The sequence below is a fragment of the Rutilus rutilus genome (genome assembly GCF_951802725.1).
Source record: "Rutilus rutilus genome assembly, chromosome: 14".
Classification (NCBI taxonomy): Eukaryota; Metazoa; Chordata; class Actinopteri; order Cypriniformes; family Leuciscidae; genus Rutilus; species Rutilus rutilus.
Genome location: NC_140219.1, coordinates 5,529,063 through 5,591,835, shown reverse-complemented (window position 1 = coordinate 5,591,835; position 62,773 = coordinate 5,529,063). Strand labels below are relative to the sequence as shown.

General features: G+C 39.2%; 4 protein-coding genes and 1 long non-coding RNA gene across 9 annotated transcripts; 4 read left to right on the top strand and 1 right to left on the bottom strand.

Moving 5' to 3' along the window:
- The first annotated feature begins 4,813 nt into the window (after positions 1 to 4,813).
- On the top strand, positions 4,814 to 7,696 carry LOC311304354 (uncharacterized protein). The gene is made up of 3 exons (XM_084431312.1): positions 4,814 to 5,573; positions 6,109 to 6,250; positions 6,671 to 7,696. The coding sequence occupies exons 1-3, from the start codon at positions 5,005 to 5,007 to the stop codon at positions 7,421 to 7,423; spliced, it is 1,464 nt and encodes a 487-aa protein (XP_084287438.1). The 5' UTR covers positions 4,814 to 5,004; the 3' UTR covers positions 7,424 to 7,696.
- A 50-nt stretch (positions 7,697 to 7,746) lies between these two features.
- On the bottom strand, positions 7,747 to 11,006 carry LOC311304355 (uncharacterized protein). The gene is made up of 4 exons (XM_084431313.1): positions 10,790 to 11,006; positions 9,770 to 9,964; positions 9,378 to 9,454; positions 7,747 to 9,067 (listed from the first exon to the last, which is right to left on the bottom strand). The coding sequence occupies exons 1-4, from the start codon at positions 10,793 to 10,795 to the stop codon at positions 8,083 to 8,085; spliced, it is 1,263 nt and encodes a 420-aa protein (XP_084287439.1). The 5' UTR covers positions 10,796 to 11,006; the 3' UTR covers positions 7,747 to 8,082.
- A 9,879-nt stretch (positions 11,007 to 20,885) lies between these two features.
- LOC311304267 lies at positions 20,886 to 26,605 on the top strand. The gene is made up of 3 exons (XR_014629899.1): positions 20,886 to 20,997; positions 24,879 to 25,039; positions 26,481 to 26,605. It is a non-coding gene; the product is annotated as an uncharacterized lncRNA (long non-coding RNA).
- A 17,011-nt stretch (positions 26,606 to 43,616) lies between these two features.
- On the top strand, positions 43,617 to 48,225 carry LOC311303095 (uncharacterized protein). Of its 2 annotated transcripts, none has more exons than XM_084429369.1 (7): positions 43,617 to 43,743; positions 44,337 to 44,669; positions 44,935 to 45,168; positions 45,294 to 45,626; positions 46,737 to 46,970; positions 47,377 to 47,478; positions 47,566 to 48,225. In XM_084429369.1, exons 1-7 carry the CDS (start codon positions 43,701 to 43,703, stop codon positions 47,595 to 47,597), a joined length of 1,311 nt encoding a protein of 436 aa, XP_084285495.1. In that variant the 5' UTR covers positions 43,617 to 43,700; the 3' UTR covers positions 47,598 to 48,225. The 2 variants fall into 2 exon arrangements, with proteins under 2 accessions (XP_084285495.1, XP_084285494.1); XM_084429368.1 differs by having other exon boundaries at positions 47,555 to 48,218.
- Positions 48,226 to 54,699: 6,474 nt separating this feature from the next.
- Positions 54,700 to 59,103, top strand: LOC311303227 (uncharacterized protein). Of its 4 annotated transcripts, none has more exons than XM_084429565.1 (6): positions 54,700 to 55,330; positions 56,139 to 56,471; positions 56,875 to 57,108; positions 57,374 to 57,445; positions 57,524 to 57,616; positions 57,704 to 59,103. In XM_084429565.1, exons 1-6 carry the CDS (start codon positions 55,288 to 55,290, stop codon positions 57,733 to 57,735), a joined length of 807 nt encoding a protein of 268 aa, XP_084285691.1. In that variant the 5' UTR covers positions 54,700 to 55,287; the 3' UTR covers positions 57,736 to 59,103. The 4 variants fall into 4 exon arrangements, with proteins under 4 accessions (XP_084285691.1, XP_084285689.1, XP_084285690.1 ...); XM_084429563.1 differs by having other exon boundaries at positions 54,744 to 55,330; positions 57,693 to 59,103; XM_084429564.1 differs by having other exon boundaries at positions 54,753 to 55,330; positions 57,515 to 57,616.
- The last annotated feature ends 3,670 nt before the right edge of the window (positions 59,104 to 62,773 follow it).

Here is a 62,773-nt window from a genome sequence, read left to right as displayed (position 1 = left end):
GTACTTCTCAGTCTGTTTAATCTAATGTGACCTAAAACGTTTAAGGTTTATTGTTGATGATCCCGCAATTTCATTATTTTGAAGCAAGGATTTTGATTGTGTTGATGTACAGTATTTCCTACTGAAGGTCCTGTGCTGTTTTAAACAGCCTTCAGTTTATTGAGGTCTTCAAGTGGTTGATTGATCAAGCAAAGTTGTATTTACGTAAAATGAGTTATGAAAAACTAATTAATAATGATACATTTACAATGTTATTAAATCAAGTTGCTTCAGAAGGTCTGTTTCTATAGGAAGTGTATTTCTATTTTAAAACGCTTTAAAAAACCATCTATATCTACAAACTGGGAGTAGTTTTAATTCGTCTCTTACAATTCCCTGTCATATTTGGCAACACTAGTATCACTGGGGTCAAAGTAAAACTACACATAATCTGTGTGAAATTTTTTTTTGTATGATTCTCTGCTTTCTCACTGGAATTTTTTTTTTTTTTTATGAATTGTTATCACAACATTGTTTCTTTTGTCAAGTCAACTTAGATCATTTATGTGGTTCAGATAACATAATATTTTGAGCTTCTGTTGATTAAACCAATCTCCTTCATTGTATTAACACAATTTTTTAAGTAGGTTTAAGGCAACCAGGTAGCTTACTGTTTTAAGTTAAACCAACAATATTTTCGGTTAAGAAACATGATTATTTCTGTTGAAATACTCTTAAATGAGCTAGTTTGTTTAAATTTGCGGTAATGAGAAAACATCCACGCATCGAGAAAACACCCATATTCTTTGTTTCAATCTTTTGTGTTATCGCCATCACGCTGATGGTCAGGACCACGTCTGGTTCATTTGCATTGCTGCTTTTATTAGTGACCCATCATGGCAGCAAGAAGCGCTGTTCTCAATATCATTAGAACTGATATCTGAAGATGCATCTTCTTCAGATGAGCTTATAGGGAACAATAATGAATCATCACATCACATTATAAGCAACAGAGACTCATTTATTGACTGGAGACTGTAATCTCTCTGCACATCATAACAGGTTTCATCAGAGAGGAGTGCAGGAGGAGACCAGAGGTCAGACGGTCAGAAATGAGCCTCAGTTGATGAGAGGTAACATTAAAGAACTCGTCTGTTTGCCATTACTGTGGAGGTGAAGCAGTGATGGCGTTTTTTCAAGGAAGCGTTGATACAAGTCAAAGCCACGTTAGTGCATTTGTGCTCTCAGCAACTTTATAAAGTAGGACACTCACACAAGCCTGACTCATATTCAGAACAGAAGCATGATTGTGAGTGGCATAAAGAAGCTAATATTAAGTAACTTAAATTTTACACAGTTTTTTTTCTCCCATTTTGTCCATAAATATGCCTCTTGTAATATGGCCAGTATATTAGGTTCACCTTGTTCAACTGCTCATTAACGCAAATATCGAATTAGCCAATCACATTGCAGCAACTCAATGCATGTAGATGATCTGCTGAAGTTCAAACTGAGCATCAGAATGGGGAAGAAAGTTGATTTAAGTGACTTTGAACATGACATGGTTGTTGGTGCCAGACGGGCTGGTCTGAGTGTTTCAGAAACTGCTGATCTACTGGGATTTTCACACACAATCATCTCTAGGGTTTACAGAGAATGGCCAGAAAATATCCAGTGAGCGGAATTTCTGTGTGAAAATGACAGAGGAGAATGATCAGACTGGTTCAGCTGATAAAGGCAACAGTGACTCAAAAAACCACACGCTACAACCGAAGTCTGCAGAAGAGCATCTCTGAACACACAACATGTTGAAGCTTGAAGCAGATTGAGCTACAGCAAAACCGAGGCTGTGATTCACATTAGACAATAGAAGAATGGAAAAGCGTTGCCTGGTCTGATGAGTCTTGATTTCTGCTTCAGCATTCAGATGGTCGGGTCAGAATTTGGCGTAAACAACATGAAATCATGGATTCTGCCATGTATCAGCGGGTCAGGCTGCTGGTAGTGTAATGGTGTGGAGATATTTTCTTGGCACACTTTGAGCCTCTTAGGACCAATTGAGCATCGTTTAAACGCCACAGCCGACCTGAGTATTGTTGCTGACCATATCCACCCCTTTATGACCACAGTGTACCCATCTTATGATGGTTTCTTCCAGCAGGATAATGTGCCATGCATGTCACAAAGCTCAAATCATCTCAAACTGGTTTCTTGAACATGACAGTGAGTTCACTACACTCAAATGGCCTCCACAGTCTCCAGATCTCAATCCGATAGAGCACCTTTAGGATGTGGTGGAACGGGAGATTCACAGCTGTGTGATGCTGTCATGTCAATATGTTGAATTTATTCTAGGATTAAAGTCTTTTTACAGTTGGAACTTGCTACATTCAGTTGTTAATCTGCCTCACTGGTATAGCTGTACATTATCTGTATTCATTGATCAGTGTAGTATTGCATTTAGTTCAATTGTCTAGTGGTCATGTGTGTTGGTCTTATAAAAGCTTGTAGTCTAAGTTGGAGTTTTATTTTCTTACATTATTCTGAGCCTCTATTTAGGATCTTTAATAAGTGTTGTCTTCATGACACCTTTAAGAAGACCTTTTCTCCAGCGTGTTTCCACCTCAGAGCAAAAAAAAAAAAAAAATCAATTGTGAATGTTTAAAGTAAGAAAGAGTGAGATATAAAATCAGTTACCTAAAGGTGGGGAACAAGCTTCCAGCATGCAGAAGAAAAATGACAACCCATCAACGTGCAGTACAAGAAGTAAATACATAATTCATAACGTTTTTCTCAAGTTCATCAGCCTCTTCCATCAGGCAGATGTCTCATTGTGTCCCTTGTTTCTCAGAGGCAGAACCGTTTCCTCTTGCCTTTGGTTGTGTTTGCTGTGCGAGGTGTGTTTATTAGTGAAACAGAGTGACAGGAGAGGTGAGCGCAGACTTCAGCCCCTGAGGAGAGATCAGCTGGGACATTGTTCAGATGTTGCTTAGATGCTGTTTGGAGGTTGCTCAGTCGATTGCAGGCATTAGCCAAGCGTGACAAGGGCCCTGCAGGGGATCATGGGATTCCTGTGTCCTTGTCTAGTTTCGGTGCATAACACTGACCTCACATACGTTTATAAAACACACACACAGCAGCAGCAGTGAGCACATGCATGCTTACAGTCACACATACACATCAGCTCATCATGCAAGATTTCACACAAACACACAGGCGAGCGGGTGCTTGAGTGAATGCACACATTTAAAACATTATTTATGGACAGCAGAGCATAGACAAATGTGGGCACACTTTATTTTTCTGGTGTAGAGCTCTCACTTCATGACTATTTAAAACATATGTGTCATGAATTAACCTTTAGAGTGCATCTTTATATTACACACAACACACACTGTGCTTCTAAAGTTTGGGGTTTGTAAGATTTTAGTAGGGAAGTATGCGATTTCGGATGCAGCATGTTTAATTCTTTTTCTGTCCTCCCCGATGGGTTCCATCACATCTGTGATATAATATTTGTTGATATTTATATAATATCAAAAGTCACTCTCAGTGGTTTTTGAGATCGGACTCCCCGATGTGGTTTTTAATTTCTTTTTTACATCAGATGAATTCCAGCACTAATTGTTATTTTACCCAGAAATACCCATACATCCGTAATGAATACAGCACAATCAGAACAGAAGCTTTAGTTATGGTATTTAACAAAAATAAATGAGATGCATTATGAAGCATGCAGTATCCACAATTACAGACATTCCTATTGAGATGAGATTAGATTTCCCAGAAAATCATAATGTCATTTTACACTTCAATTCTGTCTGGGTTTAGTATTTAGTATGTGTGTTTTCCGTTCTTATTGTTATCACCATTCTGATGATGGACATGGCACAAATACATATACTATGTGTGTCTCTCTGATGGTCTCTTGACCCATATTCCTTGATTTGAGCACTGACCCAGATAGATTCACAAGTCGCGTGTTCTCATAAATGTCGATTCACTACTATTATACGGCTTCATTGTTGGTGAAATAATAAATGCAGTCATTTAGAGCTCATGCTGCGTTTCCACAATAATCCTTTAAACCTTTTCAAACCATGACAGACTTTGCTAATACACATCCTAGACATCAGCAATTACAATCAATTGAGAGTTGGACAGGGAACACAATAAGAAAGCGTCAGTTTGTGGTAAGTCCTCACAGCCCTGCGATCCTCTGGCTTTTCAGGAAAGATAACACATTGTGCTTGTAATAGACTTATTATGTGCAGAGTAGAAGCCGAAACGTAAGTACTTTTCTTGATTCGGAAACCGAGAATGAATACTGTGGGGGGTGGGGGGGTGAGTCTCAGTAAATAGTTTCCTTGGTAACGGTAGAAAGAGGGGATTTTCTGGTTTGTGCAGCTAAGCTTCCCGTGACAGGAGCAAAGTGAAGAATGACAACAACATGAGTGGGGCATTGCTTTTAAGGCCACCCGTTTCTAAATGCTGCTTTTATCCTTCAGGGGTCATATCGTCATCTACCACGGTGAGGCTGATATTTCGGTGGGAGTCTTGGCAAACGCTGGTATTTTAAAAGCAAGTTAGCCACGGACATAATGGCACTATTTTAATTGCTGTTGCTAGGAAACCTGATGTGTTCAAGTGGCTCAGTCATGTCTTATTTTGGTTGTGCATTGGCGTCACTTTCAATGGGAGCAATGCTTGAACAAGCACGTACGATGCTGGAGAGTCAGAGAAGATGCTGACAATGTTTGATTTACTAAGTGATGATGTGGCTGGTGGCAATAAATAGAATTAATGGTAACACTTTAGTTTAGGGCCCAATAGGCTCTATGCCGAGCGTCACGTGACCAAACCGGAAAACGGGTCTCCTAACTTCCGGTTTGCTTCTGTTTCGCTGTTTTGGTACTGATTGAGAATCGGCAACAGCTATTGACTTGACCTAAATAACCTAGTTAGCCCTTTTACTGTTGGCGTTTTATTTGATTTTAACATCTGAATGTTAGTGACAAGAAGAAAATGTCAAAGCCAGTAAAGTACCAGAAGCGGGATAATCCCAACAGTGATTTCTGCTGCGTGCCTCAATGCGCGATGTCAGGGAAGTTCAACTCCACCGTGAGTTTCCACCACTTCCCAAAGGAAGAAACCATAAGAAAAATATGGATACGTAATGTGAGACGTGATAATTTGGTAATTAAGAGAACCACCACAGTCTGTAGTAGACATTTCGTCTCCACGGATGTCATTCAAGGTGGACGACGACGCTTGAAAGAGGGGGCTGTGCCCGTGTTGTTCGCCTGGAACGACTACTCTCTGCCGGCAGCCAGGCCAAGTGTCTGGGATAGAACACAACGACTAGAGGATGAATCAACTGAAGAGGAAGAGATGGATGTTCAACTGTTGCTTCAGTGCCATGATTACGATGCAAAACCAGAACCGTCAGCTTTGGATATAGCATGTGAGAAAATAGAGGCCCAGCAGCAGGCGATGGAGGAGATGCAAAAGAGAATGGCTGAGGTTACACTGAAGCAGTCGTTTGGCCTGGAGAGGTTTTTAGCATCGGACGATGACATCAGATTCTATACCAGGTATGTATCATGTCATATGATACTTAGCTTGCATACCTCTGTGGTTATGACTTTCTTGCAGACCTAGATTGTGTTAAAATCGATTCATATGAATCACAGTAGTGGGCAGAATATTCAGATCCTTTAATTCAGTAAAAGCACTAATACCACACTGTGAAAATACTACACTACCTGCATCCAAAACCTTAATTATGTAAAAGTATGTTAGTATTATCAGAAAAATGTACTTAAAAGTATGAAAAGTAAAAGTACTCATAGTGCGGTAAAATGATGGATTAATATTACTGCTGCATTAATGTGTATGTTTCATTTTTTTTACACATTTTAACACTTCTGTAGATGTTTAAGGTTGAGATTATTTTAACTTCTTTATATACTGTTGGCTAGTTTAATCTACAAGATCATCATAGCCTGTTTGTAGCATCTCTGTCCTGTGAGAACCACATATCTCTGCTTTGTGATGATGCATTTTGCAAACATCAATAATGGGTAATGCTTTGATTTAAAGCTAATAATAATTTTCTTTCACTTTTAGATTTGCCAGCTACCGCCACCTACAGGCATTTTGGAGACAGATTGAACCTGCAACAAGGAGAATAGTGCGTGTTGGTACACAGTCATCCACTTCCAGCACAACAGCAGCTCTTGACAATGCCACTGATCCACCTCGTCGACCGGTAGGCATAGTTCATACTTAAAGGTTGTATCAGTGATTTCAGGCCCAAACATAAATTATCATATTCATCTGATCTTTCCTAATGATCCCCTATCTGCCCGCCTCATAAGCATGCCGTCAAAAAAAAATGCGTCTCTGTAGGCAGCCTCTGAGATCTGCACACAAAAACAGTTGATATCAACATCACTCAAAACCAAAATTAAATAGTGTTCCAACCAATCACCGACAGGGGTGGGTGTTGTGAGGTTTTTGCGTGCAGCCGTGCACGAGCGCAAAACCTCACAACACCCACCCCCTGTCAGTGATTGGTTGGAACACTATTTATTGATTGGTTAGACTTTACACTTTACAAACATTTATGATGACCTTGCAATGATTATCGCTTTTACTAACGAAAACGATTTTACCTGCTCCCCACCAGAGCCGATGCCTTCCGATGATTGATGAACTGTTCCTGTTCTTGGTCTACCTTTCACTGGGACTGAAGGAGAAAGATCTGGGTGATCGTTTCGGTATTCACCAGTCCACCGTCAGCAGGATAATCAAAACCTGGGTAAATTTTTTGTACACCTTATTGGGTGCTGTTGGGATATGGATGTCTCCTGAGACAATTAGAGCCACGATGCCGAGTGTATTCGGCAAATACTCTGACACCCAAGTCCTTATTGACTGTACAGAGATGAGATGTCAGATGCCTTCATCTTTACTCTTACAGAGTGAGATGTTTTCACAGTATAAATCCCACACTACCCTGAAAGGAATGATTGGTGTGTCACCACATGGTGCTGTTACTTTTATTTCCTCACTGTATTCCGGCTCTATCAGTGACAAAGAATTGTTCAGGCAATCTGGCATTATCCCTCTTTTGGATAAAGATATGGCTGTAATGGTGGATAAGGGATTCAGAATTGACGACCTAGTGCCTTGCAAAGTTTACAGACCACCTTTTCTGAGTAAAAAGTCACAACTCTCTCATGGCGAAGTGCTGGTCACTCAGGACATTGCACGGTTAAGGATACATGTGGAGAGGACAATTAGGCGCATCAAAGAGAACAAACTGTTTGACACTCTTATCCCTCTGTCAATTTGTGGCAGTATCAACCAGCTTTTTGCAGTAGCCTGCCTCCTAGCAAACTATCAAAACAAGCCACTGGTCAAAGCTTGGGCCAAATAACTGTGTTAACCTCACTGAGCCAGTCTGTCTGGATATACTAATACACTGAATGGTCAATTCTGTTCCATTTGTCTCTCTTTATAAACGATAACACTAGCCTACATAGTTTCAACGAACTGGATTCTCTGATGTAGATTTGACATGTATTCCATGATACATGTTTATGTTTGACTTTGAGTGATTTAAAGTGCCAACTGTTCATTAATTGTCCCCCTCTCTATCTCTTGTAGTAAAATGTATGAAATCAAACCATGCATACAGTAAAATATTGTATATGAAATCTGAAAACATCTTTTATACAGTTACCATGAGACATTTGTATATGAAGTGATTTATTTTTGTAACAAATAAATCAGAAAAAAAACTTTCTTCACTCCTTTGTGTTTATTGCAAAATACGCTGTATTTATATAACCTATTTATATAACAATTATGGTGTAACTTTGATGCAACTAACTATTGCTTCTGGCGAAAAAGAGTTTGGCTGACCTAAAGAACATCCTTCCAACAGTGATGCATGAAACATTTAAATTGCCTGTAAGAGCCCCTCAAAAATGACTATGGTTTCATTTCTAGATTTAAATGACAAATGTGAACTGTGAAAAAAAAGTCATCTTGCTTGAAAAATCTGAAGCCCCCACCTGAATTATCCTGCATCGATCAGTAAGATCTTTTGGACACAGACAAGTACTTCTGCATGTACACTGTAAAGTAAAACTGGTCCACCCTCTCTCTGATGACTGCTTTTACCTCCGGGTCAAACTGGATACGCTGCACCAGCATGTCTTCCTGAGCACAAACCACAAAATCACACCATTGCAGGCCAGTGATCAACAGTTGACCCTGCACCTGCCAATAGTAAGAGTGGCTTTTACGAAGAGCCAAAGTGCCATCCTGCATTTTAAGGTATTTACAGTCCACATAGTTCTTCACATTAGGGCACTTTATCTCAACCAGTCCAAACGGTGGCTGTGCGAATGGATCAAAAATCAAGCCATCTGGCGAGGCACCAAGCCAAGGGGCATCAGGGTGGATGACGAGGCCACAGGGTGTGTAGTTGACATTTTTTATCTGACAGTACTCCCTTGCCACCTCAAACTCCATGTCTGCACCTCTTCTCATTTCTGCAGTCTGCCTTGTTCCTTTGAGGACTCTTTCTGCAAGAGACTCTGCAGAGCTCTCTCCCCTCACAAAACACACCTCTCTAAAACGTGAGGAGGTGATCCTAGGCCTGCGGAGCTGATGCCACTCCTGGTCTGCTGCCTGCTCTCTTGTCGCTGCCTCAATCTTATAGGCCATGTCCAGTGTAACATTTAAGCTTTTAAGGTGGAAGTGCTCCTCCTCAGTGCACACATGCACACAGTCTGTCGGGGCAAGCCTGTACTCCCCAATAGGCAGCGGTGGGTAAGTTGGAGGATCCTGGTGCATCTTGACTGACTTTGTGGCCAATACAGGCTGCTGGTACGAGAGCACACTGCCCCTTTGTGCTAAGCCAAAAGCTGTCTCAACAAGGGTCTTCTCGTCACTGATGCCCATAGATGCTGCTAGAGGTTTCTCTCTAATGCTAAAGTCTTTGTACATGTCTTCCATCAGTAGTAAAGACATGTCTAGTGGGTCCCCAACCAAGCCCTTGTAGAGTGTACTCCTGTGAAAGAATGTAATAGTGTTAGTAATCTTAGTTTTTAGTAGTGTAATTAGTGTTAGTAATATTTGCAGGTTACTGACACCTATGGAATCTTTCTTTTTATTTGTGTGTGTGTGTGTGTGTGTGTGTGTACACATACGTCTGTGTGTATACTGTATGTATGTATATGTGTACATAAGTGTGTGTGTGTACACAAGTCTGCGTGTGTATAATGTATGTATGTATATGTGTACATAAGTGTGTGTGTGTGTATACATATGTAGACTGTATGATGCAGTAATTGCAATAGCATCTCACTACTGTACTTCACCTGACTCCTCCTTCTGTGAGCCGGTTGAGTCTTGGTTTGCTGATGACCGTTTTGTCTATTGGCCCAGGTTTCACTCCCTGACAAAAAAAAAGGACAAACAACATACAATCTTAACAATAGGAGACAATAAAATTGAAAGGACCCCCCCCCACACACACACACACACAAATTAATACGTATGTATACTTAAATATCACTAATGCCAGGAGTATTATTATTAATAATAACAATAATAATGTTTTTTTCTATAGCGCCTTTCTGAGGACTCAAGGTCACTTTACAATACCAGTAATTACAAATACACATAACATAGAAATGATATATAAAATGTGAAGGAGAACATAGTAGAAGAGGGACAGTATTAGGCCTAGGAATTGTGTCTAAACACTTACTGCGGTTCTGGGCTTGTGCCATCGCTGCTCTGTTTCAGTGCAGGTGTGGACAGGTGGCACAACCTGCACATTCAACTGTGAATAGTGTGCCGTTTGAAACAGCAAAGCAACTATGTGATTACACATTGCAGTGCCAGCTACACATGAGCACCGATACGATGTGAGGATGACAGGGTCCGAATCCCGAAGCACTATCTGTACAAAAGTATATGGAGAATTTTTTTTACAAACATTGACACAGATTTGAGAGTGTGGTTGAGCTTTAATGTATCATATTTGAGCAGTGGTTCAAACAGATGCCACTAATTTGAGTAACAGTCTAGTTAGGTTGCTGGGGCAAGTTTGCCAATGACATTAATACAACAAACACAATAACAGAATTTGTTCATGCTGTAATAGAGAGATTTGTATAGGACGTATTATGAATAACATGGAAAGATAGCACTCAAGAATCAAGGATGTCCAATCAGAGTTACCCCAGTAACCTCACTATACACATTTTAACAAGTAGACAAAAAACAACATTGAACTTGGAACAACTGTGCATGTATTTACCAAGCGTCTCAAGACTAAAGCAGCTCCTGCAAGTCTGTCCATGGTGATTAGACAGTCAAAGGGACCCGCTCATGATCACTGATTAATCTACTCTTACTTACTCCTACCCTGAGAGGCTTGATAAATACTGTCCCTGAACTGGAACAGATTGAGAACCCGAACAGAACACCCAACCCATCCCTAACGTTACTCTCAGACTGTGTGGCTTCTCGTTTTTCTTCATAGATCTGTGACTAGCTGCCCTGATACTGACAGCACCAGTCAGTCTGTCTTTGTTTGATACTGGTGAAAAATGAAGTGAAAACGTGATTATGTAGGTACATACATTTTGTTCTATCAAAAATTTTTTTTTCTATCAACTCAGATTAGTAGGTTAATGTTATCGTTAGTTTAGCTACCATAGTGACATACTGCATTCTTCCCGCTCGGGAATGCTAACATGAGCTATCGCAGGCAGATACAAACCTTCATAGTCAAATATGTATGAGGAGGCGTACAGCTTAAACCCCTTGTCCATTTTGGAGGCAGGAGTTTTAGATGTCAACCTGCATAGGCGATTGACATCAGTTATACTCATTTTGGGTAATTCCTGAAGGCATCTAGAGTAAAACAGCGCCATATCCAAAGTAGCGCGGTACAGCGGACCTGAACCGGATGTTGTGAGACCCGTCTCGCAGAATGCGGAAGTAAGTTGCGCATAGAGCCTATTCTCACGATTAACTAGTTGCTTATTAGTATGCATATTACTAAGATTTTGGCTGTTTATTAGTAATTATAAAAGCACATATTAATGGCTTATTCTGCATGACCATATTCTACATCCCTTAATCCACCCAATACCTAAACTTAACAATCACCTTACTAACTATTATAAGCAGTAACTAGGAGTTTGAGGCAAAAGTTGTTAGTTAGTTAGTTAGTTAGTTAGTTAGTTAGTTAGTTAGTTAGTTAGTTAGAATTAGCCCCCAATCTAAAGTGTGACTGAATTAATGATTGTTTCCAGACAGGTTTCCAGCACTACATCTTGCATTGTTCAAATAGGCAATCCTGCCAGATGATGTAACTACATCTTCTGACTTAATTGACTTCTGACAATTCAAAATACATTTAATAATAATAATAATAATAATAAGTATTATTATTATTAAGCCAATTATAAATCATAATGTTTATTCAGATTATTTTCTCTCACACATATCATTATAGTATAGTAAGTCAAATAAGTTAAAATGATTACAATTATGTTCAAATAAATAAATTCAAAGATAACCGAAAATATGTTGTTGCTGTGTTGTTTTTAATAATAATAACTAATAATTGTTGTTATTGTTGCTTTATTATTATTAACAACAACATCATCATCATCATCTTCTTTCGCTTATCCGGGGCCGGGTCGCGGGGGCAGCAGTCTAAGCAGAGATGCCCAGACTTCCCTCTCCCTAGACACTTCCTCTAGCTCTTCCGGGGGGATACCGAGGTGTTCCCAGGCCAGCCAGGACACATAATCACCCCAGCGTGTCCTAGGTCTTCCCTGGGGTCTCCTCCCGGTGGGACGCGCCCGGAACACCTCCCCGGGAAGGCGTCCAGGAGGCATCCGGAACAGATGCCCGAGCCACCTCAGCTGACCCCTCTCGATGTGGAGGAGCAGCGGCTCTTCTCTGAGCTCCTCCCGAGTGACCGAGCTTCTCACCCTATCTCTAAGGGATCGCCCAGCCACCCTGCGGAGAAAGCTCATTTCGGCCGCCTGTATCCGGGATCTTGTCCTTTCGGTCATGACCCACAGCTCATGACCATAGGTGAGAGTAGGAACGTAGATTGACTGGTAAATCGAGAGCTCCGCCTTACGGCTCAGCTCCTTCTTCACCACGACAGACCGGTACATCGATCGCATTACTGCAGAAGCTGCACCGATCCGTCTGTCACTCTCCAGTTCCATCCTTCCCTCACTCGTGAACAAGACCTCGAGATACTTGAACTCCTCCACTTGAGGCAGGAACTCTCCACCAACCTGAAGTGGGCAAGCCACCCTTTTCCGACTGAGAACCATGGCCTCGGATTTGGAGGTGCTGGGAAATGATATTATTAATAACAGCAATTAACAATTATGACCATTATGAACAATTATGAAGTCATGAATTTAGTTTGATTTACATCTCAACTTCAAATGTAAACAAAGTTTTCATTTTTATTTATTTATTTATTTCGCTTTTTTACACATGCAGGGAAAGATTATTGTCTTGTTTGTGACGTTCTGCTGAAACTGGGGTGAGCTGTCGGTTCTAGAACGTGACTCAAGCACACATGCAGAGCTCAGCTTCTCGGTTAGACGGTTTAGTCTCAGTCCTTGTTAGTTTTTCATTAGTTCTAGCTGTCTCGTCCTCTCTCTGGCACCAGGCCGCCTCAGACAAGGGCATTAGAGAGCGCTCGGGCTGCCATGACTTTGTTCTTGGCATCTGGCGCAGTGGCATATGGAGCTGTATCACGGGGCCTGGCAGGACAGACGCCCCCAGCTCCTGTGTCCATACAGCATTCTCCATACACAGAAAATATGCCACTGTTGAAAGATGATGTATAAAGGCTTTTTGTGAGCTTTAAAGAGCTCTTCAGGCTGGAAACATTTAAGGATGCTATATGTTGTTGTATAATATCAAGAAACAGCAACTACCCTATATTGAATATAATGCATTGCTTACAATGTTGTTGTTTATTCTTGTTTGTTTCTAAGAAATGCCTTATACTGTGTGGGCAGAGATGTACAGTAGTTAATTATGTATAGTATGTGTGTGTCCCTACCCATTAAAAGGAGGGGAAACTGAAGTGTGTGTGTGTGTGTGTGTGTGTGTGTGTGTGTGTGTGTGTGTGTGTGTGTGTGTGTGTGTGTGTGTGTGTGTGTGTGTGTGTGTGTGTGTGTGTGTGTGTGTGTGTGTGTGTGTGTGTGTGTGTGTGTGTGTGTGTGTGTCATGGTTGAGTTTGCTGGAGTTTAAGGATAGCTTGGTGTACAGCATGCACCTAAGGCCTTCAGAAGGAGCTTGGGAAAGTTACGTCAATCAAGAAGATTAGAACCTAATACAGTTTTTCTTGATTGTTTACACACATTTTCTGAAAGCATGCCTCATATTCTCAGAACTCTACACACAAATCAAAAAACACACACAATGGGCAAAACCCCTCAATTCTCCTGCAAAATGAAACTTTACATTCAAAACAATGTTATTTCTTCTCAAAATGGTATTTTGTTTTCAAATGACACACACAAACCATCATATGAATAGACATTTATAAGAACCAGTTGAACACTGATGTGCTCAATGTAAAACACTATGATGAATGCAAAACACTTCTTCTCCATTCATCATAATGACTTAGGCCTTTTTTTGGTTCAGTGTTACATTTACTACAGACAGTACATACATAAGTGTGTTGTAAAATATTTGCGAATATTGGTTTTATACTCAGAACACACAAATACACGGTAAAAAATATATTTAATTTTTCCCACAAAAACAATGTAGACAGTGTACATCCCAACCAACACAAAGTTGTACATACAGTGGTCTACATACAAAACAACAGAAGAATTGACTGTATACAGTTACAGTAAAAAAAAAAAAAATCCAATGTTGGCATCCATTGCTCCATTGAAGAGCTCACCTGTGGCCCTTTTATGCTAAAGCTCTGATTGCTAATTGTAAAACTGTGTGACGGGTGTTTGCCCATGTGATGAGTCAGTGTGCATATTTGAATGGCAGTGTGTTCCTTGTGAAAACAAGAGATTTTCTGCATGAAAATTGTGCCAAAAGCAGAGAATTGTGTGTGTTTTGAAAAAGGTGTGTTTTAGAACTGCAATTTGAGTGTAAAGCAGGAATTGTGCTTGTAGTTTAGCAGAATTGGTTCAGGGGGTTGGTGAATGAGTTACATGTTGTGGTCATTGTGTCTCAAGTACCAGAAAATGTGTGTAAACAATTGAGAAAAACTGTAAAACGCAGATAAATCAACTTATTAACTTACTCTCCTCAAGTCTCCTCAGTTTTCGTCGTCAGTTGCGCAATAAGGAGATTTGAAGACTGTAGAAAGAGGGATGGCTGAGAGACATTACAAAATAAAAAAGGTCAGAGGAAAATGCTGTGCTGCCAACTCTCGCTTGTATATATGCTTGTGTATGTTCATTTTTGTTTTTCAGTGTCAGTTGCTCATCATCTCCACTTTATTTTTTTGTGAAGTGTTATTTTGCTTTGCTTCAGCTATGATAAAGAGACATCTACTCTTGCGTTGCATGTTCATGTACTTTGGGGGCGGAGCAATGAAGGGAGGGGCGTGTTCGTTTGGGCTGATTTCAAATATCAACAGTGTTTCTCAGAGATCACTTACCGCACTTTTAACCTTTTCTTGGCAGGCTGCATGAGGTATATGTACAGAATGAGAAAAGGTATTAAAGATGTATATGCCTGAGCATGCACCACCAAACTCAGTAAAATAAATTAATTAAACTTTTTTAAGTGACTTGCCACTTCAGTTATTTTCTATTTCTTAACAGCTCTAAAACTTGAAAGATGCTCCTATGCGTACGAAAAACACTCAAGGCTCGACATGAGCTTGAATTGTTTTCCCAGTGTGTAAGTATTCACTTCACGATGGTCTCGAGAGATAAAAGAGCAGTAGTTGGTAAACTTGTGGTTATAAAAAGCGTATCATTCTGACAAGCCTAGCAGTTGCCATGCCAACACCAGAGCTAAAGTGCCCACATCTCAATGCGGGAAGACAGCAGATCTGAGAGGAACGTGATGGGGTCAGCGACTGCAGTGGCTTTTCACCAATATAATCTGTATATATAATTAATGAAGTGTGATTGCATCCAGCCATATGGTTGCTATATTTATTGTTCTAAACATAGAAAGTATATTTATAAAACAACATCTGAATGCACAAGCCATGTGATAACCAACATGTAAAGACGTGTGACTATGTTGCCTGGCAACTGCATGTAAACACAGTCTATTGTTGGAATAATGATCTGTATTATTTGGTAGAAGAGTGGTTTAGAGGCGACTTGTTAAGGCATGCATACCTATTATTACTGCTCATACGTGGCATTGTTCAAATTCCTATAACTTTATGCAATAATACAAAGTATAATGACATGATATTTATTTAGTTGTTTGTTGGTTGGTTGGTTGGTTTTATTGAGTTACTTGTTTATAATTTTTTTTTTTTTTCAGTTTGTTTAAAGAAGTCTAATTTACATATTTCAAACTGGAAATAAAATTACAACAATCGAATCCATCCTATAACCTGACAGTCCCCCTGTGTATCCCTTAAAACTCATCTTTTATAATCAAAATAATATATTTAAGTGTATTTTTCCTGTGAAAATAATTCCTTAAAATAGCTTGAATGTTACTCTACACTCTTGTTTCATTTAATATATGCTGAAGAATGCATATTACTCCCTGAATATGCAAATTAGTCCCCGCCTCTACTCACACACACTCACACCACTACCTGATCCACTCGGTCAACTTTAGTAAAAATTACACAGAAATGGAAATATTCGGCCATATACTGTATGTTTGATCCAGAAACTGGTCCAGAAGAAGAGGAAAAGCGAATTATGCTAGGTCGTCTACTAATAATGTGTTGCTAATGTTGCTAACCATGTTCCCGTTCACCATCTCAGCGTCAGACAGCTGCCTTCTAAAAATCAGCATCCTTACAAACACTTTGAACATCATAGAAAGTCAGTGGAGAAAGATATAGTTCATCATAATATACACAAATCACCTGTGTACCCAAATAGTCCTGCCCCTTCTTAAAGGTGTTCTTGTGCTCACTGTGGAAAAGCCATGTTGACGGGATTGGTACATTTTTTCAATCACCTCCCTAGTTCAGTAGTCAGGGCACTGATAAGGGAATCAGCCATTTTAAGGACTGTCCAACACTATCTCACGACCAATTTGTACGAATTGGGCAACTCATAAAATGCATAAGATTTTTGCTCAATCAAAAAAAACAGTCAGCTTATGGTAGCAACAAGTATTATGCGGTAAAATGTCTAAATAACTATAGACACTAGAGTTGTGTGTGGGGGTAAATTGAGCTTGATCTGCTGTGACATCACAATCATGTTGCATTGTGGTCTATGGATCTATCAAAGTGTTCATAATGAGGAGACTAGCTCCCTCTGTCAAAATCAAGGGGTCGAGGGTCTGTCCAAATAAAGTTTCCCTCGCCCACTTAATGAAGTCGAATGCACTTCAAAATGGCGGTGATGGTTCCCCTGAGGGGACGTGCTTAGGGAAGTCCACGAGTGTATGTCTAAAAGTGGAGTTAAACGCAGCCTTCAAGTGAACTAAAAGTCCCAGACTGCACTGTGAAAAACAGGCAACAATGATGCTCACAATGTTCCCTCAACGGAAGTTCTGAAGCACGAAACATAAATCATGTGAGCCAGCTCATACACATCATAACACGCGATAGATGTTTAAAAAAAAAAAAAAAAAAATTTTTATTTAATTATATTTCAGCATAAACATTAATTGTTAGACAGGTAGGCCTAATCTAGCTAACATTTATAATTAATGTCTGAAATGTTGCACGTATATGTAACAATCAACGTATTTATCATAATCATATCATAATCTTTATCATAAAAAATTTGATTTTCACCACAGGTGGCCTTTAATAAGCTGTATTTGCATAAATTATTATATTAACACATTTATAAATATAATCATTTGTATTGTGATGATTGTATTGTGAAAACTGAGTGTTCCATTTACTCGAGGGGTGGAATTAAAAAAGGCATTAGTGATTAGCCAAAAGGTAAATCATTTCAGAGGCAAAGCTAATTACTACATTTTGATGAAAGATTGCAAACACTCATTTTAATTATTTTGAATAATGTGCACTGATTAATCATGCACAAGAATATGCTTGAAGAAAGTAAATGCAACCAATTTGGATTTCAACCATTGTGAAGTGACAGAGACTCGTGGCCTCGTGTGGATTGCAGCTTTAATTTTCTATTCTAAATTAAAATAATTAATAACCAAAATCCTCAAACCAAACTATTTTTTATGTTTAATGAGACAGTCAGCTGTAAAACTGAGACGGGTTTGGAGAAGCCTTGCAGCCTGGAAAGCAGATTTGTGTGTAACCTGTGCAGGGTGGCACAGAATCAGGAACAGATGTTAAAATCATGGATGAGGGAATCCTGCCTCCCTCTCCTTGTCAGCGAGAGCCAGACAAGATGGCCGAAGGAATCCCATGAGCAAAAATACAAAATGAAAACAGACAGACACACACACACACAGCAAGAAGTCAAGCGTCCACAGCTCTGACAGCTATTGTGGAATCCAAATAAACAAAAATAGATTAACACACCCACACACCAGCATAAACTATTGGAAGTTATCACCTAACTGTCAAAGCAGAGGAATATGAAACTGGAGGAGATAGCATGAAAGCTGATTAGTTTTGATTGAGTCAAAATAAACGTTGGGACCAACCGCTGTTTGCTGCTCTCATGCCGAAACTGATTAACCACCGATACACAGACGTGCAGACAGCTCGTACTTGACAGAAATATTTCCCTGTTTCTGTGTCTGTGTGCCCATTTGAAAAATAAATATAAGTCCACAATGTAAAAATAAAGGGTCCAAAAGGGGGGTTTCATAGTGATGCCTCAGAACCATTTTCCATTTAATCTTTCAGGGGTGGTATAATGCCCTTTTCACAAGATGTAAAATAAATCTCTGATGTCCCCAGAGTGTGTATGTGAAGTTTTAGCTCAAAATACCCCACAGATATTTTTATATAGCATGTTAAAATTGTCACTTTTTGAGGGTGAGCAAAAACGCACAGTTTTTGTGTCTGTCCCTTTAAATGCAAATGAGCTGCTGCTCCCGGCACAGAGGGTGGAGCTTCAACAGCTTGCACTCACACAGACATGCACTGAAAATTTAAACAAAACGTTTAGCCTTTATGTTCAAACCGGATTCAGACAATGATGGAGACGAGACTCAAGAAGAAGTGACAACATGTAGAGCAACAGGACATTTCTGAATGGTTAGTTGATGAATTTATGTAGCTTACATGTAGTTATCTTCTAGTCGTTGATTAGCATATTCTATCTTGATAATCTATAAATCGTGTTCCGCGGGCGGGGTTTATGTAAATTTTAGGGTTGGTGATGTCACTAACCCAGGAGAAATGTTGTGTAGTCCCTACCAGCCGTTTGTTGTAGTCCTTAAAAAACTATTTCTTTAAAAGAAAATATCTCCATTTGCTTTGAAATTTGAGCATCGTAACTTTGCAGATGTTGTTTATGCTCAAACAGCAACATTACACACTAACTAAAGTTAGCGCAGTCAAATCATAATCAACCACCCCTTTAATATATATATAATTTTTTTCTATGGAACCATCAATGCTAAAAAAGAACATTTATTTTTTATAGTGTTTACACATAAATTTTATAGTTCTACATATAATCTTACTGTAAGTCAACAGTTGTCTCAGTTGCCTTTTTCACTTAAGAAATTGTAGAACCATCCAAGACAAAGTCATCTACTGAGCAATGAAAGGGCAACAAAATTCAACTAGAGATAATTGACAAACATAGACGAACACCCCTGGAAATATTCATGCATGCAAGCATTCATGTGTGGAAGCACAAAAATACACGCGCACACACTTTACTAACCGATGAGATTGTGTTTGCCCATACTGAACCTGTCAGGAAGGGTTAGATTAGTTCACGGTTCAGTTGGCAGGAATCAAATCGAACCCACATGCAGCTTTTAGAGAGCCAAGCAGGTGAGTAGGACATTTAGTCTTCCTGTGGCCTTTCAGACCAGAAGATAATCACACTGCTGTGGTCATTAGAGAACAATTCATGAGTTTTAGTTTACAAAACACTGACCTAATGGGATATTTCATGGTTCATGTAGTGCAATATGTCAACATTTCCGTCATACATCATTAAATGGGAGATAAGTATTTGGGAAGACTAACAGATGGATGGATGAAAATTTGTTTTTTCATGTTGTGGCAATGAAAATATTTTGTGTTTACTGTATGTGTATTAAAACAAGTTGGGATAAAATTATGATGTCAATTAACTTTCATAAATATCACAATGCAAAATTCTTAATGAGTCTTCTTTTCTTTATGCTAAATATAATTTGTAATTATTTCTTGCAGGTTAACCAATGTTCAAAGTGCTTATATAACAGTTCAACAGCACTGAGGCTTTTTACAACCTCACACCAGTATGTTGCGGCAAATGAACGTGTTTATGACGTCATTCATGCAAACGATTCTTTAAAAAACGAGGATTCATTCAGGAACGAAACAGGCGACTGTCTTTTATGAGTGAGTCATTTAATCATTCACTCAACCGATTCGTTCAAAAACAAGGATTCATTCAGCAAGAAAACAAGTTACTGTATTAATGAATGAATCTTTCGCTCAAACAACAGTCTTTCAGGAAGGAAAACCAACTGCATGGTTCTGCTATGGATTTGTTTGTGACTACTTTTGTTAACGGAGCAAAACGACGTAACTTGCAATAACCTCAGTCACCCAGTGTTAAACTTAAAAGCAATAGGCCTATCGCACAATTTTATATCGTAAAGATGCGGTCTCATTATTGAAAGCTCACGGGCAAAAAAGCTAGAAAGCGATTTCACATGACGAACTGAACCGCCAAATCCCCATTTCCGTGGATTCCCATTTAAAAGACTGGATTTCGTCCTCAGATTGAGCAGAATAGCAGTACATGCACTGCTGTACCATAAGAATGCATGAGAGTCTTTTGAAAGAAATCATTGGCCTTTTTTTACATAGCCTAACTTATCAATTGAGCTTCTGTATAAAAGCAATATCACACTATTATATTTATATAGATCAGTGCTAAAAGGAGCGTGTTTTGGCCATAATCTGGAAAAATAGGCCTGTGCTATCCACCTTATTTGCAACATAAAAGCAGGAAAGGGGGATTTGTAACTTAAATGTGCAAATGTGGTCTTAGCATAAATAGTTTTCTTCTATAGTATTTATCTATATAACAGCTAATGAATCTGAAGTTTTGCACATTTACAGAAAATAGCTTAGTCTACTTCCACATTTCAAGATAAGTGAATGTGGCTAACTGCATTAAAAAAAAATTTATACATGTGTATAATTTGTGCTTTGTGTCCAGACAGAAGAGAGCAGCAGAAAGCAGCTATACACTGTAAATGATTTCTGTTGTTTTCACAGCATTATACTGTTTTTCTCAACAGTTTCTTGCTGTATAACCTATGTACAGTATGTTACTGTAGATTTTGTTGCTTTCACAGTATTGTTGTGTATTTTCAACAGTTATGTACTGTGCACACAGTTGACAGTATGTTACTGTAGATTTTCAATGCATTCTGGGAAATTATTAGTTACTGTAAATCTAAATACAGCAGTGCAAATTGACCGCGAAAAACACCACACACAATTCCACAAGTAAAATTGCTAGCCTAAGCCTAACGTTATCCTTACATAAAACATTTTCAGGACTGGGTGACCATTAAGCCTTAATTTCTGTCAGTGGGGGGTGCATGAGAGCGCAGAATGAGTTTTTCTGTTGTGTCAGTGCATCGTGTAGACCTGTCGTTTCTGCCGACCTGGAACTTCGTCATATGGTAAGTAATAAATCTTAATATTTGTATGCATGGATTCTAGCTAATAACTTTAAAATTATTTAGAGAGTAGCTGACCAGGATTTAGATATTTAATTTAATTGATTCTCAACATTTTACTATAAGCTGTGTAATAGGCTACTCTAGGTTTCAATGTAGTTTGGGACATTAGGACATGTTACTGTCAATTTAAATACAGTAGTACGCGTGAAATGACCGCGAAAAATAACCACAAGCTGCCGTTTTATGAATAACTCTTCCGTTCCCTGAGTAACGTTGAGAGCGCAGGCCTTTGCATTGTCGCTGTGTCTGTCGGCCAAGTTTTCGCCATAAATATCTGGTTAGTGATGAATCTTTATATTTGTTTTATGCAAACTAAATAGTAGCAGGTTAATGTTAGTTTAGAAGAACTGCCCGCGGCTTATGTTCTATAACGCCTGTAACGCGGATTTCCTTCATGTTGATAGCTAGCCTACTTGATTAATAAATGCAATTTTATAAACATAGATTGCATATGTAGCCTCTTATAAGGTCAGAATGATCTAATAATTGTGTTATTTACCATTTTAAGTCGGTGGAAGCGCCTGCGCGTTCATTATTTTATATCATACGGTTGGGAATTGAAAATCGATAAATGTATCCTGAAATCGGATACCCAAGGTTAGGATTCGGATTCTTGTTATAAAATTTAATTTTCGATTCCTCTTATTGATTTATTCGCGATTATTTTTGTCTAAATCAGAATTTTCTTTTACACGTCTGTGAGGACCTGACCTGGCGATCTGCCAGGACCGTGTGCAGTTACCTCAGTCTATAGCTGTGTCCCAATGTTGAAGGCTGCATCCTTCGAAGGACGCAGACTTCAAGGATGCAGCCTATGCGTCCTCTGAAGGACGCACCATGTAGCCTTCCTAGGATTTCCTAATTGTGCAACCAGGTGTTCCCGATCACCGCTCCTGGCGCCAAGCAACGGTGCGAGAGGACAGCTGCTATCCTGATCATTCATTTTGATAACTGAGTAAACAGCTATGGAGCCAGAATTGGCTATTGTCATTTTTATGTTTAATATTTTACTGGAGGTCATGGTGTGCCCCGGCGCTGCCGGATGTATTTTCGGTAAAACCCAATTTAATATAAAAAGTCCAGTATTTCTCGCGCTCGTCATCTGCAGCTGTCACGGTTGCCAGGCGACAAGAACAATCCTTCGTAGGCTAGACCGGTCCGAGCGCTTCAGATGCGCCCTTTGATATGGGACGCTGCTGTAGTTAGCAACAATTTGTTAATATTGTGACAATAAGCCTACATTTTGTTACTTTAATTTTCGGAACTGCATATTTCGTTAAGTATTCACTTACAAATGTGAAGTAACCTGAAGTACCTTTTTCCCTCACATCACAATGTGATTACATTACACTACACAAAAGTATATAATGTAACACAGATATTACTGTATATTGAAAATATACAGAAGTAAAATGCAACATAGCCTACGCAGTAATGCAGTAGTAGCCTAACATAAATGCAGTAGTTAATAAAAGTACTTTTTTCAGAAAGCCGTCGATTGAATCAGCCCTGCAAACCTGTTGGTAGACAACTTAGTGGATAGTGGAAATATGCACTCAAACGCTCTGGAGACCATCCCAGATGTTGTCCCACCAGCAGGAGGCATTACCAGGGGCAGCCCATCCCAGGGGCAGCCCATCCCGGTCCAGCAGCTCAGCTCAATAGAGTCTACATCATTTTTTTTCTTATTTTATGTATTGTAAAATTAAATGTTTATGTTGATTTTGATATGTTTAACGAATTTTGTAAATAGTTGGAAAAAGTACTTTAATGTAGCCTAAAGAACAAATGATTTTCATTTACCAATTTTATTTGAAAAAATAAAAAGGTATAGAATTTGTTTCATGCAGAAAGTATTACTGTCATTACAAAAATAAACAATGTCCAGAACAATTCATTCTCTTTTATTTACACAATTAAAGTTGCATAAAAATAAATGTACATAATTTTTCTTTTAAAAAATAAAAGTGAAAAAAGTTAAACAAGAATATGTAGAAAATATATATATTTTTCAATCATTCTCTCAAGAAGAGAAAACAGCCTGTCCATCCTCTCCCTTCTTTCCTGTGCACTCCTCGCCTCTGCCTCCCTCTGTAGTTGCATTTCTTCTCTGATCAAGTCCAAAAACTCGTCCTGTCTCGCCGCCTTCGTGCTGGTGCTCCTGCTGGTGCTACTGCTGCTGCCCCTGGCTCCTCCTCACCATGGGCACCCACTGCTGAACTCGGCCCTGGTGTGTCCTCAGGGATTGAGGCGATGAGGACAGGGGGGTTGGTGCAATGCCTCTGTCCCAACACCTCATCCATGAGGACAAACCAGGGTCAAGTTGCAGCAGTGGGTTTCCCACTCACACCCTCTCCTGTCCCAGGACACTTGCAATCCTAAAGGCAGAGCAAATGAACCATATTGTTAACAACAACAGGACAATACATTTCAGCAAAGATGTGTGTACTACCTTTCTTTATATATATATATATATATATATATATTAGGGCTGTGAAAAGATTAATTAAAAGTTTGTGTTTACAAAATATATGTGTGTGTACTGTGTATAATTATTTTGTATATATAAATACACACACATGCATGTATATATTTAAGAAATATTTGCATACATATACTGTATATATTTATAATTTATATCATATATATATATATATATATATATATATATATCTCATATATATATATATATATATATATATATAATTTTTTATATATAAATAACACATTTTTCTTAAATATATACATGCATGTGTGTGTATTTATATATACAAATTTAATTATACACAGTACACACACACATATATTATTTTAACACAAACTTAAGAAATCATATTTCTGTATACTAAAATTTGGTTAAAACCACATAGCTTGCATGACAGCACTACAAAAACACATAAAAGTGAAACCCCATTGCCTTATCTACTGCTTTTCTTATTGTTTTGGGCTTTATTGGGTGAGTAATATTTCTTATAATACACAAGTGCAAATATTACAAATAGGTCGTTAAACTAATAACGTTATTACCACAAGGTTTGCCTAAAACTACCTGATAAATGAAGCCACGCAATGGTGACGAAGGAGTTAAGAAGAAGTTTATAAGAAAATTTAACTCTGGTTTCGCTAGCTATTTGAGTAAATGAAAACATAATACTTACATTTAAATGTGAATTTGCTGTCCACCACCGATCTCTAGTCTCGGCCGCCTTTAAAAATAAATAAATAAATGCTGTCGTCAACGGCGCGCAATGACTTATGGGGTAGAATAGGCCGCTAAGTGTCCATTTATGTATCCTTCTTTTCACGGGGAAACGAAGGGTGCATTTGGCGTCGCTTTTGAATCAGGGAAGCCTTCGTCGCGGCGCGATGACGCCAACCGGCCTTCGAATACGGCCTTCGGAGGATTGAGAATTGAATTGGGACAGCCTTCATCGCGCCGCGGTGACGCAATCGGCCTTCAAATGCGACCTTCCAAGGATGCAGCCTTTGAATTGGGACGTCCTTCGTCGCGCCGCGGTGACGCAATCGGCCTTCAAATACGGCCATCCGGCCTTCAAATACGGTCTTCGAAGGACGCAGCCTTCACTTTGGGACACAGCTCTTGTTCATTCATACACTTTTGTTACAAATTGATTTCTATTAGTAACACCAATGGCTTTTTATTTTGCACAAGTGATGGTTTAGAGCTTATCCTATTGTGATGTGACTTATTACAGATGATATTGTGATCACTCTTGATTCAGTTGGAATATATATATATATATATATATATATATTTTTTTTTTTTTTTTTTTTTTTTTTTTTTTTCTGTGTATTTACAGGTTTTTTGTCAGGATAAATCCTGAAAATTCTAAATGAACATCACAGTTCCAGGTGAGCAGAAAGAGTGGGAAGGTTGTTCGGAGAAAGACCATGGCCTTTAATCCACACGTTGCATCTTACATCAGGGACTTTGCAGAATATGATTGGCAAAATCATTAAGGTAAGAGTAATATTAGGGATGTGCAGTGGAGCCCATATCTTTAGAAATGATTTGTGTCTGAATCTGTATTTAGAAAAATCCAAAAAGGGTGGAAATGACTTAAACCATACATTTTCCAAATTGATAGTCTGTTTTAAAATGTAATTATGTTCCCTTCACAGTTTACATTTAACAAATATGCCTTGTATAAGTCAAATAATTTGTATTTTTATATTATAATTGTAACATCTCTTTAAATAAGTTTTAATTAAAACATGAAATGGTAAAAAATAGGGTTGAGTGATATGGTCAAAAATCATCTTGATAAAATGTTTCATATCAGTCTGTATTGATAATTATCACAATCAATGTCAAATATTTATTTATTTTAAGTTTTAAATGTTCTCAAACATACATTAAATAATGAAGACAACAGGTAAAGTTAAAATATAATGAAATGTAATAGGGGTGGGAATCTTTTGATTCAATGATTGGATTCAAATCGATTCTTTGGGTCACGATTTGTTTCAAAAGAGGCAGTACTTTTGAAATTGGGAATTCTCTTTTGAATCAAATTTCAATTTGATATATGCATAGAATCGATTTAAAATCTCTGATCAAATCTAAAATCAAATCTATGCATATATCTAAATGAAATTTAATTCAAAATCGAGAATTGAACAGAAGAGAAATGATCAGCAGCTACTGTTATTTAGTTTAAATTATACACACCTCATATCTGCGTTAATTTAATCTAACCCGCTGCCGCTCAGCGTTCACATTCGCCTCTCACGGCGTGAGCTCACGCACGTCTTTTTCATCATTAAAATTAGTAAGCATCAAGTCGACAGACATATATGAAAGGAACTGACTATCGTAAGCATTGTAAGCCTAATTGATCGTAGAGACCATTGGTGGTAATTGCTCTATAATCAATTTAAGGTTACAATACTTTGGGGAAACGCAGCCCTGGTCAGTGGCCGATTGTTTGGAGTCAGAGATATAGAATACGGGCCATTGCCTTCTCAATATTTATTACTTTAGCTTCTGATACAGGACATGTTCATTCTCTTTTATAGAGTATTTGTTCGTTACCACATAAAACCGCTTGCGTGTCCATGTTGAACGTGTTTCTTATATGTAAAAACTAAAGTAGCCTACCTAAGCTATTTTCTGTGCTACAAACTAGTGTTTACAATTATGACAAATTCAATACATCAAAATATCAAGAAGCATAACAACAAGCTTTTTTGTACAGCTAGAAATATCTATAAGCGGATGATACCGGAAGCCAGACACATTTCATTTATAAATGGCCGTGCCACTCTTCCGTGAAAAATAAGGTGGATACCATAGGAAAAACAAACTCTCCTAAAAAGGTGTTGATAATGTGAGTTAGGTTTTTTCTATTATTAGTTGTATTTTTTGCCTCTGATTGATTTGTGCTTATCATTCCTTGCAGGATTATCAGAAGTGTTGTCGCTCTTCTACCACTTGACACCATCACTACCCTCCTCACCTGGCCTTCATCCTCACCTGTCTTGCTTTCTTTCTAAGTTTCTTTTTTACCTGTTCAGGATCATTTTTGCATGAATTGAAATGCATGAATTCTTCACTGATCTTAATTATTAAATATATATTGTTCATTAGTCTTCTTTTAAAGAGATTGTTATTGTTGTATTATATTACATTATTATTATTACTAATGTATTGTTTAAAAATACACAATAAACCTTGTTGTGCAGTTAAAGCTTCAATTGTTCTTTTTTCTATTTCCCATTAACAGTTAAAATAATATTCCTACAGATTTTCTACATATTCTACAGGTAACACAGTAGCCCTATAAAAGTAAATAAAATAACATTTCATAACTGTATAATACTATACAGTATTATTAAAAATCAACGGTGTAATACTGTGTTTTAACGTGGTAAAAAATTACAGTAAAATAATGTATTTAATTTTACAGTATGCTTAACAGTACTGTATTTAGTGTTACAGTAATTTTACTGTTGAATGAAATACAGCATCTACTGGATAATTGTTGCCAGTAAGTTACTGTTAATTTGACAATACATTTTTTACAGTGTAGATCCTTCACACACAGGCACGGAGCCAAATTACTGCAGGCATTAGACTCTGTTTAGTTAGCATTTCACAAAGTCTGAAGTTCCTCTGATCTGAGATCAGTGACAGCTGTGGCCAGATGTTGATTTGAGCATTTCTGGTGTTGTTCTAATTATAGCAGGTAAGATCTGAGACATGGAGACAATCAGCTGGTGGACCAAATGACTGGAGAACTAACATGAATCTGGGAAAGCATGAAGAATTTATGAAACAATCTTCATTTACAGAGTCTATTTATATCTGTGTGGAAAGACGGTCAACGGCAACATGATCTTTGGAAAAAGAACAAAGGAAAACAGTTTAATTTCTGCCCAAGATGAATTAATGGAAATTTTATTCAAAGAAAAAAGTAGTAATGAGTAGTAATAATAACAATTGCCTGTTATTAAAACTCCACATGGCTTGTTCCCGTCATAAAGACAGCATAATTCTCTTGAAATGAATACACGTATGCAGCACTGAGCTGGATAATATCAGCAGAGCAGGATATTGCATTGCGGGTGGCATCGGCTGATAAGCGCTATGATGAGGAGCAAGGTGTGATGAATGACCTCCGTGCGTCTGATATAAGACCGACCCAGGGGGTCACATCCGTATCCGTATCCGTGTCTACTTCCTGAGGTTTCCATCTGGCAGTATAGGGAATAGTCATTAGATGAGATACACATTCGAAAACATGATCGCTAATGGATGATAAATCAAGTTCTAATTGATAAAGTTCAAATGTCTGAGCTTGACCAGATACTATACATCTTTAAAAAACCAACACAAGCATTTGTATTTACAAAGTTCTGAAGGTGCTGCATAAAAGGAATCACCCTGTTAATCCAGAAAAACTCCCCGAGGCTGTGGAGCGAAGTCAGGATATACGGGCATTTAATCAGTCAGCTAAAACAAAATGTACTGCAGTAATCAAAGAGCTTTGGCAGTGTTTGTGCAACATCGGCTGATTACATCAAGACATGGAAATTCACTTTAAAAAAGCAAGAGAGGAATAGCATGATGCACTGTGTATTTATTTGTTTGTTTTTTCAGGCATGAATGGTTTTGTGTGTGTGTGTGTGTGTGTGTGTGTGTGTGTGTGCGCGCGTGCTTTCCAGAGATGTGTCCGAGGCAGACGGACCACTTTGCATCCCATTACTCATGCTGTGGAATGCTGCTCAGGTAATTGGGAGTAAAAGCAGAGAAAAGAGCAAAGCCTTTTTAAGACAACAGGCACCTTTTTAAATTGACTGATTTCATTGCAAATTCAATATGACAAAGCCCCTCTGCTGGCTTCTTTTGTAATTGCCCCAGGGAACTGCTCCAGAAAGAGGGACGAGAGGCAACAGAAAATAACCAACCTTTAGCTTTACTTTCCAAAATAAACTAGGCAAAAGATGCATATTGGCAGGATGCCGGTAAGGAAGCACATTGTGAAAAGTAGAAAAAGACGAACTGTCAAACGCTTTTTTGATAATTAGTTGGCAAAGGTTGTGCAAGAGAATTGATTTATCATGGTAAATTAATGTACGTTTGCAATTAAACTCTTGGCAGATGCATTTATTTACAAAACCAATTACAAGATAAATCGATTAGATCGTTAAAGTCCTCTAAGCAGGAGGATAAAGATTCAAATCAAGCAGAAAACAGTTTATGCAAACCCATCCATTCTCCAGACTGTGTCCCGTGTAGAGTCAGGTTGCTGCTAAAACTGTGGAAATGGCAGTCGATTAGAAACTATTCAGGTTCTTTTTATTTTTTTAAATAAATCAAAAACCTACAGCTCAACCAGTGATGTAAGGCTCACAAACAAATGACTATAATGAGTCTGTAATTATTAGCGAATCAAAGATGTACAGCTTTCAACTAATGAGACTCGCATCAATGGAGTTGAGTCGACAACATGTAGTTAAAGATATCATGCATTTTGTCAGTATGTAGACTTTATAAAAAATTTATTAATGAAATGTTACACTTTTGTCTTTGTAGCATTGTTTAACAGATAATGCCAGTTTTAGTTTTTATTTATTTATTTAAAACCAGGCCAAAAAAGACTGAGAATTTATTAGAAGTAGGTGGAAACACTTTTTTGAGAATTTGTTTATTATTAAAAATCCTTTGCCAATCGATTGAATTTTTCTTTAACGTACTAAAAAAAAATGTTAATGTGACTGCTAAGAAACCAAATTCGAATCAAAATCATTCTTTATGATTCCCATTCCTACACTCTTAGAAAAAAAAAAGGTTCAGACATTATGCGCCTGTCACCATTATGTTTATGGATTTCATCATGGACTTTCAGTTTGTTCATTGTCATGTGTTTCCTTGTTTAGATTCACTCATCTGTCTCCTCGGTCACTGTCATTATTAGTTCATAGGTGTCAGCTGTGTGTAATTAATCATCCTCATTTGTGTTCACTACTTAAGTTAGAGTTTTATGCACTCCTGATTTGGGCTACGTTGCATTTAGGTCCCGTTTACATGAAGGGAAGATGCAGATAATTCCCTGCGGTTTGGCCTCTCATTTACACGAAAACCCCATTTTTATCACAGAAAACTCCGGCCAAAGTGGAGATTTCTGATAACGCCGGTTATGTGTTGCCGTGTCAGCTGGGAGAAACGGGGTTTTAGGTTCTCAAACGTCACATTATGCGCCAGAAAATGCTTAACGTCATGTGAGCGCCCTAGGAAGTCGCTCGTGTTATTCGTTGTTGTCGATTCTGAGGATTCTGATTGGCTTGCATGGCTTTATCCTTCTCCCTACACTGCCGCCCATAGGTCTGGCATAGTTATGATGGCACTCAATGGCGTATTTATGCGGGTTGATGTAAATGACAACTTTTTTGAAAACGATGTTGTGTGCACAATGTTATTATTGAAAATGGAGGGAGGGAAATATTTGTTTAAAATTAATTAAAAATTATAAAATTATCCCATAATGGAACCCCTAAAAGGTTCTGATGCGCCTGACAGAACCTCTATGGAACCTACAGTATATAGAACCTATAAGGTTACCATAAACACTATGGTATTCACTATGATATACAAGAATCCTAGGCTACAAGAATCCAGTATTACAGCAAACTCTTGGCAAACACTGTCACAGATGAATTGCATGTTCCCTTTCGAGGGAACTCGAACTGCGTCGGTGACGACACTAGGGGAACGCCCTTCAGCGTAGCACGTCTGAATTCATGAATGAAACCGAATCCAATCCTATTGGCGTTGCGTGATGACGTAGTGTGTGACGGCATATACGGATGTGTACAAAAGCACGCCGGCACACAGAAATGTCAGCTTTTTGCTATTCAGCAAGCGCTCTGTGTGTGTGAAACAATTCTGTCCTATTTGGTGTTGTATGTTCTGTAAAGTCTGCATTGCAAAATAGAATAGGGGCTCGGATTTCGCGTTTGCTGAGGCAGCGCGTAGATTACGAGTCTACTCTGCAATAAGATTCTGTGGCTTGGATCTCGTGTTTGCCGAGGCAGCGCGTAGATTTTAACTCTGCATTTCAATACAGAATCTAGTAACTCGGATCTCGCGTTTGCCGAGGCAGCGCGTTGATTACGAGTGTACTTTGCAATAAGATTCTGTGGCTGGGATCTCGCGTTTGTCGAGGCAACACGTAGATTTAAGGTCTGCTTTGCAATACAGAATCTAGTAGCTCGGATCTCGCGTTTGCTGAGGCAGCGCGTTGATTACGAGTGTACTTTGCAGTTTGCTATACGATTCTATGACTGACATCTCGCGTTTGCCGAGGCAGCGCGTAGATTGAATGTCTGCATTGCAATACAGAATCTAGTAGCTCGAATCTCGCGTTTGCCGAGGCGCGCGTTGATTACGAGTCTATTTGCAGTTTGCAATAAAGATATAGGCATGTAGTCATAACTCGCCGCACACAGTGCGTTTCGGGTCTCTCAGCCGCGCCTGTTGACTTTCTTCTCGAGAGATGAAAGCCAAATTTATTGTGAACCACTCGAATCTCGCGTTTGTTGAGACAGCGCGTTAAGGGTCTGCAATAAAAGGGACACACGCGATCTGGGAAATAATACTGTTTGGGTGCGAGGCATTCACAGTCAGCTCCTGAGGGTGCTGGCAGGCTGTTCATTGTGAAATAACTCGCCGCACACAGTCGTGCGTTTCGGGTGTTTCAGCCTCGCGCCTGTTGACTTTCTTCTCGAGGGATGAAAGCCAATTTGTAACGGCTCGCGTTTGCCGAGGCAGCGTGTAGTAGATCGTATAAATAAGTATTTAAACAGTATTCTGGTGCACTATCCAGTGTTTATGGCTACATTTAATTCTGAGGAATTAAAATAATTAAAATATTATCTGACTTTAGAACTTGGTTAGATATTTGAATTCAGCCTAATATCTGAAGGAGAGTGTCGCTTCTAGAAGTCCCCCTCAAAAAAAAAAAAAAAAAAGCAAAAGCTGAGTTTGGGACTCTAGGCGGCGCTCTCGCCCAAGCCTCCTGAGAAGACGGATCTGAGGACTGTCCTTCAGGCCAGGAAGGTGTCGGGAGAGAGGTCCTAACTTATGTGAGACCTTGGAGGGCTGGCCCCCCCAAAAAGAGAGCGATCGAGATCCTCCCTCTCACCGGGCCCTCAGGAAACTAGTGTCAGCATCCCGCCGCTAATTGCGCTTCGGGACACATCAGTTTCCAGCGAACGCACGCTGCTCTGTCTGCCCCAAGAGCTTGCGGCCGGGCAGCGCTGGCGTCCGCACACCGAGAGTCGTTTTCGATTATTCCCTGCCGGTCCTCCGCTTCAGGGTATCGTCAAGGGCTCTCACAAGACACTTGACACCAACCCTTAGGGGCTGGTTCCCTTGCTGAATTTTTGTCGAGGCATGGCAACGTCTCCCCAATATTTCTCCATGGGTCCTGCGCACTGTAGAAATAGGGTACAGGCTGCAGTTCCAGGCTGCCCACCAAAAAAGAGGTAAGTATCAACGGGGTGGTTTGGACTGCAGTAGACCCAGAGCAGGGTCTGGTGTTAGAACAGGAAGTTTACTCGCTGCTGGCAAAAGGGGCCATAGAGCATGTTCCCCCACCAGTCAGGGAGTCCGGATTCTACAGCCGGTACTTCATAGTTCCGAAGAAGGATGGAGGGTTGCGTCCACTTTTAGATCTGAGGCACTTGAATCGGTCTCTGAGGAGGTTCAGGTTCAAGATGCTCACTATTCCCATCATCGTGAGTCAAATTCAATCCGAGGATTGGTTTGTCACGATAGATCTAAAAGACGCCTACTTCCACATCTCCATCCTTCCATCTCACAGGAAGTTCCTGAGGTTTGCTTTCGGGGGCGAAGCTTACCAATATCGGGTTCTTCCGTTCGGCCTAGCACTCTCCCCTCGCACATTTACCAAGTGTATGGATGCAGCTCTAGCACCCCTGAGGCTCGAGGGCATCAGGGTGCTCAATTACATCGACGACTGGTTAATATTGGCCCAGTCGCGAGAGCTGGCGATTCGGCATCGAGATGTCGTCCTCGCCCGCATCCAGAGCCTGGGGTTAAGACTCAACACGAAGAAGAGCGTGTTGACACCAGCCCAGAGAACCACGTTCCTGGGAGTGGTGTGGGACTCGGTCACGATGCGGGCTCAGTTGTCTCCTGCTCGGATCGAGTCTATCCTGACCACAGTGTCCAGGCTGAAGCTAGGCCAGGCCGTCACTGTCAAACACTTTCAGAGAGTGTTGGGTCTCATGGCAGAAGCGTCCAGCGTGATACCTTCTGGCCTGCTACACATGAGAGCTTTGCAGTGGTGGTTGAGAACCAAGGGGTTTTCCCCGAGGGGAAACCCATTCCGCTTGATAAGGGTTACGCACAGATGCCTTCGTTCCCTGTCAATTTGGAAGAAGCCTTGGTTCTTGTCCCAGGGTCCCAATTTGGGAGCGTTATGTCGCCGAGTATCTATTTCGACAGACGCCTCCCTCACGGGCTGGGGCGCGGTCATGGACGGCCGTTTTACGAGAGGCCTCTGGCAGGACCATCATTCCTCTTGGTACATAAATTGCCTAGAAATGTTGGCGGTGTTCCGGGTTTTGAGGAGCTTCCTGCCAGACCTCCATGGTCGCCATGTCCTTGTAAGAACCGACAACATGTCGGTGGTGTCTTATTTGAACCGCCAGGGGGGTCTGAGGTCGCGCCCTCTGTGCAGACTGGCGCATCAGATCCTCCTGTGGTCCCAGCGGAGACTATCGTCTCTCAGGGCGATGTATGTCCCGGGGGACCAGAATCAGGGAGCAGACGTCCTGTCGAGGCAGGGGCTGAGGCCCGGGGAGTGGCGACTCCACCCAGAGGTGGTGGAAGCCATGTGCGTGAGATTTGGCCCAGTGGAAGTGGATTTTTTCGCGTCTCAAGAGACGTCCCACTGTCCACTATGGTTTTCTCTCAGGCATCCAGCTCCGCTGGGGCTGGACGCCATGATGCAGACGTGGCCGAGGCTGCGTCTGTACGCATTTCCCCCGATCGCTCTGCTCCCAGCAGTTCTGGAAAGGGTCCGTCGAGACAGAGTCAGTCTACTTTTAGTAGCCCCGTTTTGGCCGGCCCGAGTATGGTTTTCGGACATCATTTCACTCCTGGCAGGCCCGCCATGGCAGATCCCTCTGAGGAGGGACTTGCTGTCCCAGGCGGAGGGCTCAGTTCTCCACCCTCGACCCAAGCTGTGGAAACTGTGGGTCTGGCCCCTGAGGGGGCACAGTACCTAGAAGCCGGCCTGTCAGCTGGAGTGGTCGAAACCATATTAACTTCCAGAGCTCCCTCCACAAGGAAGTTATACGGCCTTAAGTGGAATGTATTTTCCGTTTGGTGCAGAGAGCGTGACTTGGACCCAGTTAACTGCCCAGTGGCTTCAGTACTGGAGTTTCTCCAAGACCGCTTTTCTGCCGGGCTTACCCCGTCCACACTCAAGGTTTATGTGGCTGCCATTGCGGCTTTCCACGCTCCCCTGAGTGATGGCCCGCTGGGGAGGCATCACTTGGTCGTACGCTTCCTACGTGGAGCCTGGAGGATGAGACCTGCGACTCGCACCAGAGTTCCCTCTTGGGACCTGGCAGTGGTTCTCGAAGGGCTGGCCGAGGCTCCCTTCGAACCACTGGAGTCGGCTGAGGCCAAGAACCTTTCGTTTAAGGTGGTCTTTTTGTTGGCCATTACTTCTCTGAGGAGGGTAGGAGATCTCCAGGCGCTCTCTATTTCCAATGGGTGCTTGGAGTTTGCTCCAGGCAACATTAAGGCCATCTTACATCCCAGGCCCGGCTATTTGCCCAAGGTGCCATCTAATATGGCACGGCCTATGGTTCTGCAGGCATTTCATCCTCCACCTCACGTGACGGCGGATGAGGAGAGACTTCATCTGCTCTGCCCTGTCAGAGCACTGCAGTGTTATATTCAGAGGTCCTCCTCATTGCGGAAGTCAGACCAGTTGCTGGTGTGTTTTGGGTCGCCCAAGAAGGGGCTTCCCGCCTCTAAACAGACCATCAGCAACTGGATTGTTCAGACTATTTCCCTGGCCTATCAGGTGCGCAAATTGCCTTCACCTATGGCCGTGAGAGCTCACTCCACCAGAGGCATGGCGTCCTCTAGAGCCCTCCTTTCAGGGGTTTCTATCCATGACATATGTGAGGCGGCTGGCTGGGCCACTCCGCACACATTCATGAGGTTTTACAGTCTGGACCTTCCCTCTACACCCGGTGCACGAGTGCTTTCGTCCTAAGTTGTGCCTGAAGACAGCTTCACACTAGGATGAGCGGGGTTTGTTGTGGTATAGTGGGTATCTCGTTCCCCTAGTGTCGTCACCGACGCAGTTCGAGTTCCCTCGAAAGGGAACGTCTCGGGTTACGTATGTAACCCTTGTTCCCTGAGAAAGGGAACGAGACACTGCGTCGGTTCGCCACACCTCACCCCGCCTGGAGCACTTGCTTCATAGCAAAAGCTGACATTTCTGTGTGCCGGCGTGCTTTTGTACACATCCGTATATGCCGTCACACACTACGTCATCACGCAACGCCAATAGGATTGGATTCGGTTTCATTCATGAATTCAGACGTGCTACGCTGAAGGGCGTTCCCCTAGTGTCGTCACCGACGCAGTGTCTCGTTCCCTTTCTCAGGGAACAAGGGTTACATACGTAACCCGAGACGTTTTCCACAAAGTAATAGTTCTTGCGAGGATGGTGCCAATGCAGCCCTTACACAAGTATAGTGTATCAGCAAATTCTTGCCAAACATTGCCACAATTTAAAATGCAATTTTGCTGCAAATAAAGTTTTTGCAGCTTCTGATATCTAGATGTCTCCATATAAATAGAAAATATGTGTTTGCTGATTAGTGGTTAGTGATTCATACACGAGGATGTTGCTCATCGCACATTTCTGCTTTAATTGGTGTTTGCAATGTTTTTGCAAATGGTTTAAAGGGCCATTTACATGCCCACTGAGTGTGTGACTAGATTTTGATTTCAGTTTGGATTAGTGTGCCGTACTAATACAGAATTCCAGCTGTGCCAAAATGCACAATATGAAGTTTATTTAACAAGTTTGGGAGGAGCATGTTCAGATAATCCAGCCAATCATCGGGCCAAATATGCCTACTCTTTACCCTGATTATGTGCATGTAAAATCCTGAAATAGTAACAGACAAACATCTGTTTACCAGCTATTGTCAACAAGGCCTCATGAAAGACAACAATTAACTTAGCTTACATTTCAGGAACTATTTTCTTCTGGTGCAAGGATTCATAATGAATTTGTTTAATAAAACAATATTTCAATGCTGTTTGAATCAAAATGGACAATTCTTGTTCGTTATGGAAAATTGCAATATTTATCATAAATTATTTATCCGTACACATTGTTATTTTTTTTAATGAATGTGTCCTCATAATCTTTAATCAAAACAACTTCCCCTCCCTCTTGCTGCGACATTTCTTCTCTTCTCTGATGATGTGTTTACTGGCGCGAGGGCGGGGCAACCTGTCACTCACATGAGATCCACCAATAGCAAATCACAACCATCCAATCAATTCCCCACGAACAAAATCAAGTCCCGCCCTACATTTGTTCTGAGAAAAGAAGCTTCACTCAGATATACATCACAATAGGGAAGAAAAGACTATTGCAACTTCCATTTCATCCCGACGTTAAATGTTTAATAATTTGTTTACCATTTTAATTAAATCATTTTTATATAGGCTTAGGCCTAGTCCACACGGACTCGGGTATTTTTATAACCGGAGGTTTTCCTCCTGCCTGGAAAAGAAATCTCCGTCTACAATGAAAACGCAAAAACACGCTATCAAGCGCTGTCAAGAGCATATAACCCTAATCGTAAAGCCACGTTGGCCAATCAAACACAGCGGATAACGGCGCACACTCTGACGTCGCAAGGCAAAAACCCCGGTTTTACTGTCTACACGACAACACTGCAACCGGTGTTTCTGAAAATCCTCACCCTGGCAGTGACCTGATACTGCGTTTCCGTGTAGACGAACGGCCGAACCGCGTAAAAAAAGTCACGGTTATAAAAATACCCGTGTCCGTGTGGACAAGGCCTTAAAGAAGAGGCTGTTTATACTGTGAATAGCATGTCAAGTCACTCATTGGCTGATGCATTTAGTGTTCTCCAATGATCACGTCACAAACAAAATGAGTTATGATTTCATTTGGCTCTACAAAACAATGACATAATTGGGCGCAGGGCGTTCAGCTATATGTTTGTCTCTACAGAAGCCAAATGTGGTGTAATTTCAGAGCTTTTGCCTCCTGTCCACCCACTCGTTCCTTTCAGTCGTTCCCCAGGCTCTGCACAGGTGCCAAGGAAAGGATTGTCAGGACCTCTTTTTCTTCACAATGACTCGCCACCACCACCACAATCCCACTTTTCCTCTTTAACCTTTGTGTGGAACGGTCAGATGGAAACTGAAGCTGGCCTGTATTCAGAGGCTGCAGAAATGAAGTGATATTGAAACAAGGAGTTGATTTCAAATGAGGCCATTTGGCATCCTGAGAAAAACAATTGCAACGAAATGACTTGCAATAGCACCGAATATAAAATACATGCTTTTTGGGAGTGTTTGGACCCTCGGAGGAAGACAAATTGTTTTCTCCTGTGAAATTGACTAGAAAGGTTTCTTTCCTAGCTTATGTTTCACAGCCTGACATTATGATCCCAAAACAATCTCCACTGTTTCTTTTATTATATGTGAACTACTGCAGGTATTACTGTATATATTTCTGCATGGATATATTGAAACACTGCTAAGTGCAATATTTATTTAGATTAGCACAATGATTATTATGATTTCTCTCCCTGATATACTGATCCTGATTCCCTGATCACCACCTCTCCAGATGAGTACAGATGTCCACTGCATCATAATGTGCATATTTTCCTATACATGAGTATTATTAATGACATCATTTTTAGGGGCTCTAGGTTTTCATGTTTGTACTGTATATGCAAAAAAAAAAGCATTACTTTGTACATATTCCCCATTGTTGCAGCTCCTCTCTTTCCAGTCTGTCAGTAACGCTCTGATTAGTTCCTGTCTCTATGAAGCCCCTCATTCTGAAAAGTGCAATGTGCTCTGATTGGTTGACTGGACCAGTGTGTTGTGATTGGTCAACCGGGAATTGTCCCGCCCCTTACTATAACCATAGGTGCTTCTCAATACCCTACTCGTTTCCTCGCTCCTCCATCCTATGACTAGGGTGACCACCATCAAACAAACCAAATGTGCGACAATTACTAAGTTTGTGTGGGATAATGTGGGACGTTACCAACACTAAAACATAACCCGAAACTAACTTGATAAAAACATTTGTATTCTGCCTTCCAACTGATAAAAATACTTTGTTCTTTAGTCCCTTTCAGAAAACACCATTACATCACAATGTAACATAACATGTCTTTATTCGACATGTCATTTAAATTCAACATCACTGAGGCCAAAGGCAGCAGGCATCATGCAGATAACTGTTTTTGAACATTTTCATTTTTCGCCACATTATGCCCACTTCTAAAAATTAAATTTACCGAATTATCCATTTGTTTTCTGACAGGGAACACATAGAACAAATCACCGCTTCACATTTTGATTGACAGCCGTCACAACCTACTAGTGACCGTGTTTACTCCTTTCTTTTCAACCAGTGGATAGGATTTAAAAAAACGGCTGCTTCTGACGAAGCGCTGTTAAAGATGAAAAACTACTCCACAAAAATAATAAATAAAATGCTTTCTTAAAAGGGCAAAAGAACGCATGCACGTTTTCTTAATATGATAATTAAAAACCAACAGACTGACGAAAATGCGGGACATTTTCTCAATATGCGACGTGCGGGACAAGGGGTGAAAATGCTGTGCGGTACAATGCAAAGGTAGGTCACCCTACCTATTTCTATTCTATTGTCAATTCTATTCTATTCTAGATACCGATTCTCTAATTGCACCGCGAGGAGTCGAGGATCTAAAAGTGAGGAGCTTCCTGAGGAGTCATGAGCGAGGATACACGGGTGGCTCCTTTGCGGAAGAGTTTTATTGACTAAACGTGAGACGCATGTATAAATTCTCCTCCCCCTTCACATCTGTCACAATCATTTTAATTTATACTTTACCTTTGCACAAGGCTAACTAACTCAATCAGGCCCCGTCCCTTTATATTGCGTATGCCTTGAGCGGGAATTATTTAAATGAGGAATATTGTGACGTGTTCGTTCATGGAAGAAAACTCAATAGAGGCGTTTCATGCTGAAACAGCAACACACTAAAAGTTGAATGTGTAAAAAAAACACAATGGGACCCCTTTACTGCTTTCATCTAATTCAGATACACTTACCTATTAGGAACACCATACTAATACTGTGTTTGACCCCCTTTCGCCCTCAGAACTGCCTTAATTCTACGTGGCATTGATTCAACAAGGTGCTGAAAGCATTCTTTAGAAATGTTGGCCCATATTGATAGGATAGCATCTTGCAGTTGATGGAGATTTGTGGGATGCACATCCAGGGCATGAAGCTCCCGTTCCACCACATCCCAAAGATGCTCTATTGGGTTGAGATCTGGTGACTGTGGGGGCCATTTTAGTACAGTGAACTCATTGTCATGTTCAAGAAACCAATTTGAAATGATTCGAGCTTTGTGACATGGTGCATTATCCTGCTGGAAGTAGCCATCAGAGGATGGGTACATGGTGGTCATAAAGGGATGGACATGGTCAGAAACAATGCTCAGGTAGGCCGTGGCATTTAAACGATGCCCAATTGGCACTAAGGGGCCTAAAGTGTGCCAAGAAAACATCCCCCATACCATTACACCACCACCACCAGCCTGCACAGTGGTAACAAGGCATGATGGATCCATGTTCTCATTCTGTTTACGCCAAATTCTGACTCTACCATCTGAATGTCTCAACAGAAATCGAGACTCATCAGACCAGGCAACATTTTTCCAGTCTTCAACTGTCCAATTTTGGTGAGCTCGTGCAAATTGTAGCCTTTTTTTCCTATTTGTAGTGGAGATGAGTGGTACCCGGTGGGGTCTTCTGCTGTTGTAGCCCATCCGCCTCAAGGTTGTGCTTGTTGTGGCTTCACAAATGCTTTGCTGCATACCTCGGTTGTAACGAGTGGTTATTTCAGTCAAAGTTGCTCTTCTATCAGCTTGAATCAGTCGGCCCATTCTCCTCTGACCTCTAGCATCAACAAGGCATTTTCGCCCACAGGACTGCCGCATACTGGATGTTTTTCCCTTTTCACACCATTCTTTGTAAACCCTAGAAATGGTTGTGCGTGAAAATCCCAGTAACTGAGCAGATTGTGAAATACTCAGACCGGCCCGTCTGGCACCAACAACCACGCCACGCTCAAAATTGCTTAAATCACCTTTCTTTCCCATTCTGACATTCAGTTTGGCGTTCAGGAGATTGTCTTGACCAGGACCACACCCCTAAATGCATTGAAGCAACTGCCATGTGATTGGTTGATTAGATAATTGCATTAATGAGAAATTGAACAGGTGTTCCTAATAATCCTTTAGGTGAGTGTATATTTTAGCTTAATTTCAATTACTGAAAACATTTATTTTTATTTTAGTTAACAATAACAAACACTGGTACTGTGTCTTAATATTCGCATGTCTTAATACAAACTCACAAGTGTGTACTATCGCCAAAGATGTCCATGCTTTTAGTATTTAGCAGAATTTGCAAATTGGTGTACAGCCAGTGATTCACCCATCTAATTTTAGGGCCATTGACTGTGCGAAGACTGGGCTTATAACCTAATTATACTTGTCAAAGCATGTCTATGTTTTAGACTTACTATTATTCTGTTAAATCAGTGTCTGACACGGATCAAAATCTAGATTAAAGTGTTCAAAAAGAAATCTCAGAGCTCATTCCCTAATTTAACACCAGATTTGGCTTGACGTATATGATGTGAAACTTTATTTTCGTGCATTGATTTTAATGGTGCACTTTTAAGTCGTGGCATATTGTTTTCATCTGAAATGTGTGACCGTCATGTGACATGTAGATAAGCGACCCTGCTGTTTGATGTTTGAGTCAAATGTTGTGTGATATTTAAATGCTCAGCTCTCGGTGGACCAACCTCAGCAGAACACACTGATTTCTCTGAGAAAGGAGCGAACGCTGGGCTGGATGTGGGTGGCACAATCATACTAAGGAGAATGCGTGGGTCCAGGGCTTATTTCAGGATCTGATCAGCACGGCAGAGGAGCACGGATTTAATGAGCGACACTTTACTAACTGCCATTATAGAAGGGACAGATTATCACAGGCTATCAAAGTGATGTTGAACACAGTCGTACATCATTATTATGGGGCTGAGGCCTACAGCAAACATCCATCAGGCAGTGTGAGAGGTCAATGGGAAGAGGAAACATGCTAATGATGGTGACTAAACCTTTATAATGCGGTTCCATCACATCCCGTTTGCTTCCAGCTTTTTCTTTTGTACCTTTACATCTGAAGAGAAATAAATCACACATGATGAATACAGTGCTCAGATATCAGGAAAATAAATGGCCTCGCCGTTTCTCTGCTTCAATTCAGTGCTGAAATGTTGCAAGCCTCATTTTATTAACTCAACAAAGACGAGACGTCTTTATCAAGCAGTGTTTTAGAGTACATCTAAAATGCAGATTAATTTATAGCATCTCAGACGTTCTCTTACACAGTCATCCACAATAAACACGTAATTATAAAATCATATATACATACATTAAACACTTCATGATTAAGCTAATTCATACATGCATACGTACTTAAACACTTCAAACTGCAATTTCACATAACCACTCTCACAGCTGCAAACACTTTTCATAACATAACATGAGTAGTGTTCTATAAATATCATATGTAAAGGCATCAGATCATGAAATAAAATAAGACTTTCATCCGCAGCATTCATGTTGTGAAACTGACAGGTGCAAACACAAAGCCGCAGAGAGGCCTGACAATGATGAATCTCAACCGGCGGCCGTCTGCCATCAGAACCAGGAAAGCGTCTCTCATTTGATTTCTTACTGAAGCAATATTCAGAGGGACCTACTCACTATGAGTGGGCTGTTATGTTGCCATGGTAATGATTTTCTTCCCACTTATTCCCGCTACTTAATAAATTGTGTTTAGGGTGACACCTTGTGGGAAACAAGAGGATCTACATTCAATCAACAGCTATTAGAAAATAAGTTTTATAGGTAGTATACTGAATTTGGTCTTTTAGCAACACTTGTCTTACTACATTAATAATGCTAAGCATTTTGTCATTTGGAGGGTAGACTGCACTGTAAATAGTGATCAGTTGACTTAACTTGAAAAAAGTGAGGAAACATCTTGCCTTAAAATTATTAAGTAAGTAAACGTAATGAGTAATTAAAAAAAGTAAAAGTTATTGAAACAAAAGAAAGTGTGTTGTGATCACTTTTTATTTTAAGTTGGACTAACTTAATTTTATTAAATTGCAATTATTAAAAAAATGTCAATCTACTTATAGCTTAAAACTAACAAGTTTTGTTCTGACTACTTACTTAAATTGAGGAAACCCGTTGCCTTGAAAATAATTCAAACCCTTAAAATCAAACCCATGACCTTGGCGTTGCAAGCGCCAACGCTCTACTGTTCCTCTACAGGAAGGCAATGATTTAAAATACACAGTGATTTAAAAAAAAAAATATATATATATATAGTGTTTTTAAATAAATATATGTATATTTTTATACAGTGATTTAAAGAAGAAAAAAAAGAAAAAAATTGAAATTTATTATTTTTTGTTTGATATTGACAGCTGTTTGGGGGATTATTTTATGGTGCCAAAATGTTTTCTTTTTTTTTTTTTCTGTACTGAAAGGCTTAATAGGTAATGTCTACTAGATCAAGATCTAAAACGATTGATTTACTCTGATTTCAGAATCCTTTTTTTTTTTTTTTACAAACCATTTTCCAGATTTGATCCAACCCGATAGCCAAAATCCGATCAGATTACTTTTGAACAACTGGGTCCAGGAGATTCAGGTAAGACATGAACCTAAGCCTGAGACAGACTGCTGTTACTATAGCAACAGACTGATAGACGTGTGTTGATGGAGACCTCGTGTGGTGAACTTGAGTAATGACAGAGATCTCATTTCAGTGTCATCATTTCAGTAATGACAGGTGACTTTCAGTACAACTTACTTGGGGCTCTTTAAAAAAGTAAAAAGAAAAAAACTGTTTTTGTAAAAAGCTTTAATACACTTTTAAGCAATACATCCAGGCATTATAATACCCTTATGCACAGTAAAAAAGTTGCTGCCTTAAATTTTAAATACAATAAACTTGGATGTTTAAGTCATTCAAACTTAAATTACATAAAACTGCTTAAATAATTTGGCAAGATTTGGTAATATAAATTATTTATATGTGAAGCAATGGTAACTGGCAACTGGTATTTAACTGTCGGTCTTTCCATATTTGACTCACAGCACAGCTCATTGTGTCATTTGTCCCTCATATTTTAGTTTCAGTGGTTTAATGACAGGAAAATTCTTAATTTGTGTCTCCACATGGTAAAAAAAACACCAGATATCCTATATAAAATGTACAAAACAGATGTTTTAGTTAGTCAGCGATGGTTTTTAGACTTACCACCACAGCCAGTTTTACTTATGGTCGATGCTTGCTGAGTGTTAATTCTGGACCCTGTGGTTGTGAAAGCAGCCAAGGGGTGAAATCAGCTAACCAAACCAAACCAAAATCAGCTAATTAACATACTAAATTATGTCTTTTTAAAAAGTGTAAAATTGCAGAAGCATAAGTCAATGAAAAATCCATACCATTATAGAAAAGAAAATATATGTGCTAGCTATTTTTGTACCTTGCGCAAGACCTCAACTGATCCAGTACTGTTGAATGATCTGAACTTCCTCTTCTCTCACAGAAACTGGGTAATATTCTTAAAAATATATATTGTGACGCATGTCAGCAGGGCTCTTGTGTCAGAATGAGAAGTGATCGTGTGACTGAAGCTTCATCCACACTCTTCTGTTAGGATTGAGCTCTTCTGGACTTGAGAGAAATGATGCTCATCTTTGGACTGATGCTGCTGCAAACTGCTTCATGTGAGTCAACTTTCAGCTCAAACTGATGTTATGATGCTGTTCACTCACTGATGGTGTTTTATGTAATCTGAATCTGATTATAATTCATGATGAGAGGTATATTTATTGTAGTATTATGCCAAGGTCTGTCAAAATTCTCAATTCTGATTGGCTAGAAGGTGTGTGTTAAAACTGTTTAATGCACAGGTATCAGTTTCATTACCATCCATTCAAAAGGGGAAACTTAGGAATAATTTAGTACTGTAGCGTAAATGGACGATGGACGTAACATATACTGCAGTGAATTGTGAGCAGAAGACAGTGTCATTGTTTTGGAAAGAAATATTACAAAAGAAAATATAGCCTAGTATAATGCCGCCTGATGTTAGCGGGGTTTTTTGGTCTGGGTTTATGATTGACAAAAATTTTGTTTGTTCTGTAAGAATGAGTTTTTTCGAGAAGTGTCCAATTCAAGTGTATTGATGTAATGAACTAACGTGCATTAATTTAATACACAGCTATCCGTGTAGTTACATTACACTCTCACTCTGTCTGTAGATGTTGATATTTCTGTGTGTGTGTGTGTGTGTGTGTGTGTGTGTGTTGTTCTTCAGGTATGGAGTTTAACTGCAGGTTTGATCAGAAAGATCCCTGTTACGCTGCTCTGGATCACAAACTCAATCTGCAGATGGTGGATGCTAGAAATTATAAACTGAAGATAATAAAGAGAATATTCAACAACACAGATTATACATTTTGTAGAGTAAAGAATGACAGTAAAACTGAGAACGAATGTGATCTTTATAATAACAGACTTGAAGTGACAGTCATTAATGGGACTCTGAAAATAAACCGTGTGATCAGAGCAGATTCAGGGAATTACACTTTAATACTCGATCGCTCAGACGGCAAAGAAATTCCTGCAGATCTTCAAGTGAAAGTTGAAGGTACAGTAACTCTCATCAGACTCATTACAATCTCATGATCTCCAATGATCTCACTCTCATGCAAACGAATCAGTGGAATCTCTGTGAAGGTTTTTGATTATTGAACATCTGGAAGAATTTCATCAAAAGCAACAGCACTTTGTTTTCTATTTGTTTAGATATTTTATTTGTCACATAAATATTTATTTAGTCTATTTAAAAAACAAGCCATGTTTGTTTGAATGTGTCTGTGTGTCATGTGACTGTCATGTGTCCCGCCCTCCAGCTCCTATTGGCTCAGTGGAAGTGTCAATCATCTGCTCCTCCAGTGGGGTGAAGTCAGTGTCCTGCTCTTCTGACGGGGATCAGCTCATCTACAGCTGGACTCTGAATGGAGATCCACTGATGGATGGAGACACCAGCATTGAGCTGAATGACACAACTCATGGAGACATCAGCTGTAGAGTGAAGAACCACGTCAGTGACGGACAGAAGAGCATTAGTGTAGATCAATGTCCTGGTGAGCTTTTCATACATAAATCTCCCTGCATTTATTAAACTACAGTAAATACATGGAATGTGTGTGTGTGTGTGTGTGTGTGTGTGTGTGTGTGTGTGTGTGTGCATGTGTGTGTTGTTCTTCAGGTATGGAGTTTAACTGCAGGTTTAATCAGTCAGATCCCTGTTACGCTGCTCTGGATCACAAACTCAATCTGCAGATGGTGGATGCAAGAAATTATAAACTGAAGATAATAAAGAGAGTAAACAACAACAGAGATGATCCAGTTTGTAAAGTAAAGAAGGGCAAGAAAAGTGAGTGCGAATGTGATCTTTATAATAACAGACCTGAAGTGACAGTCATTAATGGGACTCTGATAATAAACCGTGTGATCAGAGCAGATTCAGGGAATTACACTTTAGAACGCTATCGCTCAAACGGCTCAGTAACATCTGCAGATCTTCAAGTGAAAGTTGAAGGTACAGTAACTCTCATCAGACTCATTACAATCTCATGATCTACAATGATCTCACTCTCATGCAAACGAATCAGTGGAATCTCTGTGAAGGTTTTTTTCATGCAGCTCATTATTGAACATCTGGAAGAATTTCATCAAAAGCAACTGCACTTTGTTTTCTATTTATTTAGATATTTTATTTGTCACATATACAGTACTGTGCAAAAGTCTTAGGCATGTTAATATCCCCCCCCCCCCCCAAAAAAATGGTTTTAAGTCAGTTATTTATATCTTTTGCTGTAGTGTGTCAGTAGGAAATATCAGTTTACATTTCCAAACATTCTTTTTGCCATTAATTGTAATAATCCAGTGAGATTTGTGTATGCACAAGGAGTCTGACAACAGCCGGTATCTCACCATCATTGAGTTCATCTGTGATTACATGAAGAAACAGAAAAAACTGAGACAGACTAAATCCAGAAGAACTGCGGGAACGTCTCCGAGATGCTTGAAGAAACCTTCCTGCAAAGCTACAGTACTGTGAAAAGCACTGGCACTTGTGTTAAAATGCTGTAAAGTGAGAATGCTTTCAAAAATAAAATCACAAATTAAATTTATTTATGATTTAACTTCTATTAACTAATTCAAATCAATATATGGTGTGACGACCCTTTGCGTTTAAAACGGCTTTTGTCCAGGTACACTTGCGCATAGTTTATCAGGTAGCTTTGCAGGAAGGTTTCTTAAAGCATCTTGGAGACGTTCCCGCAGTTCTTCTGGATTTAGTCTGTCTCAGTTTTTCCTGTTTCTTCATGTAATCACAGATGGACTCGATGATGGTGAGATACCGGCTGTTGTCAGACTCCTTGTGCATGCAGAAATCTCACTGGATTATTACAATTAATGCCAAAAAGAATGTTTGGAAATGTAAACTGATATTTCCTACTGACACACTACAGCAAAAGATATAAATAACTGACTTAAAATCTATTATTAACAGAGATATTAACATGCCTAAGACTTTTGCACAGTACTGTATATTAATTAATTTATTTAGTCTATTTAAAAAACAAGCCATGTTTGTTTGAATGTGTCTGTTTGTCATGTGACTGTCATGTGTCCCGCCCTCCAGCTCCTATTGGCTCAGTGGAAGTGTCAATCATCTGCTCCTCCAGTGGGGTGAAGTCAGTGTCCTGCTCTTCTGACGGGGATCAGCTCATCTACAGCTGGACTCTGAATGGAGATCCACTGATTGATGGAGACACCAGCATTGAGCTGAATGACACAACTCATGGAGACATCAGCTGTAGTGTGAAGAACCACGTCAGTGACGGACAGAAGAACATTAGTGTAGATCAATGTCCTGGTGAGCTTTTCATACATGAATCTCCATGTATTTTCTAAACTACAGCAACAAGAGTGAATCTCACAAAACCTGTCAAGAACATGTCAGTCACATTTTAGTCAGACACAGCAACACCAGTGATGCAAAACAGTGAGTTCTCTTCAATGGACACAGTTCATTCTCACAACGTTTCTGGCTGAAAATGAGTTTATTTCAGCCCGATCTCAGCAGTCATTTGTGTTGAAGTGTTTTCAGTTTCTGTGATTACAGTGATGTTTTATTACAGGAACAACTACTGAAGCTGTGACCTCTCGTTTGACCTCTACACTGACCAGTAGCACACAGACATCAGGACATGTTATGGGTTTAAAAGAGCACGCTACAGGAAACATGATGGATTGATTTTCTTTCTAATTGTTGTTTTCAGTGTGTCCAGAGTCTGTGGTGTTTGTGCTGGTCTGGAGTTTTCAGATGATGGTTCTGTTTGGTCTGTTAGGAGGGTTTCACATCTACATGAGACACACGTCAGGTGAGAGACATTTATGATCATCATTGTGGATTTAACAAGCAAATATTAAGAGATGATGATAATGTGATGCTTTTAGAAAGAAAACAGGACGATCAAAAACTGAGAATGAGAAGATTTAGAGAAGAACATGAACACACAGCAGAAGATTCATGAGACCAGCAGCAGATCTCAGCACATCTATGAGAATCTCCTCCTTTTGCTTTCCTGTTTCTACGATGTTTTCAGGCGACGCCAACAATTGCGAAGATTTCAGATGATGCCAACTTTGGATCGACATGCTAAACTTTCAGATATTATCCTATAATATTTAAATATTAGCATTATATTGTAATCGTTAAGCACAAGTTGTAATAGCTGCCTAACATATACACTGTGTCAGCTTAGCTGAAAACATGAAGTTATATAACTAACATGTACTATATTACAGCTGTATATTACTGTCATATTACTGTGCACACTCATCTCTGGCTGATAACAGAATATTTCCTAAATTGTAACATTAAAACAGTTGTGAAGGGTGATGAAGGGCATCATTTTCATTGCATGATTTATAAACACACACCATTTTGAAAACACCCACAAATTTAGAAACACCCACTTTTGTTCCCATAGACCCCATACTCAGTGAAGACACAAGTGTACAGTCCCGTAAAACAACGTAAAAAAAAATAATAATAAAAAAATAATAGATATATAACTATACAATATTTGCACTGATTCATAAGTATCCACAATGTACAGGAAGGGTTTTAATTACAGGCGAGTTGAGAGCACAAATCACAAAATATTTTAGTGGTCATGACGATGTATTCAGATATAGCATATTACAGTTTTTTACGATTGTTTACACACTAAAATAAAAATGTCCACACAATTTGCAAAATTCTACTCCAATGAGCAAAACACCTCCACAGATTTGCACAACATTACACACAATGTCTGCTTCACCCTTTTTGCAAAACATTACACACAGTGATTTATAAAACTCTACACACATTTTCACACCTTAGACACAGATAAGGATTGTGAGGTTACTTCCTTGTCATTACAAAGCCCCGGATTGCCAATGACCACACTAATGAACGAATTGGATAATCACATCCAGGTGTGGAAGCACACATGTGCTAATTTGAAAACGCAGCACTCGGGTGTGCTATAAAAGGCAGCAGGTGAGTTCACCTGTCTTCAACAAAAATGGAAGGAGCTAGAAGAAGAAGAATGAAAATGAGAGGGGGAGCTCAAAGAGGAGAAGGAGATAGAGGAAGAGGCCCAGGTAGAGGAAGAGGAGAAGAAGGAGATAGAGGAAGAGGCCTAGGTAGAGGAAGAGGTAGAGAAGGACTTGACGAGTTGATAGAACCTGAACAAAGAAGACAAGGACCAAATTTGACTCAAGAAATCCGTGCAACACTTATTGACCATGTTATTGACCATGTTATCAACCATGGACACACTGATGGAAGCTGGACAAAGAGTTCAACCAAATCTCAGCAGAAATACTGTTGCGTCAGTAATTCTGACATTTCATCGAGAAAACAGGTAAGCGAACCACACAGTACATTGAAACTGAAGCTTGCTGTACTTATCAATATTGTTTACTGTGACATTTGACAGTAGGCTGCATGTGTATTGTTTTATATATTATTTTTTTTACATAGGATTGAGGGTCGAGGACACCAAGGTGGAAGGGGCCCTATGATCACTCGTGCACAAGAGGCCGCCATTGTGAACATGGTTTTGACCAATAATTGTATCAGGCTGTGAGAAATCCAAGCCAATATCATCAATGATGACCATATTTTCAATAACATCCAACGAGTCTCTGTCAACATTAGGTCGAATCCTCAAGAAAAATCAAATATACATGAAGCAACTGTATCGGGTACCATTTGATAGAAATTCAGAAAGAGTGAAACATCTGCGCAATGAGTATGTGGAGGTATGTATTGTTCATCTTACTATGGTGTGGTATTGTGCACTGCTCATAATGTTCTGGCACAAAAAAATACTGTAATTTGCAATAGATATTGAATAGCATCCTATTGTCTTTTACTGTGTTTTACTTATCCAGTCTTGCAAATGGATGCTGCAGAAATTCAACATGAATTTATATATGTGGATGAGGCTGGATTTAACCTTGCGAAAACAAGAAGAAGGGGGAGAAATGTAATTGGACACAGGGCAATCACCAATGTGCCAGGGCAACGAGGGGGTAACATTACCCTTTGCGCTGCTATTACACAAAATGGGGTCCTCCACCAACATGCAAATCTGGGACCCTATAATGCAAATCTAATACTTGCATTTCTTGACAGATTGCACGAGATTGTCACAGCATTAAACCAAGTGGACCAGATGCGGTACATTGTCGTTTGGGACAATGTCTCATTCCATCGGGCTGCTCTGGTCCAGAATTGGTTCCATGAGCACCCTGAATTTGAAGTCTTATACCTTCCCCCATACTCCCCCTTCCTGAATCCAATAGAAGAGTTTTTTTCAGCATGGCGGTGGAGGGTATACGACCTGCGGCCCTTTGACCGTTTGCCCCTCATTCCGGCCATGGAGCAGGCCTGTTCTCATATCGAAGCAGCTTCTGTGCAGGGGTGGATTCGTCACACGAGGCGATTCTTCCAACGGTGCCTTGCCAATGAAGATATAGCCTGTGATGTGGATTAAATCTTATGGCCTGATCCAGCCAGACGGAGAGATGATGAATAGTTACAGTATTCTTGTTGCTTTTACTGTAGTTTTTCTTCAGAGTCAAAGTGTATGTACTTCATGCAGTAATTTTTATTTGTCTACAGATTTTATTTGTTTACAGTTTTTCTCGATTGTTTACACACATTTTCTGAAAGCATGCCTCATATTCTCAGAACTCTACACACAAATCCAAAAACACACACACAATGGGCAAAACCCCTCAATTCTCCTGCAAAATGAAACTTTACATTCAAAACAATGTTATTTCTTCTCAAAATGGTATTTTGTTTTCAAATGACACACACAAACCATCATATGAATAGACATTTATAAGAACCAGTTGAACACTGATGTGCTCAATGTAAAACACTATGATGAATGGAAAACACTTCTTCTCCATTCATCATAATGACTTAGGCCTTTTTTTTTGTTCAGTGTTACACTTACTACAGACAGTACATACATAAGTGTGTTGTAAAATATTTGAGAATATTGTTTTTATACTCAGAACACACAAATACACGGTAACAAGTATATTTTATTTTCCCCACAAAATAATGTACACAGTGTACCTCCCAACCAACACAAAGTTGTACATACAGTGGTCTACATACAAAACAACAGAAGAATTGACTGTATACAGTTACAGTAATAAAAAAATAAAATAAAAAAAATTCCAATGTTGGCATCCATTGCCCCATTGAAGAGCTCACCTGTTGCCCTTTTATGCTAAAGCTCTGACTGCTAATTGTAAAACTGTGTGATGGGTGTTTGCCCATGTGATGTGTCAGTGTGCATATCTGAATGGCAGTGTGTTCCTTGTGAAAACAAGAGATTTTCTGCATGAAAATTGTGGCAAAAGCAGAGAATTGTGTGTAGTGTTTTGAAAAAAGTGTGTTTTAGACCTGCAGTTTGAGTGTAAAGCAGGAATTGTGCTTGTAGTTTAGCAGAATTGGTTCAGGGGGTTGGTGAATGAGTTACATGTTGTGGTCATTGTGTCTCAAGTACCAGAAAATGTGTGTAAACAATCGAGAAAAACTGTAATTGATTTCATTGTTGGTTGATTACTGTAACTGATTATGGTAAGAAATACTGTAAGTATTGAAATAAATACTTGAAATATTCAGTCTGCAGCATCAGTGTTGTGCAGTGCTTGGTAAGTTTATAGTAGGCCTATTTGTGTACATTCTCGCTATATCTCAAACTAATCATGAAGAATGTTGTGGGTTTGTCCCTTTTTTTATTTTTTTTTTATTAATCTAAATCTAAAAAAAGGGAAATCTAAATGATCCCTTACATAATGTCTGTCCAAAAATCTTGCACATGCTATTTCCTAAAATTATTTTTTTTTTTACAAATGTGTTTTTTATTTATCACAGCAGTGTGAAACTGGCTGCAATAGTGTCTGATCATTGAGGACTGTGTTGGTTAAATGAAAACTAATAGCATTTTTCACAAATATGTGTAAATGTTTTGACTGAAGTGTGTCATTTTGCAAACAATCTAGGAATTATGCAAATTGAGTGTGGTGCTTGGATAATTGTGATTATATTTTGAAAAAAAAAACGGTTTTCAAAATTGCATGTAAACAATTGAAAAAAACTGTAATGATGACACAGAATGAGCTTGTGTTTGACGGCACAGCCCCCAGCAACCCGGCTAACATATAACTCACGATTTTACAATAAAGCATGTGTGATAGACTATGTGTGATATGTCCAGTGGGAATAACAGAAGGGAATGTACTGCCGTTACCAGCGGTGATGATCATATCTTCACATGTGCATTTATCTTTATCTTCGTCATTATAATATTGATAAATATTCTTTAAGAATTGTAAATTGAGTCTGTGTTGACACTGTTAAGATGAACTTTTTGGTATAGAGTTAAGTAAATGAAACTAAAACTGTTATATGCAAGCTCATTTGACTGTTTTATATTTATATAATTTTTTTATATAATTTTCATTTTAATTAACAGAAAGTGCACATTGTTCAAATTTAAACATTTGGAAGTTTGCAATATAGGCTATAAAAAAAATTGAAGGCACACTGTGTAATTTTTCGCCACTAGAGGTCGCTTTTTCTAAACAGAAGCGTAGCTTGATGACGGCTTGATTTTGCGGGATCATGGGAGTTGCTGTCTTCACTTTTACAGCTGGTGGAGAATATGACGGGAATCGTCAGAAATCATATTCATGGATGACCGGTAATGTATTAAAGATTTATTAACGTTACGAAAGCCGTTGTAGCGGAACGAGGCCGCTGGAGAGATTGCTATTGAGAGACGAGTGTGACACACGTCTCGAGAGCAGAGGAGCTTTTATTATGACACACGCTTCCGCTTCTTCTGGTCAAGAGTATGTGGGGAAACGCTGTTTTGAGTGTGTTGAAAGTTGTTATAATGCTAGTCTGTGCATTCGCTCAGCGGCTACTATATGAGACACTTGTTGCACACTGCAGTGAGCTAGATCGATATTAGGCATGGTAAATAAATATGGTAGCCTACTTGGGGTAAATCAAGAAAACAAGATTTAAACAAATAGACTAACTGTGTAAAGCTGTATAACAATGATTCGGTTTCTGTTGATGAATGTATCCAAACAGTTGCTCACCTGTCTAATAAAACACATAATATATTAAAGCATCTTTGGTGTTTCCATGGTTTCTACAGTATAAAACCAGAAATGATAGGCGATACACAGACACGATCCGTTGTGCTGGTTAAAACTGCAACATTTAGGATAACGTAAGTAGCCTACATAAATCAACAAAATCTATAACATTGTTCTAGTGATTTTTGGATATTTTGATCCAAAAATCTTACATAGTGTGTCTTTAAATAGATATCAAATATAATACAATGTATTTTAGTAAATGAGTCCAGCTGTAACTCTAGTGTTCTCCTGCAGATGTCGCTAATAACCAGGAAAGTGTCTGTCTTTGACACTTATTTGTTAAACATAAATAGACTTTTATTACTGTGTTAGTTTTAATAAAGTTATTTGTTTAAAATTGCACTAAAGAGCTATAGGCTATCATCCACCATCTGTGTGTGAAACATGAAATTGCATGTGATGTGTGGAGTAGTTTGAGTCAGTTGTGCTTCTTCTGTACTGATGAATCTGCTGGTTTGAGGAATCGTACTGGTTAACAATGATCACAGTATCAGAGCGGATCTGTCATGTTGTATCAAGACCGCTGACACTAAGAAAAGTGTAGGCCTATATCAAGATGCCATATGATCTACTGTGTATTATATTTGTCGCTGTGGGTTTTTCCACAGGGGTTATTTAGAGCCCAGTGTTTCTCAACGGTTCGCTGAGTTTGCCGTCAAAAGACAGAACATCGACAAAAATACGAGTAAAGGAAGAGAAGAAGAGCCCTCAGTGAGAGATGCAAGAGCAATGTATGAGCTTGCCAATATTCCTATGTTCAGATCAGGAAAGAATATGTTAATCATGTCAAAAATATATTTTATAAGATCAGCTCTGGTTCCTTGGTTTCACATTCTGCGTAGCTAAACATTGCAGTTTTAACACTATAGAAGCAAAACGAGCCAAATAAGCCTTCATTTCTGAACTTAATGCTAATACTCTCTGTGCCTTAATTCTATAAGTGACACCTTTGCTATTACACCGGATACCAGACTTTTCAGGGACATGTCTCAACTTTTAGCCGTGACACAGCGAACCAAAGGTCTGTTTGAATAGAATATGTGAACATAAGTAGGGGAGACCGGGGACAGTTGCAACATGGGGATGGTTGCAACATGGGGAACATTTTTCTCCAATCAGAAACAAGCTAGAGTGATGACACTCATACATGCACAGTTAGACCCTCCCCCCACTAAGAAGACAGTAGACATATTCAACATTTGCTGCTGCATTTATTGAACAAAACTTGTTTTGGAGGAATGAAAGTACATTTTTTCATGAGATATTTTTTGTCATACTGTCCAGACATTTTGTATGAATTAATCAAAACTTACTTAGTTTGAATTATCAGTGTGTCTAGCAGGCACATGATGTTCTGTCATGGCTGATAGGGTTTGGGACAGTTGCAACAAGTTATAAATTGAATGTTTAATAAAGGTTTGTTGCATTGCAAATTGTTCAATTCTTCCTGTCTGACACTGAAATATGGAGAGATTGAATAGCATTTGTAACACCTGCACACTGAATCTATGTAGGCCTATGTTCTACACATGAACAAAAAAAAAACTCAATAACTGTTATTTGATAAATATGACTAAATAAATAAATTATAGGCTACAATAATATTATTGAAATAAATATTATAGTAGGCCTAAAACAGTTAATATTTTCAGAATTATATGCTCATTGAGACAAAAAGCTAAAATAATTTTTTTTGGTATTTTTAAGGTGTTGCAACCGTCCCTGGGTGGGGGTCAGTTGCAACATCTGACTTCTTCCATTCAAATAAATACTGTGAACGATATGTCATATATAATCATCTTTAAATGGTATGGGTAATTAGCAGACAGATGCAAGTTTAATATATACAAATTTGGTTGGTCTAGTCCGAATAGTCTCTGAGTAACTGAGAGAAATGCAAAAAGTGTTGCAACTGTCCCCGGTCTCCCCTATATGAACTATGAGTATATGGTATCAAAAGATATAATAGACCAAAATATCATTCATAAATGGATTAATACAAGAATAATATGTTTAGGATTAATCATAAAAGAACAATCATGATAATCATAAGCATGTATTTTTTCTTGTCTTATACACCACCTTCCCACTTGCTGTTTTAAATGTATGATTAGCACTTTTACACTTATTTTTGGAAGTGTGCCTGAAAATGTTACGTCTTTTTACACCTTTCTAGTTTCACTGTCTTTAGTTAGACTTGGTCTATGTCAGTGCACCCATCATCTGCCTTCCCCCATATGAGGAAACTTCCTCTTTTCTCGTGAAGCGGTCAGATATTTCCTCATGTGTCAGTCCAGAGTGAGTCTCTCTGTGAGGAGCTTCATGAGAGCCAGAACACAGACAGACTGAAGTCCAGACGCTCATGTCCCCATCTGAAGCTTCATCCACACTCTTCTGCTGCCGTTGGGCTCTTCTGGAAACTGGACTTTAGAGAAATGATGCTCATCTTTGGACTGATGCTGCTGCAAACTGCTGCATGTGAGTCAACTTTACAATGCTGTTCAATCTCATGAATCTCTGAAATAAAAACACTGTAATATATTACATTAATAGTGTTTCCAAAACAGTCTGCAGTGATCTATAGTCTTAGTGTTACTGATCTTGTTTATAGTGTGTATTTGTGGAGGATTGTTAAACTGTGAGAGGAAGTGTGTTTGTTTCTTAGTGTCATTGTACAAAAAAGTTTCATATTTTGTAAATGTAATCATTCATTTATATAAAATTATCATATGGGGATTCATCAAATCATGTTTCTCCATTATGTCTGATGTCACACAAAGACCAAGACATTTTTTAAAAAGAAATGTCACAGTTTGACTGGCTTGAAAAAATAAATCTGTACTAAACCAAGTTAAATCTCCAGTAATATGGTTATATTCAGTAATTCATGAGAGTAATTCCTTAGAGAAAAGATTTGAGCATTTGTGTTTATGATGAAGATGAGCTTCAGATGAACTGAGCTCAGATGTTTCAGTGAGATCAGATCAAGAGTCTGATTCATTTCATCTTCTTTAATTCTGCGAGTGTTTGTGTAATTTGTGTCTGATTTTAGTTTATGAGAGAAATATTTACATCAGCAGTAGCACTCTCTGTATGTATGTTGATCTCTATCTCTCTCTGTGTGTGTGTGTATGTATGTTGATCTCTCTCTCTCTCTCTCTCTCTCTCTCTCTCTCTCTCTCTCTCTCTCTGTGTGTGTGCGTGCGTGCGTGTGTGTGTGTGTGTGTGTGTGTGTGTGTGTGTGTGTGTGTGTGTGTGTGTGTGTGTGTGTGTGTGTGTTCTTCAGGTATGGAGTTTAACTGCAGGTTTGATCAGTCAGATCCCTGTTACGCTGCTCTGGATCACAAACTCAATCTGCAGATGGTGGATGCTAGAAATTATAAACTGAGGATAATAAAGAGAATATTCAACAACGCAGTTGATCCAGTTTGTAAAGTAAAGAATGACAGTAAAACTGAGAACGAATGTGATCTTTATAGTAACAGACCTGAAGTGACAGTCATTAATGGGACTCTGATAATAAACCGTGTGATCAGAGCAGATTCAGGGAATTACACTTTACAACTCGATGGCTCAGACGGCTCAGTAACATATGCAGATCTTCAAGTGAAAGTTGAAGGTACAGTAACTCTCATCAGACTCATTACAATCTCATGATCTACAATGATCTCACTCTCATGCAAACGACTCAGTGGAATCTCTGTGAAGGTTGATATTATTATTATTATTATAATTATTATTATTATTATTATTATTTAGTCAAAAGCATCCGAACTTTCCATGTAATAAGATTATTTTCAGAATTGAAAACTAGTTGCTTACTGTATATTGCCGACTGTTTCAAGGTATGTGAAAGCATTTCAAACAGTAATTTGCTACATTGTTGTCACATGAATAACCTATGCTGCATGTTTAATTCAGTGATGTCCAGCTATCATCGCAGCAATACATGTGTTTAAAAATGCCTTGAAATTGAGTTGTGACCGTACTGTCATGTGACTGTCATGTGTCCCGTCCTCCAGCTCCTATTGGCTCAGTGGAAGTGTCAATCATCTGCTCCTCCAGTGGGGTGAAGTCAGTGTCCTGCTCTTCTGACGGGGATCAGCTCATCTACAGCTGGACTCTGAATGGAGATCCACTGATGGATGGAGACACCAGCATTGAGCTGAATGACACAACTCATGGAGACATCAGCTGTATAGTGAAGAACCACGTCAGTGACGGACAGAAGAGCATTAGTGTAGATCAATGTCCTGGTGAGCTTTTCATACATAAATCTCCATGTATTTATTAAACTACAGCAACAAGAGTGAATCTCACAAAACCTGTCAAGAACATGTCAGTCACATTTTAGTCAGACACAGCAACACCAGTGATGCAAAACAGTGAGTTCTCTTCAACGGACACAGTTCATTCTCACAACGTTTCTGGCTGAAAATGAGTTTATTTCAGCCCGATCTCAGCTGTAATTTGTGTTGAAGTGTTTTCAGTTTCTGTGATTACAGTGATGTTTTATTACAGGAACAACTACTGAAGCTGTGACCTCTCGTTTGACCTCTACACTGACCAGTAGCACACAGACATCAGAACATGGTACGGGTTTAAAAGAGCACGCTACAGGAAACATGATGGATTGGTTTTCTTTCTAATTGTTGTTTTCAGTGTGTCCAGAGTCTGTGGTGTTTGTGCTGGTCTGGAGTTTTCAGATGATGGTTCTGTTTGGTCTGTTAGGAGGGTTTCACATCTACATGAGACACACATCAGGTGAGAGACATTTATGATCATCATTGTGGATTGAACATGCAAATATTAAGAGATGATGATAATGTGATGCTTTTAGAAAGAAAACAGGACGATCAAAAACTGAGAATGAGAAGATTTAGAGAAGAACATGAACACACAGCAGAAGATTCATGAGACCAGCAGCAGATCTCAGCACATCTATGAGAATCTCCTCCTTTTGCTTTCCTGTTTCTACGATGTTTTCAGGCGACGCCAACAATTGCGAAGATTTCAGATGATGCCAACTTTGGATCGACATGCCAAACTTTCAGATATTATCCTATAATATTTTAATATTATCATTATATTGTAATCGTTAAGCACAAGTTGTAATAGCTGCCTAACATATACACTGTGTCAGCTTAGCTGAAAACATGGAGTTATCTAACTAACATGTACTATATTACAGCTGTATATTACTGCCATATTACTGTGCACACTCATCTCTGGCTGATAACAGAATATCTCCTAAATTGTAACATTAAAACAAGCATTTTCTGTAAAGCTGATTTGAAACATGTATTGTGAAAAGTGCTAAAAAATTTTACTTGACTTTAAAACTGTTGCTCTTGATCATGTCTTGGTTTTGTGGTGTCTGGGGTTTTGCTATTCGTGCTTTTACACTTCTGCTTGCATTTGTAGTTTTTTTTAAGATGTTAAACACGTTTAGCCACATGTGTGCTGTAAGGCAGCAGACCTCGAGTCTACTGTAGACGTGTTACTGTGACGCACTCATCTTTGCCTGATAGCAGAATATATCCAAAACTGTAACATTAAAACAAGCATTTTCTGTAAAGCTGCTTTGAAACATGTATTATGAAAAGTGCTAAAAAAATTAACTTGAATTTTAAATCTGTTGCTCATGGTTTTGCTGTGTTTGGTGTTTTGCTCTCCGTGCTTTTAAACTTCTGCTTGCATTTGGAGTTTTTTGAAGATGTTTAACACGTTTAGCCACATGCGTGCTGGCAGGCCCAACTGGGTTTACTGTTAGTTTAACTGCATCTATTGTTCTCATTTGTAAGTCGCTTTGGATAAAAGCGTCTGCTAAATGAATAAATGTAAATGTAAACTGTATTCAACATTGATAATAATCAGAAATGTTTACTGAGTTTACTGATTTCTAAAGGATCATGTGACACTGAAGACTGGAGTAATGATGCTGAAAATTTAGCTTTGATCCCAGTAATAAAGTAGTTTACTATTTGTTCACATAGAAAACAGATTATTTTAAATTGTAATAACATTTCACAATATTGCTGTTTTTACTGTATTTTTGATCAAATAAATGCAGAAGAGACTTCTTTCAAAAACATTAAGAATCTTACCAACCCCAAACTTTTGATCTGTCGTGCATTTACTATAATTAGGCTAGTTTGTGCAATATTTTTTTTAGTTGATTGTTAAAAGTTCAAATGGATTGTGTTATGTTCTGTAGGTGAATTGTTGTTAATAAATCAGTCAGGAATTTATTTATTTTTGAAAAAGTTTTACCTTTAGGGGTACAACATTCTGTGACTGGTAGCCCTTTACAATGGTTTTACTATACAGCAACCAAATACACACATGACTAATTACAGGCGAGTTGAGACCCCAAATCACAAAATCTTTTAGTGGTCATGACAATGTATTCAGATATACAGTGGGTACGGAAAGTATTCATACCCCCGGTAAATATGATCAAAAATGGCTATAAAAAATAAATCTTTCATTCAAAAAATTTGATCATTCGTTCAAAAAATTGGCAAAATTCTAACCTTTCATTAAAGTAAAAGAATTCAACTTGGGGGGGAAATCAAATTATGAAATAAATGTTTTTCTCCAAAACACGTTGGCCACAATTATTCATACCCTTTTAGTAAATACCTTTTTGCAATCTCCTTTTGCCAAGATAACTGCTCTGAGTCTTCTTCTATAATGCCTGACGAGTTTGGAGAACACCTGACAAGAGATCAGAGACCGTTCCTCCATACAGAATCTCTCCAGATCCTTCAGATTCCCAGATCCATGTTGGCGCTGCTTCTCTTCAGTTCACTCCACTCATCAGGTCAGGGGACTGGGACGGTCATGGCAGAAGCTTCTTTTTGTGCTCCGCAACACATTTTTGTGTTGATTTTGATGTTTGTTTTGGATCATTATCCTGATGGAAGATCCAACCACGGCCCATTATAAGATTTCTAGCAGAAGGCGTCAGGTTTAGATTTTTTATCTGTTGATGTTTGATAGAATCCACGATGCCATGTATCTGAATAAGAAGTCCAGGACCTCCAGCAGAAAAATATGCCCACAACATTAAAGATCCAACGGTATATTAAATTGTACACATGAGGTACTTTTTATCCTTGTGTGCACCAAACCCATCTAGCGTGTTTGCTGCCAAAAAGCTCTTTTTTTAGTTTCATCTGACCACAGAACCCTGTGCCGTTTGAAGTTCCAGTCGTGTCTGACCACTGAATATGCTGGAGTTTGTTTTTGGAGGAGCGAGGAGCATTTTTCTTGAAAACCTCCCAAACAACATGTGGGGATGCAATTCTCCATCTGTGATCCTTGAAGAGTCTTTGGCCACTCAAACTTTCCTCCTCACCGTGCATTAAGATAATATAGACACATGTCTTCCTCCTGGCAGATTCGTAACATCTTTAGTTGATTATAACTTCTTAATTATTGCCCTGATGGTCAAAATGGGGATTTTCAATTCTTTAGCTATTTTCTTACAGCCACTTTCTATTTTGTGAAGCTCAACAATCTTTTGCTGCACATCAGAACTATATTCTTTGGTTTTACTCATTGTGATGGATGATTAAGGGAATTTGGCCTTTGTGTTTCCTCATATTTAAACTCCTGTGAAACAAGAAGTCATAGCTAGACAATTTCATGTTCCTACTCACCCTGGTGTGCAAAAAAAAAAGGTAAATATTAATGGTAATATACTTCAGAGATATTTTATTCATAAAACATTCTAGGGGTATGAATAATTGTGGCCAACGTGTTTTGGAGAAAAACATTTATTTCATAATGTGATGAACTAAATTAAACCTTTTGCTGTCAAAAGATGCTAGCTCATTTGATTTTTTATATTTATATTATTTTTTTAAATATCATTTTCATTTTAATTAACAGAAAATGCACATTATTCAAATTTAAATATTTAGAAGTTTGCAATATCAATATCAGTCACGTGACTCTATACGTCATCCGCTCTTTTTCCAGTTGACTGCCGCCATCTTGATTACCTACCGAGTACTGTCTATGGTACTGACAAGCATTAGATAGCTAGCTTGCAGTGTAACGAGGTTCGTTGTTATGGTTCTTCCCATAACTTACGCACTGCACACGGAGTAGGCCTATGTGTGAAACAGGTGTTAACCTCTGCTTTCTCATCTTACACATCTCACTCCACTGTTATGGAGGCCATTTCAGTAGATTTAGGCCTAGTCCACACGGACACGGGTATTTTTATAACCGGAGTTTTTCCTCCTGCGTTTTAAAAAAAATCCCGTCCACACATGCTCGGTTTAAAAGAAATCTCAGTCTACATGAAAACGTAAAAACACGCTATCAAGCGCTGTCAAGAGCATGCCACACCAGCAGGCGGCGATATAACCCTAATCGTAAAGCCACGTTGGCCAATCAAACACAGCGGATAACGGCGCACACTCTGACGTCACAAGGCAAAAACCCCGGTTTTACTGTCTACACGACAACACTGCAACCGGCGTTTCTGAAAATCCTCACCCTGGCAGGGGTTTTCAAAAATGTTCGGTTTCAGTGACCTGATACTGCGTTTCCGTGTGGATGAACGGCCGAACCGCGTAAAAAAGTCACGGTTATAAAAATACCCGTGTCCGTGTGGACAAGGCCTTACTCACTAACATTGTTGTGGAAACACAATAATCATGGAAACTAAAATATGGAAGTATCGTGCTAAAGCACACATTCTATCAGCTGCAGTTCTGGCGCCTCAGTCCCAATACTGTAAAACTCGACGTACATTCACATCACATGTTAATGCAGCAGTAGAGTTACACTCACAGGACACTGCACTTATTCGCAATCACAAAAGTTCATTATTTGCTCGTGCTTTAAAGCTTTGCAAGTAAACTAAGAGAGCTACATGGAAAAATATGCACAAAACAAGCCACTTTGAAATTTTGCTGTTTTCATGGATACAAAAGTTGGGTGACCCTCCCCCTAGACTTTTAAAAGTTGGATGACCCTCCCCTCAACAAAGAATAAAAAGACATGACCCTCCCCTATTTTCCTCCGGTGGTCCATTCCATAAACACCGAACGGTCCCTAATATATTAAAGGTCCCATTGCATGGATTATTTTATTATTTTAGAATGTTTACTGGGGTGCCCTTATAATGTTAGTATGTTTTTTAGATCAAAAGTTATTATAATTTAGAAATAAAAGGCATATTTCCTTATTTGTTAAACATAAATAGACTTGTATTGCAGTGTTCATATTAATAAAGTTTATTTGTTTAAAATTGCACTAAAGAGCTATAGGCTATCATCCAGTGTTTCTCAACGGGTCGCTGACTTTGCCGTCAAAGACAACATCGACAAAAATACGAGTAAAGGAAGAGAAGAAGAGCCCTCAGTGAGAGATGCAAGAGCAATGTATGAGCTTGCCAATATTCCTATGTTCAGATCAGGAAAGAATATGTTAATCATGTCAAAAATATATTTAATAAGAATCCGCTCTGGTTTCTTGGTTTCACATTCTGCGTAGCTAAACATTGCAGTTTTAACACTAGAAGCAAAACGAGCCAAATAAGCCTTCATTTCTGAACTTAATGCTAATACTCTCTGTGCCTTAATTCTATAAGTGACACCTTTGCTATTACACCGGATACCAGACTTTGCAGGGACATGTCTCAACTTTTAGCCGTGACACAGCGAACCAAAGGTCTGTTTGAATAGAATATGTGAAGATAAGTATATGAACTATGAGTATATGATATCAATGGATATAATAGTCCAAAATATCATTCATAAATGGATTAATACAAGAATAATATGTTTAGGATTAATCATAAAAGAACAATCATGATAATCATAAGCATATATTTTTTTCTTTTCTTATACACCACCTTCCCACTTGCTGTTTTAAATGTATGATTAGCACTTTTTTAGG

Coding starts and splice junctions, on each gene's coding strand:
- LOC311303095 (XM_084429368.1), top strand. CDS start 43,701: ATGATGCTCATCTTTGGACTGATGCTGCTGCAAACTGCTTCAT. Junction 45,627..46,736: donor TCTTCAAGTGAAAGTTGAAG/GTACAGTAACTC, acceptor CCCGCCCTCCAG/CTCCTATTGGCTCAGTGGAA. Junction 46,971..47,376: donor TAGTGTAGATCAATGTCCTG/GTGAGCTTTTCA, acceptor TGTTGTTTTCAG/TGTGTCCAGAGTCTGTGGTG.
- LOC311303227 (XM_084429562.1), top strand. CDS start 55,288: ATGATGCTCATCTTTGGACTGATGCTGCTGCAAACTGCTGCAT. Junction 55,331..56,138: donor GCTGCTGCAAACTGCTGCAT/GTGAGTCAACTT, acceptor TGTGTTCTTCAG/GTATGGAGTTTAACTGCAGG. Junction 57,446..57,514: donor CACACAGACATCAGAACATG/GTACGGGTTTAA, acceptor TGTTGTTTTCAG/TGTGTCCAGAGTCTGTGGTG.
- LOC311304354 (XM_084431312.1), top strand. CDS start 5,005: ATGTCAAAGCCAGTAAAGTACCAGAAGCGGGATAATCCCAACAGTGAT. Junction 5,574..6,108: donor GACATCAGATTCTATACCAG/GTATGTATCATG, acceptor TTTCACTTTTAG/ATTTGCCAGCTACCGCCACC. Junction 6,251..6,670: donor CTGATCCACCTCGTCGACCG/GTAGGCATAGTT, acceptor GCTCCCCACCAG/AGCCGATGCCTTCCGATGAT.
- LOC311304355 (XM_084431313.1), bottom strand. Junction 9,455..9,769: donor GGCACAAGCCCAGAACCGCA/GTAAGTGTTTAG, acceptor TTTTTTTGTCAG/GGAGTGAAACCTGGGCCAAT. Junction 9,068..9,377: donor CTCACAGAAGGAGGAGTCAG/GTGAAGTACAGT, acceptor ATTCTTTCACAG/GAGTACACTCTACAAGGGCT.